This window comes from Ambystoma mexicanum, chromosome 6p (genome assembly GCF_040938575.1).
Source record: "Ambystoma mexicanum isolate Mex_15411 chromosome 6p, UKY_AmexF1_1, whole genome shotgun sequence".
NCBI lineage: Eukaryota > Metazoa > Chordata > Amphibia > Caudata > Ambystomatidae > Ambystoma > Ambystoma mexicanum.
In genome coordinates, this window is record NC_090935.1 from 500220750 (window position 1) to 500292838 (window position 72089).

The window sequence follows — 72089 nt, forward strand, 5'->3', positions numbered from 1 at the left end:
TTGGCAGTGTTCTTACATTGTCCAATTATTATCCTTATCATACAGAACCCAACTATTATTATCAGCAATATTGCTTCAAGAATCTTGAATAAGTTTGCCATTCAATAAGGAATCCACGAGAACAGGAATGCAAACCAACTGTCTTATTCAGTGGCTGATGTCTCGTCCACCATTTTTATGTGTAGATCTGTCAACATCGATATGGCCCTGTCAAGGTCCCATTCTCACCGTTATGAGAAGGCATGACTGTGCAACATGATGGCCCGCTCTTGGCGCAAACATCTCCTTCCATTGCTGTAATCATGTCGAGGACATACCTAATCTGGAGGGTCATCAGACTTATGGAACTCAGTTCTTCTTTTATGGCATTAAATCCTTTTACAGTGGCATTGATTGTTTGTAACAGCTCCCATCTGGTGATCTGTAGCCATCTGGCAGTCACTGCTGTTTTGATTCTAGGCATAAACGTAGAAGTGAACAACACTGCAGTTTTGATGCACAATTTGTGCTCGTCAGGAATGTCATTTTAAGCTGCTTTTGATTTTTCTGAGAAATAATTCGATCTCTTGTTCTGCTGGAGTTCTATTGACTTTCTTCTTGTCATGTGATCGTCCACCTCTGGTAATTCTTCAATCTTCAGGTCACTTTGTGGAATCACCAATGCTGGAACATGGATGTATACCAAAGAGCACACTCCACCCCAATTCCTGGTCAGTTTCATATATGCTCTAGATCCGCACACCCAATATCGATCCATTAGTACAGCTTTCCCTCTCCTCATTCCTGCAACGTCAATGGTGTTTTTGTACCCCTTGTTATGTCCAACATATTTTTTCCCTTTGCCTTGGAAGCATATTGTCGCATTGCTCAGTGGGACTACAGACACCGGGCCTGCATCACCTTCCAACCATATCAGCAGTTTGGAGTAATTAGCCAAAGATTTCAAACACTCCTCATTCACCTTCTGTACTCCTTCCACTACTTCCTTCCTCAGCAGATGAGCCGCATAGGTCATCATTCCATCTTCCCATCCTCTATTTGTATGCACTTGTCCATAGATCAGCATTTATGAACGCTCCCAGGACCCAGGCATTCCCGTGTTTTCTGATATGTCAGAACAGTTCATTCTTTTAATTTCTTCAACAATCACCTCCTCTTGTCTTACAGCAGGATACACAAGCTTGCTGTCTGTCTGTCCACCCAGGATATTTCTCTATTTGTGACATCTTGATGAAATCATCCTGGTATGGAAACATCTGTCTTGACCTCCATCGCAAGGTTGCCCAGTTCCCTTGAAACTGTCCTCTGCTAGTATATGCTGCTAGGTGACAGAGGCACTTCGCATCGTGCGCTGGCATCTCTTTTGAAATGAAGGTTTTTATTGTATTCATGGCATAAGGGATAAGACAGCAGACATAGCAATTCTCATCAGATGCTCTCTCCCCCACTTTATTTCATGTGCTGATACCTCATATTATACCCACATGTGAGATGCATTATCAAGATAGGTATTTATCCCCTGATTATCTTCTTATGCACCCCTCTAATGTCATCTGACATGCCCGTTAAGGTTAAATAAGTTATCAACATAGGTACTTATGCTTGGAAAAATCATAGGAGATGTTTTTCCAATTGGATCAGCAGGGTAATAGAGATTTCGAAATGTAAGATACAGAAAGATAAAAAATAATACACATGCATAGATATATCATGCACAGAATCCTGGAAAATCATTTGGTATGCCATCCCAACACTTGTTGAACTTGTGCTCTTTCTATTATCACATTATCCTCTTCTCAAATTATTTTTAATACAGGTATTCAATTTTGCATTTGTAGCTGCACAATCCGCTCAATTATCGCTGTTAAGAGTCTCCTTATTGTTTGGAAAGATTTCCATTTATGGGTAATTGTCCTTCCAGTTGTGTACCCCTCCATCTTTTTGCTGTTGTGTGACTACCCTAGCCTGACTTTTGTCAGTGGAGTCCACCCTTCTGCTGTACTCCGCTGGTCTTTTTCTCATTTTGTTATGGGGAAACTGACATGCCCTTAAAACAGTCAGTACTGGGAGATTTTGTTTCCTTAGTCTTTCATTTGTTGCTATTTTTTAGTAACAATTCATCAGTGCACAAAATACCTTACAGTACAGTGCGTTGGGGTCCCTTTTCATTTTTAAGGCCCTAGACACCCTCAATTGATTTTTGGTGAATGTACAGGCATGCCCTGGACACAGCTGGTGGCAGCTGTTACTTTTAACGTATTTTCAACTCTTTTCAATGGTCCATACCGCGGTTAATAGCGTATGGCCAAGAAGAGTGCCCAGTGCCTAAAATGGCCATGCCACAAGGTACTTTGTTCTGTCCTTTGGTCATCTTGTCCATTTGCCTTCCCCAGGTCGAACAGACCCGGGAAATTCCTTATTTGGCCATGCAAACCCCTGCGCAAACCGAAGCTTTCAAAGGCTTCTGCATGCCTTGTGTGTGTGCCTCCTGGATGTGGCTGGAGCTGTCTAGTTCCAAAGCACATTCTCAGTGCTAGGATGTCTGGTGCGCTGGGATGATTGGGACACTGTGGTCTGTGATTGGCCCACGTCTGTAATGGCTGTATGTGCATAGATTTCTCAGTGGTTTCTCTTCGTTTTGGCGCGAAGGAGATTTTGGATAAGAGAAGGCATCTTACACCCATTCCAGGTCCATCTTCTGAGTTCACACCAAACTTAGTAAAGGAGCCAAGTATCCTGAACCGAAGAAGCAGATCTATAGAACCGCTGGTGACCAGCTGGAAGGTTTGGCACCCTGAGCTCACTGTTTCTGAACCGAGAAGGCCTGAAAGGATGCTTAGACCCATTGGAATAGTGGGACCAACTATTCTCGCCACCGCCTGCTTAGCCTGAAAATGAGCCTGCTCGGAAGTGTTCCTTGACCACACAATGAACAGACCAGCTCGTACAGGATCTTTGCCCTGGAACTGCTACCGTCTCGAGTTTCAACTTGAGCTTTTCAGGACTGTATGGTCCTGGTATAAGGCACTCTCCCACTGAGTCTCGTACACCTAGCATTATTAGGTCTGAAATTAGGAGAACACATCTGGACCCAGGCATACGCGGTCACTTTATCACCCAGCTGTGGTGACAAACTTCGTGAGTGCCTTGCTGCTGTGCCCTCCTGTGCCCTCAGACTCAATGCAGTGAAAGTGGCCTGATCCTTTCACCAGGAGCAGAGAAATCGCCACTGTCTCACCACAGAATCATTCCCAGAACGCAGCCCCTGAAAGCCACAGAGCCGTGCAACTGCAGGATTTGAACCTGCAACCAAAGTGAACTCGACTGCCAAAGTTTTGTCCCGAGTGTGGCGAAGGTCGGTTAGTATCAGCAACTCCTACCGGTGGCCCCTGGCGCCATAGACCTTTACGCTCAATTGTCCACTGAGGACTACTCTCTTTTATCAAGGTAGCCTGTGCTACCAAGCTATTCCCAATTCTTGGAGCCTGTTCTGCTCTCTTGGGGAGACCATCCTCGAAAAGTGGGAACTTATTTGTCACTGCCTCACCCACCTTCCTGAGTCACTACAGCCCCTGAAGAGACCCAGTTTTTGAACTTAATGTACTTTTGAGCTCAAGGACCCACTCATCATAGGAACTGTACTGCCTCTTAGCTAGTGTTTGAATTGTGAACGACAGCCTAAACGATATTTGCACTGTATGATCCCTTTCTTTGCAGGTTGTGGTTCTATACTGTGTACTATTCCTTTAGGCCATTGGTGACTGTATATACGTTTCATGGTTAGTGTTGTGTTGGGTTCGTTAATACTGCTGAGATTTGCCTCTGAATGCCTTTAATAAATGTTTATGTATTTTTGATATATACACCTGACTGAGAGTAATTTGTGGTGGTGTTTACTGTGTGTGCTCATTGTGGGCTTTCGATCACGCTCACCCCTCCTAAGATGTAACCTTGACCACCGCCAATGCTACCTTGATTGGTCTGTCTTCTTCAGAAGGTTACCCTGTTCCAAGAAACTAGGGTGGCCTTCTGAACCTCTGCCCACCAGGTCAGAGATCAGAAATCCATTTTAACACTTATCACTGAACCATTGTTGGGATCATGGAGAAAGGTGTGAATATTAACATCTCTGCTAACAAGGGCAGGGTAGGACTGACATATAAACACAAAAATAGCAACTGCAAGCCAGGGGGGGTTTCATTGTCAGCGGGTATCCTGTGTTCATCATTGAAGTAGATGTTCTCCTAATAATGAAGTTGGGTATTGATCTCTCTTCCAATTTCTAATCAGGAATTGACATATTATCATAATACTGATGCAATTGTTACCTTTGTTAAGGTATTTCTAAAAAGTACTTTCTCAGCCTCTGCAAGTCTATGCACCTCTTGGTACAAGTTTAAGGAGTGTTGAATGAATTCCAGTCCAAAATAAATATGTGATAATCACACATTTCGTCCTTCTTCTTGGTCATTGATCAAGTCTGCACACGTGGAAATTCTTCTTCTTGTCTTGCTTCTTGGTCAATGGGCACTGGAGGGAGGTTCTCGCCTTTGTACATTTTCACATCTCCTAAATGCAGCCAAGCTCTTCTTCCTGATACCTTAACTGCAGAAGGGGAGAATTCCCCAACACAAAAGGGACCATTAAACCTAGGCCTGTGTCACTCGCAAGTAAAATTCTTGATAAGTATTTGGTCACCAACATATCATTTCAGCAGTGGCAATAGTTTGCTTGGATTGGTTACTGGACTGTCGTCTTCCATGTTCTTTGACCCCACCCTGATGCTTGACTTGATGATTTTCAATGAAAGAAACGCTGGTAGTCAGACATGTCAGATAATTGTGCATTTCATCACCTAAAGCTTTCGCTACACTCTGGGCATCACTCCTGACTCTAGATGGCGATGTAAGAGGCGTTCTCATATGACGCCTTTTCATAGGAATTAAGGTGGTTGTCAGAACCTGGCTGATTTCAAAGGGCATATAAGGCTAGGGGTAGGCAATATAGATATCCCTTCTTCAGAGTTAATTTGATCTTGGCTATCCTCACCTTGAGGAGACCATTGAGCCTCTCACATATCCCATTTGCTTGTGAATGATTAGCAGAATAAAACATGCTTTTTGCACAACAAAAGTCCTATTTGTTCAAATAGCTCATTAACAAAATGTGGTCCATTATCAGGTTTTAGCACTTTGCACACACCCCACTAAAATATTTGCTGCACAAGTGGCATCAGGGTGTTTACATTGACCAGTTTCGATCCACCTGGAGAATGGTCACACTACCACTAATAGATACCTGTATCCATTACATATATGCAGCATATCAACTTAATCGATATACAAATGTTGAAATGGACCATTTGGATGGCGTATTACTCCCCTGATTGTTCTTAGTGTATGCCCAGCAGTAAACATTTGACACACAATGCAATTCACCATGAACTGTGCAACGTGTTCTAGTAAATTGGGAAAAAAACAGTTTCTGCATTTGTGGCAGCAAGAGTTTCTCTGATTATATGCGCGGGGTAATGCAACTGTGGTAATGCAACTGCTCAAGTGCGACTTTCAACAGTGCCGCTGGCATCACTGGTTTTTCAGTGCTTTCCTGTCTCCATAATGCTTCCGTGGGGGAAAAAGTACACCCCCTATGTTTCCATAGCTCTTGCTCTTCTTGTGGGGCTCTACCCTGAATCTCTACTAGTTGGTAATTGAAGCATATTAAACTCCTCTCGTACTAGCATGCTTCTAGTCAAAACTTCTTTAGTATCTTCAGTATCAAAACTCAAAATGTCTTAAGAATATGGAACTCTTTTGTCTTCTATGTCTGCATCTTTGTTTCTGCGAGGGATAAAGTCTGCTTGCTTAGTATGTGCTGCACATTTTACGATTGATATGTCCACTGGGGTTGTAGTGCCTTAATAAGCCTGTCCAATAGAGACGCATATTGCACTGGAGTGCCATCTGCGTGGAGGTAGACCCTCCTTTTCCAGTGTTACAGTTCCGCATGCACGGTTGTTGTCACAAAGGCAGAGTCGCTGTACACAGTCACTTCCTGGCCTTCATGTTTTTCGAGTGCAACAATAAGCGCTACTAATTCTGCCACTTGTGCTGAAAAGTGAAAAAGTAGTCTTGCACTCGCCATTTCCTCAAATACACAATTTAATCTATGCGTTATAACTGCAGAGCCTGAATGTCTCTCCCCACTAGTTTGACCAATTTTCAAAGTACCATCAATAAAGAGAATTTCCCCTCCCGCTAAAACATTTTCTTTCACACAGGATATCTCATCATAGAATTCAACATAATTTGAAGAGTCATGCACATGATCACCTTCTTCTGCAGGTTCAGCTACGAACGTGGCACGGTTCACTATTTCACAACTCACTACCTTAATGGTTGGATTGGAAATCATTACCTCGCATGCTGAAGCTCTATGTGACGTTAAGTACCCTTGGGTTTCTCTAAAATGGCAAATAAGGCATGCTCCACCTAAAGCATTGTGGAACAGTTCATGGTAATACTTGTGGACTTCTCAATTGCAAATGTGGCAGCAGCCAAAGATAGTTTGCATGGTAAATGTCCCCTCATAACTGGATCTAAAATCCCACTGTTGAATGCCAGAGGTTTGTACCCTAAGGTTCTCCTTTTGTGATTACTGTTGTCATCACTGACCCCACAGTGTGTGAATCAAATGCAATTATTCGCTATAATTGGAGATGCCCAGAACTGGAGCTGTACAGATTGCTCTTTTTAATTGCTCAAATCCTTACTGACTTATGCATTCTTTAGTGCTTGCAAAAGTGGCTTAGTATACGTGATGTTGTTGAACACCCAGGCTCTGCAATAATTGCACACGCCAGAAACTGCTGCATTTGCCTCACTGTGTTTGGCTTTGGTGTTTTCATTATAGCCTAAACACTTTCAGGTGTCACTTTTCTTCCTTCATATGAAATTTACTGACCTATGTACAACACTTCTTCCTGCCTATACTGTAATTTCTCCTTTTCCATCTTGTATCCCTTGTTTGCCAATATAGGCATGAACTGAACTTGTCTGCATTCATCCTCTTTTTCACTGTAAATCAATATGTCATCTATGTACTTTATTACCGCACTCTTGAGTTCAATGTTACCTAAATCCATCTGTAGGACTGTGTTACCGATCGATGGGGACTCACAATACCCTTGGGGTGAACAAGTATGTTTCAGTCTCTTTTGCCTGAGCATAAAGGGAGTAAGGTCTTGCGAGTCTTTATGCAATGAGATCGAGAAAAACATATTTTTCAAATCAATCACTGTGAAATCACATAGCTCCAACTGGGATACTACACAATGTTGTTGCAGGATTAGAAAGTAATGGAAACTCAGCAGGTACAATCTGATTAAGAGGGTGCAAGTCCTGGATAAATATCCATGACCCTCCTTTAGATTTTTCAATCAGATAAACCATATTGAACGATGATTCCGATGGCGCTAGTATTCACTGATTCATTAGTGCTGAAAAGGTCTTAAATATGCCTTTATCAGCTTCTCAAGACATATGGTACTGTTTTGCTCATGGTAAAATCGACCCTGGCTTCAGTTTTATGTTAACCTCTCCTATTCCCTTCAATACGTCATAGGGGCCCGTAGTCAAAATGACACTTGGCACCTTTTCAAGATCTTCCTGGAATAATGCTGGTCATTGCCGCATTATCGCCATTCTCTGTGGGACTTCCCTTTTCTCAATATTTATCCAATATGTAATGCTTATAAAAAACATTACCTCATCATCTATACATTAATTTCTGAACATATCGTCATCTGTTATATCTGTCAATCTGTATCCCCCCCCAAGAGCTATCACTGTTCTCCATGATCTGCCTTTGTCATCTACTCATTCAAGCACTGCTATTTCTCCTCGCACTATAGCTGCTTCTACTCCGTAGGAATAGTCTGTCCTTCTTGCTCATCCATAGCTATTTGTGGTCTAAATAAAAACTCATCAGGTATCCTCACAATCTTCCCCACTAACCCAGGTAGCCATGTTAATAAAATGCTTACCACATAAATGAAAACCTCTGAATCTATCAGGAATCCTCACAGAGCTGCTTGTCCTGTAAATGTTAGTACAAACTCTCTTAAATTTAAATAGTGCATTCCTAAAGTGAAGCACACTATTCCCTGATCTGTGAATGAAATCATCATGTTAAGTTTTGTCCTCAAATCTCTTCCCAGGAGTTAACTGGCGTCTGTTGTGAATATAACAAGGGGACATCCATGTCACATTCCCCTATAGAAACAGGTAACTTATCAGTAAAATGAACTAAATTCGTAGCTCCAAAGAAACCTTTAAGCATTCATGGCAATGCCTGGCATTGGATATTTCTCCTATCTGATACAAGAGCGAGTCACCCATGTGTCTACAAGAAAAGAAAAAGATGTGTCTCCTATTGTCACGTTGACACCTTGGTTCCTCTTGGGAGTCTGGTGTTACAGATAGTACTAAACACATCAAGTCACCCTATGAGATGTCGTATTGAGGGTACACATTCATCCCTGTCCCCATAAAAGGGTTTCCTCCTACTACATTGACACCCCCTATCCTAGATGTCATTATTTGCCCTGTGTTTGCTTTTTGTTTGGTTTGCATAGGTGCTTGTTGTGACTGCCCTTGTGTTGGACGCATTTATACTGGCCCCTGCTGTTGAACCTGCTGTACTTGCGGTGCCTCTGCCTGATAGGATGTGTGATCCTGGGCAAAGCCCTCTCTTTTGTATGTGCTTTGTGGCTGTGGATAGGCTGTCTCCCCTCTTGAAAGCAGTCTGTTTTGTGGTGCATTTCGTCGGCTCCTACATACGCACGCAATATGCCCTGCCATCATGGGCGTAGGAAATGGGGGGGACAAATCCCCCCCACAATTTTAAGTGGGGGGGATGTAATGTCATTTATCCCCCCAGAATATGTGTTTGGTGTGTCGTGCAGGGATTTGTTTTTGAAGTGGGGGGAGGGGCTGCTTACTATGTAAGCTGCCCTCTCCCCCCTGGCACCCAAAGCATGGGGGCAATACCCTGGGGGCAGATGGGTGATCATCTGCCCCCAGGGAAGGGGGGCAAACAAAACAAAAATATTTTTTTAAACGTCATTTTAGGTGCGGGTGGGACCACTAGCCACCAGGGATTTTTGCAAGGGGGGTGGCACCTTATGTAGCCCCCCCTGGGGGCAGATTTCTGCCCCTAGGAAGGGGTACATGAGATGCCCTCCATCCATTTGGGGTGGGGGGGAGGCCACGGCAAATATTGGCAGAGCCACCCCTCCTAAGACTGGGGCAGTATGTTTTGACCCCCCCAGGGGCATATGGCCACACACATGTGCCCATCCGCCCCTAGGGAAGGGCAAAACAAAAATATATATATTAAAACTTGTTTTGGGTGGGAGCGGGGTGGGGCCCACTAGACCACCAAGAGTTTTTGTGTTTGAAAGGGGGGTGGCCCGCCCCCACACCCTAAGTGGATGGGGGCACCTTCTGTAGCCCTCCCTGGGGGCAGATTCCTACCGAGATCACCAAAAAAGGCCTTGGCACTTGGGGGAAATACCCATGGCAGTTAAGGGGTTAAGACATAAAGCCCCAGAGGAGATATCATTTGTAAGGTAGCTCAGTTAGTTAATGCTCCAAATGCAGATTGTGCACAGGAATATGTAACACCTGTGTTCAGGCACCTGGCTTAATCATCCGGTGGGATAATATGCAGAGTGAATGCATTCAGCTTCTGATGCAACTCAGCATTTTCCAGGTCAATTGGTTCAGAAATAGTGGTGGAAAACACTACGTGCATTTTCTGGGTGGAGTTCGGAAGCCGAGTGGACACACCAGGACTCCCTGTATTTCCCGCTCCACCAGACAAATGCGGCCTTACTGCCAGCATGGATTCTCATGCTTGAAATAAGGAAAGATACCTCTGGGATCTGCTTGAAAATATAACCTGTTAAAAGCGGGCAGAGTCCATAGGAAGCCATTGTCAATTCCACCAGCAATCGCTAATTGCATGAGGTATTTACACTCTTCCAAAGTGGAAAAGCAATGTGATTTCACCTGCCTTTTAAGCTAAAATCTTCCATTTTGTGACAGAAAAGTAAAAATGTGCGCCAATGGAAATGGTCCACTCCATGCAGTTTACTTTGCGCCTTGATGCTTGGGGGGTTTGCATGATGCTACACATGTAATAAATCAATAAATACATTTAACATGACCCCAGCATGGCATATTACTTATTCATGTGTGCGGAGGTCACAACGGCCAGAATCTCACTCAGAATGTCATTCGGTCTCCATTTTGATGTTCAGGGTGACTTCCACATTACAAGAGAACCTAAAATGGCGGCTAAATCCAAGATGGCGACTTACACAATTTTTCGTTAAGGTCAAGACCTTGCCGCGGAGTCTATTTACATGATATTTTAGACAACTTGGCGTAGGTCAATACACATTCAAATACTGCGATAGGAGGCATAATATCATTTCAATTCCAACAGACCCTCCTTTTGGCCTATGCCAAGTGCTAATATCATTTCTAATACTTTTGCAAATATCTCCATGTGTTGTCATCCATACATCCCGAATCATTGTCTGTAATATCTATAGCCATTAGGTCGTTCATCAGAACCTCTTGTAACGCAAACTCTTTGGATGCTATATCTGGGGCATATATTCTATGCCCTATTGTGCTCACTTCTTGCGCACAACATCCCCCTAACATTCCACATATAATCGGAAGACATTGAAAACAGCAACAAAGGAATAGCAGGATCCCCAAAATAACTAAAATGACAGAAAGCACCTTCCAAGCCCAAGATCGTAAAGAATCCCAGAACCAGGTGCTAAGATTCCAATCTCCTACAGGGATATGTTCTTAAGAACTAAGAGTATGCAAGTTCTGTATTGCTTTAAAAATTGTCGGCGAGGAATCTGGTACGAAAACACAGCAAGCAGACCCCACTAATTTGCATACTCCACCTCGTTCTGCCAGAATGACATCTAATGCCATCCGATTTTGGAGTGCTACCAATCTTATTGCTTTTTGTTCTAAGGTCATATTGTAGAGTATGTTCGTGGTCCGGTTGATCGTTCTCTCCAGTACCCTTGCTAATCCCCTAATGTTCTCAGAGTTTGTTATTTGTCCCCAAAAGGGCACAACTAATTTTGCTATATCTCCCAATACTTGCCCAGGGGTATCTCTGTTCTTGTCCCGCCGTGGGCGAGCCTTAGAAACCTCCAATGTACTAGCTATAAATACCCCGGGTAACAGTATTCCTAAATAACAGGTTCCCTGCCAATCCTTGGGCAACCAGGGAAATGCTAAACTACCACAAACAAAATAAACAGGCCCCCCTACATACAGAGGCCTGTTTTCTCCAGTCAAATTTACAATGTTCTTACAACCTTCAGAATCTCCCATTGGCCGAGTGCCATTTCTTTGTACACAAAAGGGGACTGAGTCAGGGCTATGATTTATAGAATAAGAAGGAGGTACGGCGTCCTTATTGCCTATCAGAGCCATTTTAAAGGAAATTAGAGTTTGAAAAGGAAGAGATAGTTTATCAGACGGCCTAATAGAAGCAAACTTGGGTTTACTTCTATTTGCGAAAAGCAAGCATCCCAGGGGAGTTAATTCACGTTTCTCAAAATCATTCAGATTAGTTCCATCAAAGTTCCCTGAAATGCTATCATTCCAGCGGCCAAAGAATAGTGCTCTAAGAGAGGCATAGCAAGCAGTCGTTAAAGGTAAAGGATGAATATACCATCCCAGTCCCTTGTTCCCATGTTGCGGTAAATGAGTACAAATCCAACAATTACTCTTATTAAAAATGACATGAGTTGCATTCATTACTATCATTAGAGTGTTATTATGATACTTTTGTCTATGTTGGGAGTCTCTAGGGGACAGAGTGTGAAGGTGTACAGAGGGAGTCAAAGCAGTTGGTACAATCTCGGTCGGTAGTAGAGGTTTTAGGGGATAGATTTCTTCAAAGTACCAAAGTCCTACAGCAGTAATCGCAAAAATAATAATTATCATTATCAAAACACAGCAGTACGTTTTCGGGGCCCAGGCACATTGTTCATTGTCCAAGTTGGTCACCCCCTTATTCACAAGTCCAGTGCGGGGAGCAGCAGTGGAGGTGGCAGGCATTGTAGTTCCTCAATCGACGACCCCAATGTTCGTTGCTGGCGACGCTACGGTCGCGCAATTTCTTAGTCCGTCCCAACCCTAGCCAGCAGAATCCCTTTTGTTCAACAGAACTTTCTTATACAAAAGAAAACTTCCAATCACTTCCCTTTTCCAGATGCACGAAAAACCCATGCCGTAGTTCTATTTTCTTCGTCGAAGGTTGTACCTGGTGGTACCCAAGATTGTTTGATCCGAAAATAAAGTGTTGTCACTTCCTGAGGGAAGCAACGTATCGGAGGCGACGGAAGTCGCAGAGCTTGAAACAGTGTTTTCCGGAAGTGATTCTTCAAAAGAGTGCGGAGACGAAATGGACTGTTCCCCAAGCTCCACGGGCTCAGAGAGATTCTCCAACGCACTAACAACGCTGTTTGCTACTCCAAGATCAGAGACTGTAGAATCAGCGAGGGGTTCAGCTTCTTCTGTAACGTGTGGCGTCGGGTGAGGAAGTTTCTTGACATGCGTCGCGTGGATCCAGTGCTTCTTTCCAGCCACCCGCACTGCTGTCCGGGTGACCAACAGCACCTGGTAGGGTCCCCGCCAGCGAGGCGCGAAACAGGAAGACCTTTCGTAGGCCTTCACTAGGACCCAACTTCCAGGCTGTATATCGTGTCCTGGGCCCGTGAACCGTACAGGTAAAACTGAGTGCACCTGGTGATAAATAAAATACAGATTTTTAGTTAACTGGTTACAGTAGTCTACAAGCAATACATTTTCCACCTCTCTCAGGGCTTTAGGTTTTGGGAGACCCCAAATGTTAGCAGGTCTCCCCATCACTACCTCGAATGGAGAAAGCCCAGTCTTAGTTTGAGGTGTAGTACGCATAGCCAATAATACAATAGGTAAGGCATCTGGCCACTTCAGTTTGGTATCGGCATATGTTTTCGCAAGCTTATTCTTTAAGATACCATTGTGTCTTTCCACCAACCCAGCACTTTGAGGATGTCTAGCTGAGTGAAATCGTTTCTCAATACGTAAGGCTGTGCATATCTGCAAAATTACTGCTGCAACAAAATGAGGACCATTATCCGACCAAATTACCCTCGGGAGCCCAAATCGAGGAAAGAATTCTTTTACCATAATCTTTGCAGTGGTCATGGCGGTAGCATCTTTAACGGGGAAAGCCTCGACCCATTTACTGAAGGCACAAATAATTACAAGAACATATTTCAAATTGTTACACCGTTCCATCTCAATAAAATCAAAGTGAATGACCTCGAAGGGAACAGAAGGGGGCCCAAAGCTTCCCCTTGGAGTTACTGTCCCCTTACCCACATTGTGCTGTAAGCAGATCATACAATTTCAGACATGATATCTGGCAGTCTCCGGAATCTTGTTATTCACCCAAACTTGTTGTAACATTTTTGTGATCTGCTGAGCACACACATGTGTAGGACCATGTGCCATTGTAACCATTGTCAGTACGTATGAATCAGGGAGCAGCTATTTCCCTTCAGATGTATCCACCCAACACCCATCATCATCTAGTTTCCCCATTCCTTCAGCCCACCTTTTAGATTCTTCTACTGTGGCATCAGTTTGAATATCTCGCACAGACCCAATACCTTCATCCATTATATAAGCATCTCTCATTTCCCTCAAAGCATACATGTCCATGCTAAGGTCTGTGGCCGTTTGTCTGGCTATCAGGTCCGCAAAAGCGTTCCCTTTCCCCACATCATCTATGACCTTACGATGTGCTGCACATTTCATGATCGCTAACTGTTCAGGGAGTGAGAGTGCCGAGAGTAATTGCACTATCAAGGGGCCATGCTGGATCTTGGTCCCATGTGAGGTCAGGAACCCTCTTTCCGACCAGAGCCTTCCAAAGTTGTGAGCCACCCCAAAGGCGTACTGGCTATCAGTATATATATTTACTATACGCCCTTGGGAGAGTTCACAACCTCGGGTCAATGCTATAATCTCTGCGGCCTGCGCGGAGTTATGCGAAATTCTCTTAGTTTCAACAACTTTACTCAATGTAGTAACTGCATAAGCAGCTGTAGATGTACCATCTGAAAGTTTGAAGCAGGAGCCATCACAAAACAGCTCCCCTTCTGCATTGTCCAAAGGAGTATCTATAAGATCTATCCTGCCCTTTGTTTCTTGTTCAGTGGTATACAGGCAGTCATGTAATTCTTCGTCACCACAAACAGTGTTTTGCGGGAAAGGTAAGAGTTCAGCCGGATTAAGAACACAACACCTCTTAATTTGAATGTGAGGGGCAAACAGAATTAATTCATACCTTGTTAACCGCGCAGAGGTGAGGTGTTGCGTTTGGGTTTTATTCAATAGGATATCTACAGAGTGAGGTACCATCAAAATCAAATCATGGCCTAGGACCATTCCCTCACTCTGTTTTACAGACGCGGCAGCAGCAGCGACAGCTCGCAAACATCTTGGCAAAGCGCATGCGACAGGATCAAGGACGGAGGAGTAGTAGCCGCACGGCCTATTCTTCCCTCCGTGTTCCTGTGTTAACACAGCCAAAGCACATCCATCACATTCATGCACAAACAACACAAAGGCCTTGTCATAATTTGGAGTATCCAGAACCCGTGCAGAGCATAACGCGGTTTTGAGAAGCTCAAATGATCGTTGATGGTCCGATTTCCTTGGCAGTGGCAGAGAAATGCCCTTCTTCGTCAAAGCCAACATCGGTTTTATCACTAGCGAAAAGTTCAGGATCCACAACCTACAGTAAGAAGCCATACCTATTAAGGCTCTGACTTCCTTCTGTGTATTTGGAACAGACATGCCATAAATGTGTTTTATTCTTTCAGGTGTCAATCTTCTCCCCTCCTTTGACAGGAGGTAGCCTAAATAGGTGACCTCCTGACAACAATATTGACATTTTTTGAGCGAAGCTTTATGACCATTTTTAGCTAAATGAACAAGCAACAGTACAGTGCCTTCTTTACAAGCACTCTCAGAGTCTGCAGCCAAAAGCAAATCATCAACATATTGAAGCAGCGTACAAGTAGGTGGCAATTCAAGGGTGTCGAGCTGCTCTTTCAAAGCTCTACTATAAATGCTTGGACTTTCAGTATACCCTTGAGGTGCCCTGGTAAATGTAAATGAGCGTCCCCCCAAGGTGAACGCAAACAAATATCTAGTTTCCTTATGTATATGAATACTAAAGAAAACGTTTTTTAAATCCACAACGCTGAAGTGCGTAGCCGTGGCAGGGATCATTGTCAATATCATCGTCACATCAGGCACAATTGGAAATTGTGGGGCGACAACTCTGTTAATAGCACGAAGATCAATTATGAACCGGTATGGAATTGCATTGTCGCCTTTCTTATATACAGGCAAGATCGGACTGTTACACAGACTACCCGTAATCTCCTCGATCACCCCACGATGCACAAAATCGGAGACAATGCATTTCAATGCACGCTCGCCCTCAACTGATATTTTATACTGCGGAATGCGTGGTAGTTTCACTCCATGTTTCAAAACTATTTTAACGGGCTCAATCTGTAATACCCCAACATCATTGTCGTCAACCGCCCATAAACATTCCGGGACAATGCTAAACTCAGGAGGTAAAGGTCGAATCAGGAACTGAGAATTAGGAAGTTGCTGTGATGAACCCGTCAGCCGTACTCCATCAGAAGAACAATGAATTACTGCGTTCAATTTCTTTAACAAATTCAACCCCAGCAAATTCTCTCCACAGTTCGAAGTGAGAAGAAAAGGGCAATGGTCCGTAAAGGGACCCAAAGAAACAGACACCGGTGAAGAAACCGGACAGACAATTGGTATACCAGAAAACCCTACGGAAACATTTGTTTGCCCTGACAGTGGAATGTTTGGAACCCTGGAATGATCAATGGAGCACTTCTGCGCTCCAGTGTCTATCAAAAACTGGTGTTTCCTATTCCCTACTAATAATTCAACGTAGAGGCCTTTCTGATTAACGGGAATAGGTGAAGGTTCCAAACCCTGCTTCGGGCAATGCTAATGAAATAGAGCCTCGTCAGAAGGAAGCTCTTCAGAAAGGTAGGCGGCAGAAGGGTGATCAAATATGTTCCTCGAGTCCACACTCGAGGTCTGATTTTCCCGTGAAAAAGGTTGCTGAGGATCTTGCAAAAACTGACCTCTATCAGGGCCCCCTGCTCCAGGGCGGCCCTTAGGTCGTCTATCCATACTCCCAAATGCACTGTTTGACCTTTTCCGAAGGACGGGGCACTGTGCTCGCCAATGACCTTCCTGGCGGCAATAAGCACATTGATTAATATTCACAGGACCCAAAGGAGCATTTCCTTTTGGGACATACTGACCTCTGGTCTGTGTCGTGCCTCCTCTGGGGTTTCTAACAATTTGTTGTAATAATACTTTGGTTTTCAAATCTCCTTTCCTCTTTTCAATTTTGTCCTTCTCATTATTAACACGGTTCTCATGATACTGAGCCATGTGCAAAACCTCAGATTGAGATTTTGCCTGCCAAGCGCTCTCAGAGGACATAATCTGTGACTGGATGTCAGGCAACAATCCACGTACAAATTTGTCCACAAACAACCTTTTCCCAGACTCTGTACCCAAATCCTGCCCACTGAAGTCAGAAAATACCTGCTCGAATCTGTTAAAGAATTCGGTGGCGCCTTCAGTTTTCCCTTGAACACAGGCCGTAAGCTTGTCCCAAATAATTCTTTTCTCTGGAATTATAGTTTTTAATTTTGCGACAATTCTATCAGGCAAAGTAAGTATTACCTGTGGTGGTTTCTCACCTGCTGGTCTTTCCCCATCAATCCTAATCATATTAGCCCACGTATCTCCCAACCCTGGCACATCGTCTATTGTCCGAACCTGTTTCCATACACCTACGGGTAGGACTACAGGAAATAGCAAGTCAATATCACTTAAGGTGAACACAGAGGACTGCAAAACGGACACAATTTCTTTGTAAAACCCCGTCGGGTTTTTCCTGATATCGGGGACTGTTTGTCTAATAGTGTTCACTTCCTGGCGTGAAAACGGGACGTGAACAAATTGTGATACGTAATGTGCAGGGATATCCACAGCGGGGGCACCAGTCCCAGCATTGGCGGGAATCTCAATTTTTGGGACAAAGGTCGGAGGAACCTCTCTCATAGGCAACTGAGATATAGGTACCTCCGGCCGCTTACTAAGCAACAGAGCCAGGTCGAGCGCTAAGGCAGCTGAAGAAGTGTCGGGCGAAAAAGCCCTTTTACAAATCCCCAATAATTCTATGGGGCAACTAAACTTCTTTCTTACAAATTCTTCTTTTAGGTACTGTACCATTACCTGAATTACCTTTCTTTGCATTTCTACTGTATACTGACTATACGTGTCATATACTTCATCTGGCAGAATCAATGAATCCGAGATCCATCGAATCGCATCTTTGGTACAAATTCGTATTTCCTCAGGTGCCGATCTACGACACGGAAGGAACCGTTTCTGTACATATATTCTATCGTCTTCGTCATCCTTACCTCGTGACTTTTCAAAGTCTTTCCTATACTCAAACAATTTTTCAACATGCCCATATACTTTCTGCTCTGTGTCCCTCAAAAGTGCCAAAGCATTCAGATCTCTCACTCCTTGTGGAAGATCCGAATTTTGTAATCTACCCCACATCACACATGAATGAGTCCCCAAACCTTCGATAAAAACATTTTTCTCGGGAAAACTATTCAAATTAGATAATGTGGAAAAAACATTAACTTGATCACCTTTCTCCATACAGTGCTTAGCCCATGAAAACATTTCCTGTTTCTTACCTGCAGAAACAGTATTATGAGTGACGATCTTTGATCCTGCACCTGGATCAACTGCAGTCAATACGGGACCACTCGGGAGCGGAGGTGCAGGTAAATTTAATAAAGGTGCAACTATCGGTGCAGAAGGAAGGGGCGGTCCGATAGGTGGAGGAACAACAACTAGAGGACTAGGAACAATAGGTTGTACAGGGGGAACAGGAATAACAGCAGGAACAACAGCTGGAATGGGCAGAGCGCCCAAAATAGGAACATACGGAGGTGGCGCAGAGGCAACAGGCCTGCGTTCGTTTAACAATTTCTCAATAAATTCTTCGGAAACATGGAAATCTTTAGAGGGGTAAATTTTCTGGATTCCAAGTGAAAAAGCCCTATCCATATTTTTAACTGATTCCGAATGTTTTTCTTTATCATATAACAACGCTTTTTCGGCGTTTGTTTTATGACGGCGTGCATGTTTGTCCCTACTCTTAAGCTGCTGTAACGCTTCTTTTTTCCAATTCTGTAAAACATCAAAGGCTGCAGGTCTAGACTTCTTTTTTAGCAAGACTGATTCTAGGTATTCAATGCGGGGGATCTCGAAACTGCCGTTGATTGGCCACTGAAATTCGGAGGCATGTCTGGTCTGTCTGTGCCAAATATCATTAAATACTATACTACCAATGCCATACTTACAGTACATAGTACATGCCGGCGACCCCTCCTGTCGTGCCGGGCGGCTAAATTCCAAAGATTGTCGATCGCTGCGGAACAGAGCCCTAAAGCAGCTAGACAATTTCCCAGTCATTTCACAAAAAATTGGTGTTACCTGGTCAATAATTGTGTCTGCAGATACAATACGCCAAATTCAAATTGTCAGGGTTAAATTAAGAGCCGGGTCACAACTGCACCTGACCAAACCTAAGGAGGACCGTACGGTTTATCAAAGAACTTACCTAACGAATTTTACCTTGTGTTTGGTGGTTTCGACAAATCTGCCCGCCTCAAAAATGGACCCTCGTCAAGATGCCGTGTCAGACCACACGACTATCGTCCAAGGATCAGATCGTGCAGCGCTGCCGAGGTATCGTGTCTCGTTCGGTTGGGCCCGCAGAATCACACCGTCCGATCCCGGTTCGATAGTCTGCGTCAACCTTCAATGATCCGGCATCAATATTGAGGGTCCCTATTTGGGAGCCAACTGTGAAAACATAAAAATTGATATGAGGCTGGGAAGCCCAAAGGAAACACACCAACACAGGTTACAAAGGACATACAAAGTGCTTTATTTAAAAGCTACAACAGTTACCAAAAAGTCAATTGACAAACGGATAGCTATTCGGCTCTCAGAGTAACGTAACGAACTTCAACAAAGGTTCGATGCATTAGTAGAGAGAGCGTACATTGGAATACTTGGGCTTTTATATTCTTTATCCAGCCCTGGCCAACCCCCGCGCGGGTTCACCATTCTTGGGACCAGGCCTAGTGTTCCTTGCCAGGTCAATCCCATAATGTATGCATTTTGATCAGTTCCGCTGATACAGTTGTTCATTTACACATAGGTCAGGGTTAGGACAAGGTCTCAGTTCGCGACCCTGACAAGTGGCCTGCAGGCATATTACTTATTCATGTGTGCGGAGGTCACAACGGCCAGAATCTCACTCAGAATGTCATTTGGCCTCCATTTTGATGTTCAGGGTGACTTCCACATTACAAGAGAACCTAAAATGGCGGCTAAATCCAAGATGGCGACTTACACAATTTTTCGTTAAGGTCAAGACCTTGCCGCGGAGTCTATTTACATGATATTCTAGACAACTTGGCGTAGGCCAATACACATTCAAATACTGCGATAGGAGGCATAATATCATTTCAATTCCAACAACAGGTATGTGTGATAAAGTTGTAAAGCAGAGCTGTTAGTGGGCTAAAGCAGGAGGCAACGTCTGCCCACCCTCAAAGGGTACGTACAACCAAAATTAATAGGCCCCTCCCCCCATCATGGCTGTAGGGGCCAGGCTCCAAACCGGGGCAAGAATGCCCTCCAATCATCCATGCCCATGAGTAGGGTACCCCTCATGCTCCAGGAACACTGTTGAGCAACCTGTGTGCTTTCCAGGTGATACTAACGATTTTTAAAGCCAGAAGTCTAAAAGGTAATCGCTTAATTGCAGCTGGACATTAGCTCCTGGCGTGATCAAAATGTCTTAACCAAGTGTGACATCATCCCCTTCATTTATAAGCAATATGTGTGTTCTCGCATTTCTTCATCCACTGAATTATTGTTAGAAACAAAGGCAAGAGTTGTGTCTCTTGTGTAGGCATTAGGAAGGCAGTTACCAGCCTCTGGAATAATATGCTGATGTTCTTCCAATATTGGCTACCTGTTGCCCTCTTGTGGCCAGGTAGAACCATCATGGCAGTGACTGGCAAATGCCTTTCCTCTGCAGACAGAAAAGCGAAAATAAGAGGCCAATTCAAGACACGGAACAAGTAGAAGTTAAGACAGACTGCAGCTGCCATTGCTGTGTTAGGGAGAAAATGTTGAGTGTTCAAGCAAGGAGGTATGTATTAAGCAAGCAAGCAGTGAGACAAGGGAGAGGCAAAGAAAGGCCAGGAGGGCTCTTTGAATAATGTAATAGGGCAGAGGACCCATGCTCTGCCGTCCTAGTAACATATGAGATAACCAAATAGATCAGGCTTTGCAGCAAATGTTAAACGAGAAAGGAACAGAGTCCAGCTCTGCATTCAGAATAACAAAGGCAAAGAAAGGCTAGGCTCTGAAGCCAGCATGAGATGGAATAAGAAGGACCAGATAGAAGAAGGCTGACCCTCTGGCCACCCCCCTGGGTCCACATACACCCCACCTACTAGGCATCCCCCGGGTCTGACACATTCGGCTGCAGACCTGGGGAGTGCTTATAAGGGGGTGGGCTTGCGATCGCTCATCCTCCTTGTTTGCTGTACCCTACAGAGGACAGTCAAAGCAGCAACATCACACACTTGGTCCCTCTACTCCCATAACAGGGCTTACTCACAGATGCAAACAATATTTCCTCTTTCTTTGAAGCCCCCATCCTTCCATTCCAAGAGACACACATGTCTCCTTGCCCCACACAAAAAAAGTAGCAACTTGCAGTTGGTAGAAAAGGCTGCAACTCCTTTATTTGGCAGGTGTCCACTTACAGGTGATCTGCCTCTTAACGAGCTGGCGTCCTAGCGGTGGCCCACTGGAAGTAATTGTTATTTCCTCTCTCTTACCATGAGCTCATAGTCAGAAGAAAAATCCAGAAATGCAACATACAAAGACATGTTCTTTGCTGCTGCATCCTTAACTGTTCTTCTGTTTTCTTTTCTTCTTTTCTCTTGTTTTATACAGTGATATTTGTAATTTAATGCGTACTGCTATTTTAATTCTAATTTTGTGAAAAGTCCAGTTCTTTGACTAAAACACAATAAATAAATAAAGCAAAGTCCCCAAGATGTCCCCTGTCCCCCCAGATTTTATGTGTCTCCTACGCCCCTGCCTGCCATCCCACAATTCCAACATATTGTACGTGTCCCTCTAGCAAATTCTCCTTGAGTATTTTGGCTTCCATTGTTAGAATTTTGAGATCCACTGTGGGCATTCGGAAATCCATCTTGGGCATTTTTAAATCCGCCTCCTCTTCCTCTGAACTCTATAACTCTACCTCGTGGCCAAAACCCATACCCATTTTGCTCCATGGGGCATGCTTATTCACCTGTGATGTGCCCATTATTTCTTGTGTTCCCCCTCCTTCTCCAATTGTCAATACTGCCCATAACTCGCTCATCTCCATATGCCATCAGCTCTCTCCCCAAGAATGGAGGCCAGTAGACTTTTTATGTCTCCCATGGCCAGTGTTTTTCCTCCTGTCATTTTCTCTAATTCATATATCCATTTCCCAGCTCCCGAAGTCAAACTAGAGAGCTTGCACTTAAAGTTATCCTTTTCCCTCTGAGGCCATGGAATATATTGCGGTCTTGCCCCCGTTCCCTAACAAGGGGAACAGTGAGAACCCAATCACATAGTCGGATCCCACTAGTCATCTATCTATGGCAGGTGTAATGGTCCCTATTTGTAGTCTTGCTGGTAACAACCTTAACCTACTCACATATGGCGGAGACTCTTCTTTCTCAATACATGATTGTCTTTGGGGAAGCTCAGGATATGATATGGGATCTGGTGTTCTTTCCTTAGGTGTTCCTGATATGACCATCTTACTTCTTTATCCATCTGTTGGCTTCACAGGGGAGTGTACGCGCCCGATCCCCCTGCCACACGACCTGACTATGTTTCCTCGTCTGTCATTGCTAAACCCAACTAGTGTGACTATCATCTCCTTTGTTTCTATCTAAATTTTATCTGCTCAAAGACAATGCTCAGTGTTCATCACTGAACATGTTTTCCTCCTCATTTCGTGATTGCCTACATCACCCTCGAGTCCCATACTCACTATCCTGTCTCAGTTGCTGATATATTTTATTGATCCTTTCTCTAATATTTTCTGAATCACATCTTTCCTCTTCTAGTGCCACTCTTGGTGTCTCTGGCACTACTTCCTTTGTTGTGAGAATATCTTCGGTTCTCTCCCATCGTATTTCCTAACTCGGCCTCATTTGTTTGTTAAGAATGAGACTGGCATCCAGACCTCACTGCCTTTTATTCTGTTTTATCTCTTGATCCACTTTCCTTCACTTTCTCGCATCCCTTCTTGCCTTTTCTTCCCTTGCCTTCGTTCTCCCTTCTCTCTTCCTGTCTACATTTTTCTTATTGTCTCCTTCTCTGTAACCTTCTGCCCTTCACTCTTTGTGCTTCTTCTTCCTCTCTCTCTTCTCTCTCCTATCTCTTTCTTCTATCTCTTTCTTCCTACTGTCATACTTCTTTTGTTCCTTTGCCCGCTTTTTGTCTTTCTCTTTTTCCTCAGTATGTATCTGTTTCCGTCAATCCCTGCTTGTTCTTCCTTGTTCATCCTCCCTCAATCTCTTTTCCCATTCCCTGTCCTTCTTTTCTTGCTCATCTTTGTCTTCTCTTTGGCTAACCTTCTCAATGCTTTTCCCATATAACTCAAGCAGTATCTGTCCTCCCATCCATTTGTTCTGTACGAGCGTTACCTCGTGAGCCCTATCCTTTTCATTGTTTAATTTTAATTTCTTGTTCTATGTCTGTTGATATATTCGATCTTTCTTCTCCTTCTTCCTTATCTTGTATGGAATTACAGGCATCTTCCTTCCTTTTGCTCTCTTCTGAACTATTGTCACTACTGTAAGTGGGGGTTTATATGTTGGGTTACTATACTCTGTTGCTGCTTTCAATTCCTTAAAGGGTAAACTCCTATCACTCCGTTATCTGTGCTCTTAATTTTGGGCATAGTAAGAGGAGCTGAGGGCTCAATGCCCTCCCCTGTATGCTAATTGTGCATCCACTCCTCTAATGGTGTATCCACTTTCTCTAATTTCTTTCCACTATACGCAGCGTGCACATATGAAGTCATGTGTTGCAATACAGCTTTTGACAATGATCCCACTTGTGGCCACGGCATGAACATTTTATAAGCAGTACCCTTTACCCATTCTGCACTGTACTGTAGAGGAGCAGCTGTGTGCATCTGCAGGAGATCCCACTCCCCTACCTCCCGTGTATTGGAAACATGAAATTGTGTCGTGCCTAACACCAGCCATAATACCAATACTACAGCGAGTGTTTGAAAGAAGATATCCGTTGAGACAACCCTACCGAATTTACCCGCAACGTGATGATAACCTGCAGGAGGAAAAACCTGAAGGAGTGTGAAAAGAAGCTAACCAATGAATTGATGATGTCATAAAGAAGTTTGCACAACGTCTTGAGATCAGTGGCGGCTGGTGAGTTTGAAAGCTGGTGGGGTGTACATTCCCCATGGTGAGTTTGGGAGCTCACGCATGCAGCGTGCAAGACAACACCAACCAAGGAGGGTGCAGGGGTGTTCTCCCCCCGCGAACATGTTTGAAAAATGGCCTCCAAAATGGTAAATTTACTGTCCAAACCCACTGAAATATGACATAAAAAGCATTTGTTTTTACCTACTAAGGCTGGTACATTATTCTTAAGTGGGTAAGTGTGATGGTGTATTTTACAGCAGCGTGTATTGGGAACAGCTGGTACTATGGTTTATGCATAAAGAAATTCATTATATAGACGGTCAGTAATGATGAAAGAATATCCTTTTGTCATGCTGTTACTGGCATTCATATGTGTTCATCCTCTTACTAAGGTGGGATTTTAGACATTTTCTGAAAGGGGAGACACTCAGCTAAAATATTATATTTTAACTGCTTAATTAATGCAAAATGTGTCCTACCTCTAATGGCTGTCTGCCTCGCTGAGTCGCCATTGCTTCAGTTGCTCAAAGTTGCAACATGTGGAATGCACAGGTCACAGAAATAGCACATTCATTTTGTATGGAGAAAATTCCAACAGAAATAGTTTACTAAGTTTATTATTTTCAGTGTTCTATTATCAAAACCAACAACCATAACATCATAATCTGACCAACTATTAAACAAACTTCACATATCTCACTGTTCTGTCAAATAGATGACTGCAACCTTATAAAAGATCCTAACAAGTAAGGACATTGAAACAATTAAATACTTAAGGTACAACCCACAAAATAACTGCAAATAGCTTGTAACAGAACAACATTCACCTGTCAATCATTTTGAAAGTTTGTACACAAATTGTGCATGTCTATTTTTTAGATTGGTAAACTTATCAATAGTCCGTGTATTGAAGTCAGGGATCTCTTCCATGGACAGCATGGCCAAAGCATTCAGAAGATCCTCAGTCATTCTGTTTCTCAAGAATGTTTTCAGGGTGGAGAAACAGCGCTCTCACTCAGCTATAGTCATGGATGTAGTAACCAGAATTTCTACTAACTGAAATTGTCTCACTAAATGCTTCTTCTTTCAATTGACAATTTTAATAAAGAAATTGCTCCACTTGCAATACAGAATTCCAGTCTCTCAGAAACAATTGAAAGCTCAATGCACAATCTTTCCTTATATGATATGATAGTTTGTTTACATAGCGCCTATGAACAAAGTGTTTCAAAGTGCTTCCTTGTTTAACATGGGGTAAATTTGGACAGTTGCAGTCAGTGCATCTTTGGGAAAAGACTGTCCTTGTGTTTGAAATAGATCACTCTGCAACAATTTGCCCCCTCAAAGTATTTAGTGTTCTTGGGCTTGTGTAACTATGATATAACATACCTCTTTTGCCAAACGATTTAAATTGACCAAATTTATATTGCGACTTGCAAAAGTTGCCTCTGGTGGAAGTTTAACTTGCAAATTGTCAGTGCTTTCACATACTCTGCCAATGTACTTGATAAAGGTTTCAGTAGCTTTTTGCATATAAACAGAATCAATATCTTGCTTCTGAAGCTGGTTATATAGAATGTCAACATGGGGAATTAAGTAATTGAACAAAAAAAGGAACAAAAGGAACTCCTTCTCTTTCAGAGTTCTAATGAATCCCTGGGCCTAATGGGCAGTAACTCCCTCAAAATCATCCAGTTTTTCAATGATCTGAAAGCATCTACGGAGTGCGTCCCTATGCTGATATATGGATTTTACAACCTGAATATGGTAGCTCTGGTGAGTGCCAGATGGTCTTGGAAGTCTTTTATCTGATACCTAGAACTATGGTTCTTTTTGGAGAACGAGAACAAAATGTACAGAAGCCAGAGATACCAGTAAAGTAAATTTGAGCTTCTGATATTTTGGAAACAGCTTGTTCCATGAGGTTAAGCTGGTGTGCATAGTAATGTGCATAATTGGCAGTTGGATACACTTCAGCCAATTTCTTTTGGACTCCACCAGACACACCCCTCATTACACTAGCACTATCATATGTTTGCGCGATGACTTTTATTTTGTGGTAATCTTCAGGGAATACTTTGTCCAATTTTTCCATTATGGAAGTAGCAATGGTCTGCGCACTCGAGTCTTTCAGATGAGTAAATCCATAAAACTTTTCAATAATTTTCCATCGTTCATCAATGTAGCGATAGACTAGCACAGACTGAGTCTTAGTGGAAACATTGGTTGCATCGCCTTTCTGAATAGCCACATAAGTTGTGAGTTTTAACTGCTCTACAATGATCTCTCTAGTGACCGTTATCATGCAGCCCAGCAACCCATTCTAAATTGTTTTTTGCACTGCTCTTAAATACTGTTGCATTCTGTAAATGCAATTCCATTGCACTGTCCATGCAGGATACAAAATCCACCAGGCCTCTAAATACACCCGGATTCAAAGAATCTTCGGTTTCATCATGGCCACGTAAATCCTATACGAATGCACTGCAAAAACGCACATTCAATTAACTTTGACAAGATAAATCAGTTTTTAACCACATCCTCATTATGCTTCACTACACTCCAGCGATAGGCATCATCCAACTGTGTTGCAATGTTTACATTTCCGAAAAGCGTAGTTGTAATATATTTGCGATATGAGATTTGCACGTTTCATGTCTCTTGTTTTTTTCTGACTAGTAATTTAAGTCAGTGACTCCTGTTTTCATCCAGGCCGTTTCACCTCCAAACAGCAGGCAAGGGAGGCAGAACAAAGACCGCTTAGCAGCGCTACCTGTGAGCCATGTCTTCTTTTCATACCAACACATGGAAATTGTGCGTGTGTAGGCCTTTCCCCTATCTTTTGCAGACTGTTCAATTTTTAAATCTGGCCGATCAGGCCCCAGTCGCTTCACCTCAAGCTTTTCACTGTGTGCGAGTCCGGAAAATGGGTTTGAGAGCAATTGATCAACTGAATTCGTTTTCAGCAAGAGTGACACCTGTTAATAAGCAAAATTATGATGCAAGTATGTATATGGGATCATGTAGTAATTGTTCCAATGTATGCTCTTTAATAACACAGAAGTATAATTTGTCTGTACTACGCACACATAACGTCTGCAATTATACCCAGCTCAGCTGTACTTGTCATAGACCAGTAAAGTTGAGTTGGGTATAATTGCTGATGTTATCTATGCATGAATTAACATACATGCCCATTAACAACTCTGACACCAGCCACACAGTACGTATTGCAGCTTGTTTGGCAAATGAGTGCTTATGAAAGAAATGAGGCAAGTTTGTTCTGTTAATACTGCTCTAAAAAACATTGTTTAAAATGGGGGGAGAAATGCACTTTGATTTTTGCGACTGCATCACGACCCCTACAGCTCCCAAGGACTGTGGGAGCAATGGTAAAGAAAGAAGGCATTCTGATGTTTCAAAGGTTGTGGGATTTTTCAGCTGTAAAACTGAAATCACTGTATACCATTCAACTGGAAGATACCAGGACAACATGAGGTAAGTGGGAACCGCCGCCCAATCCTATCCTTCAAAAAACAGTTTCCGAATGGATAAGTTTGCTTCCGTTGACCCATGAGTAAGCTTTTTAGCATTATGTTTTATTACTTTTCATTTTCACATGCTACCCTCTCAGCTAGCCATATATACCATTCTTTAGTCTGTACTGTTCATTTATTTTAATTTCCCCACCTCTTTGATACCCACACACATGGGCTTCTTTTCTCCAATTTTTAAGCAAGATAGCTGTGTGCCTTCTTGACTGAAGAACCCAAACATAGTTGAAATTTCCTGAGCACCCAACGCTACAAAAGGCTCATGCTAGCTCACCTGCCTTGTCATTCTGGAGAATAGTCACTGCAATTAACTCCTCCACTGGCTATGGTAAAACCCAATCCTGTAAGGTGCACTGTGGAGGTTGACGTCTGATGTGTTTAGTTTTACAATTACCCTGGACTGGTGGGATTTGTTCATGCAAGGTGTTTTAGATGGTCTGTAAAGAGAAAGCAAGAGGCTGATCTGAGAAAGGGCAATATAGGCTCAGAGCAGTATTAAAACTGTTTCAGACATGAAAGAGAGAGTTAACTGCTGTAACACTGAAGCTGCACCAAAATAGTCTCATTACAATGTGTAAAGAAGTTAGAAGCCCCCACACAAATGAGTTTGCCCTTTCCCCAAAGTCCCTGAAGTTACCCTCCCTACATTTGAAGGGTTAGCCCCTCCATCCCACCGAAATGTGTTCCCTTATTTATAAAAAAACAGAACAGAACAACTTAAATGTTATGGTTCTTTACCCACCCATTGACTGCCTAAGGCGAAGCTAATCCCCATGGTGATTCCCACCCACTTCCTACCCTTCCCCGTGCAAAACACATCCTCCTGGGATCTATTTGAGCTAGGTTTATCAAGCATAACCAACAATCTGTGTGCTCGGAAGGCCTGCCAGTGTTTTTTTTCAAAGCAGTCTTGTGAGAATGAATAACTCAATTGGAGCAAAGTGGTTCATTATTGCCCAGCCTGGGGCATCTACGGTGGGCGGACAGCATGCAATGCAAACAGTGAAGGAGAGGACGACGTAGACAGAATAGTGAGCTGTTATTTTATTTGAGCTCCCAGTAGTCAGATGCCCACTCTGCAAAAACCCTTGTTCACACTGAACACCCACTGAAACCCTGCCCTTGCGCTTCAGCAGTCAATGATGACCATCATAACTGCTACCCCCCCATGGGTTATAATAACATAATCAACAACATCAGAGGAGAATTGCCTAGCATTTTGGAGCTGGACTGCCCTTGTGGGTGGGACAAAGACTGATGTGCAAATGGTTATTCACCTCTGTTAAAGGTACAGTGAGCTACAACGTGGCTGTAGACCCTCCCGAGTGGGCACCTCCCCACAGAACATGTTATTTGGCCTTGCTGTGCTTATCTTTTGGTTAGCCTTCTGCCATTTTTGAAACCCAGATTTGCTGCATGTGCATCAGACACTTATTCTTTCCGATCACAGAATACTGAAACTGCTTTTCAGCTCTATTATTAATTTTGATCACACAACAATAACTTATCTGTTGAGAGATTGCACTGGACTAGCCTTCATCTCGTAAATGATGTCCATAGACCAGTTTCCTGTGTTAGGAAAATCCGCTGCAAAACCCTTTAAATGTCCATACAAAATGATAGTCTTCACATACATATCATGAGCCTCTGTTTCCCACAGAGACAAGTTAATACAGGATCACTCCCGGTTGCTCCTCTCTTTCTTGTCTTTTCACTGATATACAAAACATTTCTGTTTCCTAAATCGATTACGTTTGTGATTGGCTTGTGTGTGCATAAACTTTGCAAAGTTTGTGCATTAGTTATTGTACAGAATGCCGTATTCCCTCTGGATTAGTGTGTGCTTTGTTAATTGGAATGAATAAAATGAACAAAAAAATGATAAAACCGCCTCCGACTCTTGGTTTACTGGTTGGTCCCTCTAACATAAAGGATTGTGGTACTTTCACTTCAAGTTCTTGGGTTCACCTGGCAACTCCAGACAACTTGTATTTCGGTATAGTTAAATAACTTCCGCGTTTCCAAATGTAAACACCTGGTTGGGGAGCCTTTAAAAAAAATAACATAAATGCCTCTTAATGTAAAAACTTAGAGAAAGAAATTGAGAAATTGGGCAGAGAGCACAGAGGACATACAGTAATCAGTCACAGTTGTGCAAAGTGGGAAAGGAGTTCATTTTGATCAGAAAGCAGATTTGTGCTCTTTGTTTTTATTCTGGATTTTTTTTACAACTTGAGTGTAGGACCTGCTAATCTACTCTGCTGTATTTTATTATGTCTGGTTCATAAGTAAACTATAAAACAAAAGTAGGGCTGGTGGGGGCAGAGGGTGCTAAAATGTCATGGAGAGGAGAGAGGAGAAGCAGGAGCAGAAAAAAAGCCAAACATGGTTAAGGGACTGTTAAGTAAAAAGAGTGAAGCAGCCATGGGTGGGTGAGGAGAAAGCTATGAGACGGGGGAATAAGAATGGCTAAACAGTGAAAGTGAAGAGGCAACTAGATCAGGAACTACTGAGGGGAAAACTGCCGTAAAATAAAAATGGCGGGAACAGAGTAGATGCAATGATGAGAGACAGGGTAATACGGTGGGGTTGAATGGAGGGGGCATTGATGACCCATCTATCTCCTGGCACCGGATTAAAGATCTTTCTTTTACAGCAACATATTGAACCGGGCAACGGCTACTGGTCTGCTGTGCAACCATTGGTTCTCAGTGACCCAAAATATTCAATTGGCAGGTGGATGTTTTTGTAGGTGCACAGGAAAACACTTATTTTTTTTAATAAAATGGTTGCATCTGGCTTGGCCCCACTCACTGCTGTTGTGCTTCGTTGGATCCCACTTCATTGTCCTGCACGCCGTGGGTGTCACCAAAAGCACTGGAGTCACCTGACTGAGAAACAGACCCCCGCCCCGCATTGGCGTCTTGTGTCTGCCAGAAACAGCAGCCTTCCAGAGCCAGGGCATTAACGCTAGGGTGGGCTCTGCACTTCGGTGAGAGAGAGCCACAGTCGAGCGCTGATGCAGCAGGGCCTACCCCACCTGGCCTCAGCCTGTCCACGGGCCATGGCACGGTCCAGTTAGGCTCTGAATTCCCCAGGACAGTGCTAGGCCAGTCCTCCGACTTGGAGCACTGTCCTGTGGAATGATAAGGCCTGCCACTTCTGCAGTTCACGCGCCCTGTTGCTGAAATAGATGATTTTTATTCAGTTAAGTAACTTAATTTAAAGGCTGCCAATTAAGTTAACTTGCAGCCTTTACATTAAGTTACTTATCTGAATAAAACTCATCTATTTCAGCAAACTAAACGTCGCACTGCGGTCTGTGGTGGTCACTCACTGGCAGTGGGTGACAACCACCGACCGCAGCAATTCATTCTGGAGCACTGTGACCAGAGCCAGGCCATCAACTCTCAGCTGGGATCTCGTGCTAGGCTAGCACCTAGGTGAGACTGAGCCTCAGCCGTGCGCCGATGCACCAGGGCCTAGTACTCGCACGGTCCAGCTACGCCCTGCATTCCCCAGGGCAGTGCTAAGACAGTACTCCAACCTGGAACACTGTCCTGGGCAGGGCTTTAAGTGGGCCGGGGCCTGCCGGGGCTGGGCCCCGGCAGGCTCCGAAATTTCGTTTTGAGGCGGGGCCCTGCCGGGGCCCACTAATCTCCCCTGGCAGCCCCAGCCACTCCACGAAAAGGCATTTTTTTCTACAGCCTGAAGCTCTCGCTCTTGTGCGAGAGCTTCAGGCTTCAGAAAAAAATGCCTTTCAGCCATAATGGTGGCGCCTCACCTACGAAGCATCCCTTTAATCAAGTGATGCACGTGGGCCGGCGCCACCATTATGAAGAAAACGTGAGGCCGCTGGAAGCAGAGGCCTTGCTTTCTAAATGCTGAATGATGATTCGCGGGAGTTTCAGTCTTAAGGAACAGGGCCTCTGCTTCCAGTGGCCTCACCCTTTCAGCCTTAATGGTGACGCTGCCCCTCCCCAACTGGCGAGGAGCAGCACCACCATTAAGGCTGAATAGGGAGGCGCTGTCCCTTGCCAGGCAAGCCTATAGAATATAAATGCAGAGATTATCACCCTCTCCCCCATAGGGGAGAGGGTGCTAATCTCTACAACAGGCTGCCTGGCAGGGGTGCCAGTAGCCCATTGAGCCGGGGCTCGTCAAGGGGGCGTGGCCTAACGGGTCATCAACGCCCCTGCTTATAGGCCACGCCCCCTCGATGAGCCCCGGCTCGATTTGTAGTGCCACTCTGGTCCTGGGGAATGTTGAAGGCCAAGTTGCAGTGTTACTAACATAACAGTTTACTTACCAGCGGACAGACGGTTGCAAACTTCTTTGGCCTGCTGTGTTGTCTATTGGGCAGTGCACGAAAAGTCAGATTATCGAATCTTCAATGTGATGCTTGCGTACATATTAATACCGAAAGGGCCACTTCAAGCACCACGCCAGCCTCCTAGTTAAATGGGTTCACGTAAAGTGCATGGAGCTACGAGCTCCACACACTTTACAATAGGAAAAGCTGTGTAAAATGAGATGCACCCCACTGTGGCAGCCGGCTCTGATAAGACAGCCATGGCACTGGTATTTAATTTTATTTATTGTGTGGTTTTGTCACTCCCGCTCTGCACTGCTGGCAAATCCACACCAAGATTCAGAAGAACTTCTTCTGAATCTGTTACTTAACGTAGCAGAACTTTAATTACTTAAAGGAACACTTAGACCTCAGTGTGGGCCTGGGAGAGGAGCGGCGCCCCACCGCCCTATGAAAGCTGCTGCCACTGCTCGAGATACTGGCTAAAACTGATGTGTAGATCCTGAAGGAACTAATGAGAAGCGAGAGTTTCCCAATATAAAAGAGGAAGATTACATGGGCACGAAGTGCTGCAGAAAAACAACCGTTCAATAAATGTACAGCTAATGAAACGCAAGGTAGATTAAGTCATCATAGAAGCTGGCTATGAGTAGTGAATAGAATGCAGGTGAAGCCGCCATTGTATAGGAACTGGATATTTGGTATGATATATTTAGTAGGCCAGAGCCCATGAAGCTGGAATAGAAAACTGTGTCACCGCAAGTATAATAGGCTTTTGGAACTGCATGGCAAGGCTGCCTGGCCTGAAGTCAAGACTGAAACAACCGAGGTCAGCTATCTATTTTGAAGAAGAAGGAGTATGCAGAGGATGTACCTTGTCCCATTAAGGTGCAAGATAGAACACCAAGCATGCCAAACTTTAATTCATTTAGAGCATTTAAAGGCTGCAAAATGGAATAAATCGTAGTCTCCTGTCACGTTAGCCAAGGATGGAAATAAGAGTTTGAATTTGGAGTTCCAGACACGATAGTGAGTGCCCGCAGTCCCGTACATTCTCAAATACAAGGATGTTCTGCAAGAGCCAAGTACAAAGACAATAGCATGGCAGAAGGCATGGGCGATGAGAGATGCTGGTCTAATTGGGTAGTGAGGTAGCTTCATGACCCATCTCCTTACGTGCTGCTAAATGAACGGAATGTTCCAGATGTGGCACAAGCGTGCCAACCAATTATATCAGTCTATATAACAAGGACCTTATATTTTGAAGACCAATGAGAAACTGTGTATCTAATGTTTCTGAAATTACATGTTTTTAGAGGTAGGCATAATTAGTCCACCTGACAACGGACAGCCAATAACAATCCCAGCTCCTTTAGAAAAGCATACTTTTATGTCTCCCTTAACCAATCCCGACCCTTGATAGGTTTTTCATTATTGCCATGTATTATGATGTCACGCTGCTGTATTTTTCATATAAAAAACATATTTTGTATAGAGATCATTGAGAGACTGAGCGTACACCCATTGATGTTCATTGTGTCCACCCTATTTTAGATCATTGTTAATAAAACAGTACTTTGCCATTTTCCTGAGTTTGTTCCGTTATTTGGAATTACTCTGGTGTGAACCCATCCATTACATATGCACGTTCCTAAGGGGCCATAAGCTCACGTGGTAGCGGTGCAGATGGTTTAAAGATCTAAACTAGTTTTGCGCCAGTATTTCAGATGATCAGGCATCCTCCGCCATTAGCTGGAAGATCACAGAATTTCCTGTGGAGAGCGGCTGAAATAAACGTGCAAGAAAAAACAGTGGGCAGGTCCCTGATGAAATCCCTGCTCGGTTTCCATGGGCGCTCTGCGGACAGAAGGCGAAGTGGTCGATGGAACGAGGAGTCGATACCGAAGTCCTCGAGTAAATTAACGAATGTAAGTTGACTAAGGGAAATGGCAATATAAAGGGGGCAGGATTGTGATATTATGGCGCCAATCAAAAGATAGATAGGTTAGTGACACAAAAGAGGGTTCAGCAGCGATTGATGGTGCATGCTCATATTTGTTGTTTTAAAACACTAAAGGTGGTGATTTGATTTGAAATTAAGGGTTTATTGAAGGATCTGTCAATTGAGACTTGTAATTATGGAGGACACTCCTCTAATGTATATTTGTAAGAAACTGCCAAAACATGTGCCCAAGCTCAAACAGTACAGTGCAGAATGGGTAAAGTGAACAGCAGATAACATTTTCATGCCATGGCCGCAAGGGGGAGCATTGTCAAAAGCGGTATTGCAACATATGACCACATACATACACACTGCGTACACGGGAAAGTAATTAGAGAGAAGACTGGCAATTTTAGAAATTTGGAAGATGTTCCAATAGGAAAAAGAGGAACCTCCAATAGAGGAGTGGATGCTTAATCAGCATAAGGGAGAGGGTGTTAAGCCCTCAGCTCCTCTTACCTTGTCTGAAAGTAAAGAAATAGGAGATTACCCTTTAAAGGAGTTGAAGCCAGTGGCTGGGTATAGGGTGTGATACACTCCGCTTTTTGTATATGAGTATAGTAACCCGACATATGAAACCCCCATTTACATTAGTGACGACAGTCCAGAAGAGAGTAAAATAAAGGAAGACACTTGTAAGTTTATACGACAAAAGGAAGAAAGAGGTGACAGGTCAAATCTATCGACAGACATAGATTGAGAAAATAAGCGATGGAATGGAGAAAAGGACAGGGCTGATGAGGTAATGCTCATACAGAACGAGTGGATGGGAGGGCAGATATTACTCAAGTTAGATGGGAAAAGCATTGAGGAAGTTAGGCAAAGAGAAGATAAGGACGCGCTCGAAAGGAAGGATAGGGAACGAGAGAAGAGATTGAGGGAGGATGAACAAGGAAGGAAGAGCAGGGAGCGACGGGAACAGATATATAGGGAGGAACAAGAGAAAGTTGAAAAACGGGTGGAGGAACAGAGGAAGTATGATAACACACTAAGGGTGATAGAAGAAAGGGTCAGGAAGGAAACAAAGATAGAGGAGGAAGAAACATTAAGATTAAAGGAGAAAAAGTTACAGAGAAGAAGAGGAACAAAGAGAAAGACTAAGGAGGGAAGAACGAAGGCAGGAGGAGGAAAAAGCTAGAAGGGATGTGAGAAGGCGAAAGGAAGTAGACCAAGAAATAGAACAGAATAGGAGGCAGCGAGGCCTGGATGCCAGTCTCATCCTCAAGGAACAAATAAGGCAGAGCGCAGAAATACAGTGGGATAGAGTAAAAGAGATCCCCTGGCATAAAAGGTAACGCTAGAAGAATAAATGTATGATGCAGAAGCTATCGGAGAAAGGATTGATAAGGTCTATCAGCAATTAAGATGAGATAGTGATTATAGAACCCCGGTACCTCAACTACGAATTGAAGAGGAAAACATGTTTACTGATGAACATCGAGCACTGTCTTTGAGCAGATTAAATCTAGATAGAAGCGAGGGGGATGATAGTCACACTAGTTGGAGTCTGGAAATGTCAGATGAGGAAAGAGAGTCAGGTTGTGAGGCAGATGGAGAGGGTGCATACACCCCCCTGTAAGGCCTACAGATGGATAAGGAAGTAAGATGATCAGATCTGGAACATCCTAAAGAAAGAACGCCAGATCCCATAGCATATCCTGAGCCCCCTCAAAGGCGATCATATAGTGAGACAGGAGATTCTCCACCATATGTAAGCGGGTAAGGCCGCTATCAGCAAGAAGGCAGATAGGGACGATTACCCCTGCACAAATAGACTAAGCACTGGGAAATGGATTTATGAGTTAGAGAAAGTCACAAGAGGAAATACGTTGGCCATAGGAGACACGAAAGGTCTCCTGGCAGCCATTCTTGGGGAGAGGGCTGATGACATATGGAGAAGAGCAATGTATTCAAGTGTGACTGCACAAAATACAGTGCATGATGAAGCACCATTTAATAATTGTAGGGCAGATGTTTGGAGGGCTCTCAGGGTACAGTATCCTGACACATCAGATATGGGTGAGAAATTAAGGAAGATGAAGACTGTATTACTTATATTCAGGATATTCAGGAGAAATGGCAGCTTAGAACTTGCGAGCCGTGGGAAAAGACATTGGCACTATTTTATCATATTTTATGTCAGAGGTTACCAGAACCAGTCCAAAGACATGTGAAAAAACTAGTGGGGGGACGAAGCAAAGCCATGGACTGAGATACAGTTCACTATAGCACATCATTGTCGGTTATTACAAGAGAAGAACAAAAAGAAGGATGAAAATAGAAAAATCAAGGAAGCCTAATTAGTTCAGAAGAAACTGTCAAAATGTGCCATAGAAGAGGCAGTATTGACAAGCAGAGAGGGACTGGGAATATAGGAAGCAAAAGGTACATTGCAGGTAAATAATTCGCACCCAATGGATCAAGGTGGGTATGGGACCGCGCCGTGAGTCAGAGGTATGGGTTTTAGGAGAAGAAGAGGCGGATTTCAGTACAACCAAGGTGGATTGCAAAATATGCAGAGTGAGAGCCAGGGTTCGTAGGGAAGATACAATCAAGGAGAGGGCCACCCTCTGTGTGTTGGAATCGTGGAATGACAGGACACATTGTGCCAGTATGCAGGAGCTGGTGGAGTGTACAAAACGGGCAGTTTTAAGAGGGGGGACAGCTTATCCACCAGTTTACAGCACACAAACAAGAGAGGGCTTTGTCCAGGATCACACATCCTATCAGGCACAGGCGCCGCAAATACAGCAAGTGCAACAGCAGGGACAAATACAAATGCACCCATCACAAGGGAAATCACAACAAGCAACAATGCAGACACAACAATATTCAAACATAGGGCAATTACAGACACCCAGAATAGGAGGCATCACCGTGGCAGGAGGAGATCCTTTCATGAGGACGGGGATGAGCTTGTACCCACAATAGGACAGCTCACAGAATGACTTGATTTGTTCAGTACTATCTGTGACACCAGACCCCCAAGAGGAACGAAGGGTTGATATGACAATAGCAGGCAAATCCTTTTCCTTTCTTCTAGACACATGGGCAACTTGTTTGTATATATATCAGGGGAAATACCTGATGTCAGGTATTGCCATGAATGCTCAAGGGTTCTCTGGAGCTACGAATGTAGTTCCTTTTACTGATAAATTACCAGTCTACATAGGGGAATGTGACATGTCAGTTCCTTTGTTATATTCACGACATACAGCAGTTAACATTCTGGTAAGAGATTTAATGACAAAACTTAACATGACAATTTAATTTACTGATCAAGAAATAATGTGCTCCACTCCAGGAATACACTATTTAAATGTAGGCGAGTTCATAGTAGCGTTCCCAGGGCAAGTGGCACTGTGAGGCATCCCAGTAGAACTGGAAGTCTTTTTATATGGAGTAATCATTTTGCTGACATGGCTACCTGGTGTGGTAGGGAAAATTGAGAGGCTACCTGATGAATTTTTATTTAGACCACAAATACCTATGGATGAGGAAGATGGTCAGACTATCCCTATAGAGTTGGAAGCAGCTATCACTCGAGGTGAGATAGCAATGCTTGAAGGGGTAGATGACGAAGGAAGATCATGGAGAACAGTGATAGGTCTTGAAGAGGGGGATGGATTGACTGACATAACAGATGAAGATATATTCAGAGATGAAAGTGTCAATGATGGCGTGGTGTTTTTTTTAGCATTACATACTGGATAAGGATTGAAAAAAGAAATATCCTGCAGTGAATGGCGATAATACGACAATGACCAGAACTTTTTCAGGAGGTTCTTGAAAAGGTGCCGAGTGTCCTATGGACCACGGGCTCCTATGACATAGGTCTATTGAAGGGAATAGGGGAAGTTAAAATAAAACTTAAACCAGGAGCATTTTTACCCTGAGTGAAACAGTACCCCATGTCCAGAGAAGCTTGTGTAGGTATATTTCAAACTATTTCAGCACTGATGAATCAGGGGACTCTAGTGCCATCAGAGTCATTGTGCAATACCGCAATGCATCCTATTAAAAAATCTAAAGGTGGGTCCTGGAGATTTATTTATGATTTGTGACCTGTTAACCAGATTGTAGAGGTAGAGTTTCCTTGAGTTCCTAATCCTGCGACAATATTGTGCAGCATCCCAGTTGAGGCTCAATATTTCACAGAGATTGATTTGAAAAATGTGTTTTTCTCAATCCGATTGCATAAGGACTCACATGACCTGACTTCCTTTATGTTTAAACAAAATAGTCTAAAACATACTAGACATCCTAAAGGGTACTGTGAGTCCTCATCAATCTTTAACAAGGACCTACAGATGGATATAGGCAATATCGATCTCAAGAGCGCAGTGATACAGTACATAGTGATACAGTACCTAGATGACATATTGATTTGTAGTGCAACAGAGGATAACTGTAGACAAGACTGTCCAACTAATGACTATTTTAGCAGGCAAAGGATATAAGGTTGACAAGGAGAAATTACAATATTGGCAGGAAGAGCTGTTGTACATAGGTCAACTGATTTTACATGAAGGGAAGAAAGTGACACCCGGAAGGGCTGGGGCCATTATGAAAACACCGAAACCAAACATAGTAAGAAAGTTGCAACAGTTTCTGGGTTTATGCAATTACTGCTGATCCTGGGTGTTTGATTACAACGCATATACTAAGCCACTTTTGCAAGCATTAAAGAAGGCAGAAGATGGATTGAAGAAATGGAGGAGGGATTTGAGGAGTTGAAAAGAGCAATCTGTACAGCTCCAGTTTTAGGGATTCACAGCTCTGGTGAGGAATTGTATGTATTCTCACACACAAATGGGGCAGGCATGACATCAGTACACAAAGGACAACATTGGGGTACAACCTTTGGCATATTACAGTGGGATTTTAAACCCAGTTATGAAAGGACATTTCCTTTGCTAACAATCTTTGGTGACTGTCACATTTGTAATTGAGTAGTCTACAAGTATTTTTATCAACTGTTCTAAGACTGTTTACGTGGAACATGCCTTATTTGCCATTTTAGAGAAACCCAAGTGTGCGTTAACATCCCAAATACCTTGCGCTTATGAAGTCATGATTTCAATCCAGCTATTAAGATTGTAATATGTAAAATAGTGAATCCAGTCACGTTTGTAGGCGAACGTGTAGAAGAAGGTGATCATGTGCATGACTGTGCAAATTATGTTGAATTCTATGATGACTTGCCCCTTGTGAAGGAAAATGCGTTGGCGGGGGGGGGATTATTTTATTGATAGTTCTTCAAAAATGTATCAATCTTGTGGGGAGAGGCATTCAGGCTCTGCAGTAGTAAGACACAGATTAAGTGGAGAATTTGAGGTAATGGCGGGTGCAAGACTATGGGCCTCATTACACGGATTGCGCTAAGGGATTACCGGCACCGGTAAGAAATGCCATACTACGAGGTCCCTCAGTGGGTCCCGTCCTTAACGTGTAGCCAGACCACATGTTAAGGAAGGGACCGCTGAGGGACTTCAGGGCAAATAACGGTACCGCTAATGCCGGTACCGTTATTTGCTCCTTCCCCCTTCCCATTGAGCCCTATGGGGGATCAAATGGGAATGGGGAAGGGCCTTGGTGAATGGGGAATTACCGCCCCGCCAACCTTGGAATGGGGTGGCGATTCCCCCATTCACCAAGGCGGAATCGGTAAAATACCAGCAGCAACCATGGCGCTAATAGCGCCATGGTTACCGCCGTCCGTGTAATGAGGCCCCATGTCTCACTTTTCAGCTCAAGCAGCAGAATTAGTAGCGCTTATTGTTGTGCTTGAGAAACATGAAGGACAGGAAAAGGAGGGGCTATCTCTGTGCAGACTGCTCTCCAGTACAGCATGCGTCCTTATTGGACAGGGTCATCAAGGCACTACAACTACCAGTAGCCATAGCGGTCGTAAAATGCACAGCCCATACTAAATGAACTGACTTTATCTCTAGCAGAAACAAAGCCGCAGATGTAGAAGCCAAAAGAGTTGCATATTCCCAAGATATTTCAAGCTTCAACACTGAATAAGTTAAAGAAAATTTTACTAGAACCATGTTAGTATGAAAAGGGTTTAATATGCTGTCAATAACCCAATAAATAGAGATTCAGGGAAGGAAACCACAGCAAGAGCAAGAGTTTGCAAGAAATGTAGGGGGTGTTCTTTATCCCCCAAGGAAGCTTTATTGTGACAGGAAAACACTGGAAAGCCAGTAATGCCAACAGTATTATTGAAAGTCACTCTTGAACAACTGCATTACCCCGAGCACATAACCAGAGAAGGTCTTGCTGCCAAAGTTGCCACAGTTGCCATAGTTACAGAAGACTGGTTTGTTCGTAATTTACTGGAACACGTTACACAGTTCATGGTAAACTTCATTGTGTGTCAAACATTTGCTGCTGGGCATACAGTAAGAACAATCAAGGGAGTAATTTCTCGACTGAATAGGCCATTTCAGCATTTACATATCAACTATGTTGATATACTGCAGACATTTAATGGATACAGTTATCTATTAGTGGTGGTGTGCCCCTTCTCTAGGTGGATCGAAGCCGGTCCATGAGCACACCCTGATGCCACTTTCAGCGCAGCAATGTTTTTAGTGCGCAAAGTTTTCCCAGGGTGGGGTGTGTGCGAAGTACTAAGATTTTTGTCAATTAACTATTCAAACAGATAGGGCTTCTATTGAGTATAAAGCACAAGTACTCTTCTGCTTATTACTTGCAAGCAAACGGGATATGTGAGAGACTCAATGGCCTCCTCAAGCAAGGATTGCCAAGATTAAATTGACTTTAAAAAAGGATGGCTATATTGCTTGCACCTAGAGTTACATACCCTTCGGAATCAGCCTGGTTCTGACCACAATCTCACCCTGCACAAATTAATGACAGGGTGTCCATGAGAACGCCTCTAACACCTCCATCTAGGGTTAAGAGTGATGCCCAGAGTGTACCGAAGAATCTAGGGGATGAGATTCATGATTACTTGATATGTATGACTACCAGTATTTCTTTCATTTCAGATCAAGTCAAGCATCGGGGGGAGCGGTCTAAGAACATGGAAGAGGATGAGCCAGTGACCAATCCAAGTGAACTATTGCCATCACCAAAGTTATATGTTGGGGACCTAATTTTAATAAAGAACTTTACTCGACGGTGTCATGAACCTAGGATCAATGGCCCCTTTATCATTGTGGAAGTCTCCCCTTCTGTAGTTAAGGTATCGGAAAGACAAGCTTGGCAGCATCACTGTGACGTGAAGGCTTATAAAGGCGAGACCCACCCTCCAACAGTTGCTGAACCAGAAGCAGGACAAGAAGAAAAATTTCTGCATGTGCAGACTCGATCAATAACCAAGAAGACGGACAATAAATCGGCAAGTGATTAGCACATATTTCATTAGGACTGTAATTCACTGGACACTCCTTATATGTTTTAGCAGAAATTACAAAAAAGACTTGCAGAGGAATTCTAGAGGTTGAACTGAATTTCAGTTCTTGATTAGAAATTGGAAAAGGAATCAATATCCATATTCATTTCATGGAGCATATTTTTCCAATACTGATAAAATACATGATACCTGTCAACAGTGACACACATCGGCTTGCGGTTGCTATTTTTGTGTTTATACTTCAGTCTTACCCTGTTCCTGTCAGAAGGGACGTTAATATTCATACATTTTACAGGATCCTAAGAACGGTCCAGTGATAAGAAGACTCTGGGCCTCATTCCGAGATTGGAGGTAGTCATGACACTATTAGCGCCATAACTGCCTCCAATAACGGTACTGAGTCCGCCCTGGTTCAATGGGGACTTACCGGTCTATTCCGACTTTTGCTGGACTGGTAAATCCCCATTGAAAATGGTAATCCCCATTCCCATTTGAGCCCCTGTAGGGCTCAATGGGAATGGGGAGGGCGCAAATAACGGTCCGGCGCATGCCAAGGCCGTTATTTGTGCACTGGTCCCCCAACGGGAACTGTAAGGTACGTTTGGTCTGACCAAACGTACCTTACGGGGACCAAACGTACCTTACGGGTCCCATTGGGGGACCTCGGAATAGGTCGCAAAGGGATTACCAGCACCGGTGTCTTTACCGGTGCCCAGTATCCCTTTGCGGCCAGGTCGGAATGAGGCCCTCTGTCTCACCATAATTGAACAGATTGTGCAGTTACAAATGTAAAAGAATGAACTATTTGTATTAAAAATTATTTGTGAGAAGGAAAATGTGGTTATCGAGAGAGCACTAGCTTAATAAGCGTTAGGATGGCACAACAAATGGTTCTCCAGACTTTTATGCATAACATACATATGCATGTGTATTCTTTTTATCTTTCTGTATCACACATTTCTGAAAATGAATTTTCCTGCTGATAAAATTGAAAAAAAGATTGTCTATGATTCTTCCTGGTGCAGGTACAAATGATGATAATTTTGTTAATCTCTATGAGCATGTTAAATGACATAAGAGAGATGCAGAAGAAGACCATCAGGGGATAAATACTTACCTTGATAATAATATGTGGTATCAGCACATGAAAAAAGGTGGGGGAATTCTGATGAGAATTGCTATGTCTGCTCTCTCATCCCCTATGCCATGACTACTGTCAAAATGTTCATTTCAAAAGACATGCTGGTGCAGGATGCTTTGTGTCTTAGTCATCTAGAAGCATGCACTACCAGAGGACAGTTCCAAGGGAGCTGGGTGACATTACAATGGAGATCAAGACAATTGTTTCCATACAGGGATGATTATATCAAAACAACACAAATGGAGAAGGAACCTGGATGGACAAACAGAATGTTTGTGTGCCCTGCTGCAGGTCAGGACGAGGTGATCATTGAAGAAATTAAGAGAATGAACTGTTCTGACATGACAGAGAAGACCTGGATGCCTGGATGCTGGGAACAGTCACAGCTGTTGATCCATGGTCGAGTACACACCAGTAATGGATGGGAAGATGGAAGGATGTCCTGTGCAGCTCATCGTCTAAGAAAAGAAGAAGTGCAAGGAGTGCAGAAGGTGAACGATGAGTGTTTGAAGTCAGGTCTAAATACTCTAAGCTGCTGACATGGATGGAGGCCGAAGCTGGGCCAGTATCCATAGTCTGATTAATAAATTCGACTATCTGCTTTCAAAGCATGAGAAAGAATTATGTCGGACATAATAAGGGGTGTAAAAACACCATGGAAGTTCCAGGAATGAGGGGAGGGATGGCTGTCCTAATGGATCGGTATTGGGTCTGCAGATCTAGAGCATATGTGAAATTACCCAGGATTAAGGGATGGGTGTGCTCTTGTTTACATACATTTCCAGTGTTGGTGAGTCCCTAAAGTGACCTGAAGATTGAAGAGTTCCCAAAGGTAGATGATAACCTGAGAAGAAAAATTTCAATAGAACTCCGCCGAAGAAGATCAAATTACTTCTCAGCAAAATCAAAACAAGCTTTTGACGATATTCACAAAGTGTTCAGTAAAACTGCAGTGCTATTTACATCCATGTTCATGCCTGAGCTTTGGACTGCTGTAAACCCCAGATGGTTACAAATCACCTGATGGGAGCTGCTCCAAACAATCAATGCCACCATAAAGGGATTTAACACGATAAATGAAGAATTGAGGACCATAAGCGAGATGACCCTTCAGAAGATGTATGTCCTCAACATGATCGCAGCTATGGAAGGAGGTGTTTGTGCCAAAATCGGGCAATCATGTTGGACATTCATACCATCTCATGACAGAGAGAACGGGACATTGACAGAGGCCATATCGATGCAGACAGATTTGCACATAAAAATTATGTGCGAGACATCAGCCATTGAAGATGAAAGTTGGTTCGCCTTCCTGTTCTCGTGGATTCCTTATTGGATGGCAAACCTTTTCAAGTTCCTTGGAGCAATATTGGTGATAATCATATTTGTATTCTGTTTGATAAGGATAATAATTGCACAATGTAAGAAAACTGCCAAGAAAGCAGTAGGAGTGAAGTTCATGATTAATAGCATGGATTAATCAGAAGTAAAGGAGCTGACTGATGACGCCATCCGGGATTACATAGAGGCCAGCATTGTAGCACCATAAGGAACAAAGTTTTGGTATCCAAAGTAACATAAGAAATACCAAGGGTGATGGGACTACTGTAGCCAAAATGGACAATGTAACTACATAGCCTGGAGTGTGGATGAACACATCAAAACAATGGGCATCCTGAGGGGGGTCACGACTATATGGACACTGAAGAGACATTTCTTCCAGAGGAAAGAAAAGGACACTTTGAGAATTGGGGAGGTGGTCAGGACTCGACTAGTGGAGGAATGTAGATGAGAAGATGTGTGCATCTGCAGGAGATCCCGCTCCCCTACCTCCCGTGTATTGAAGACATGAACCTGTGCTGTGCTTAACACCATCCATAATACCAATGCCGCAGTGAGTGTTTGAAAGAAGATACCCATTGAGATAACCCTACCGAATGTACCCTCAATGTGATGATTACCTGCAGGAGGAAAAATCTGAAGGAATGTGAAGAGAAGCTAAACAATGAATTGATGATGTCATAAAGAAGTTTGCATGACGTTGTGATATACTAGCTAAAAATGATGTATAGATCCTGAAGGAACTAATGATGGAGTAAAGAATCGAGTGAGTTTCTCAATGTAAAAGGGGAAGATTACACATGCACAAAGTGCTGCAGGAAAACAACAGTTCAATAAATGTAGAGCTGCTGAAACGCAAGGTAGATTAAGTCATCATAGAAGCTGACTATAAACAGTAATAGAATACAGGCGAAGCCGCCATTGTATAGAAACCTGACATTGGTATTATGAATTTAGTAGGCCAGAATCCATAAAGCTGCACTAGAAAACTGTGTCACAGCAAGAATAGTAGGCTTGTGGTGCTGCATGGCGAGGTTGTCTGGCCTGAAGTCAAGACTGAAACAACCAAGGTCAGCTATCTATCCTGAAGAGAGCGAGTATGCAGAGGATGAACTTTCTCACATTAAGGTGCAAGATAGAACACAAAGGATGCCAAACTTGAATTAATTTAGATCATTTAAAGGCTGCAAAATGGACCGAATCATGGTCTCCAGTCACGTGAGCCAAGGATGGAAAAAGAGTTTGAATTTGGAGTTCCAGACATGATAGCGAATGCCCGCACTCCCGTACATTCTCAAAGACAAAGTTGTTCTGCAAGGCCAAGTACAAAGACAATTTCATGGCAGAAGGCATGGGGGATAAATGATGCTGGGCTAAGCTTCATGACCTATCTCCCTGCTCCCAGGCTTACGTACTGCTAACTGACCCAAATATTCCAGATGTGGCACAAGTGTGCCAACCAATTATATGAGTCCATATAATGAAGGACCTTAAAGTTTGAAGACCAATGATAAAGCGTGTATCTAATGTTTCGGAAATGTCATGATTTTAGAGGTAGGCATAAGTTGTCCACCTGATAACAGACAGCCAATAACAATCCTAGCTCCTTTAGTAAAGTATATTTCGATCTCTCCCTTAGCCAATCCTGACCCTTGATAGGTTTTTTTCATCATTGCCACGTAGTATGATGTCAATCTGACGTACTTTTCATTTAAAAAACATATTTTGTGTAGAGATAATTGAGAGACTAAGCGTACGTCTGTTGATGTTTATTGTAACATCCCTGTTTTAGATTATTGTTAATAAAACAGTACTTTGCCATCTTCCTGAGTTGGTTCCATTATTTGGTCTCAGAATTACTCCCATCCATTACATATGCCTGTTCCTAAAGGGCCATAAGCTTGAAGAGGGAAAATCGAGATCCAACTCCTGCCCCCTCACCCCAGCCATATCAACAGACAGAACAGCAGGAACAATAAGGAGCACACTCATCATTGCACCAGGATCCAGTACACCCAGGGGTGACAAATATGCTGAAAGACGCCCACTTCACCAACATTGCAACCTTCATGCTACATTAGACTCAATGCAGCAATACCAGAATCTGGAAAACACAAGAATTTCTGTTTAAAGGCTTGCAGATGCTAATATGAATTAACCCAATCTAATGTCACAGTGTAAAGCCATGTTTTAGGAAAATTATAGCCAAGTACATTTGTCTCACTGAACACCAGCCACAGTGGGGATTTGTGCTGACTTCAGCAATGTGCCTCGCAAACCAAGCAGCAGCCCAAGGTCTTACAGTAAGATAAGATTCCTTTCCTTGAACGACAGTGAACTCTGGCAGACAAGCATTTTTAATTCTTCACAAATACGATTAAGTCAGAGCAGAACATCCAGGGCCCATTGTTTTTTCTCTGGGAACGAAAGACATTTTCGCAAAGACCCACACTTCATTTGAAACATAATTTTAACAAGAATGGCCCAGCTCTGGCCAATGGACGCTGAGGGCCCAGGGGCGAAAAGCCTGTTCAAGCTAAAACTATTGGGAACAAATTCACAATGCAACAATTTTAGAATTAGGTAATGGGGGAGGTGCAATTAAACCAGCCCACTGACTCCAAAGTCCAGAGGTCCAATGACCAGGCATCCTATAAGGGCACTATAGGCTACCTATCATCTTAGCAGCCAATCTCAGGATGAGATAGGTTTCTGGGAGGTGGTCCAATTCTGTGATGTCATCCTGCAGTGTGTTACAAAGCTGGCTTGCAAGCCAACCCCGGGGGAGACGCTGCCTGGATTTTTGCTGTGCATGAAGCCCTCTGTGTGTTTTTTTGCTTCCCAGAAATAAACACAGTTTGGAACATGTTGCTGCTTGCTTGGTACTCTGCTGCATTTCTTTGGGCAAAATGGGAGGTGTTGGGGCCTCCCATAGCTGGGACCCCCAGAAGCCCTGGTGGGGGTCCAACTTCTCCCCAACAAGTTGTTGCCCTCTCTGAGGCTCATTGCTCATTGTAAGGCCCTTGCACAAGACCTGCATTGAACTGCCCGCCCCCCTGCCGCTGACCCAAAGAAGCTGTGGGACCCTCACCTGCACCTGAAGACCACCGGAAGACGCATTCACCGGGTAAAGGCCTCGGGGGCCACTTGGAAATACCTTGCTTAAGGGCAGGTAAGAGCCCTGCAGAAGAAGGGGTCCGGTGAAGCGCCTTGATGGGGAGTACAGTAGCAGAGCAAGTGTCAGTGCAATATAGGAAATGTAAGTACAAGTCCAAGCAACCAACAACATGGGCTTTGAGGGGAGGGTGTGATTATGTGGGGTAACAATGGGCAAATGATTTAAGTATTAGGCAGTATTGTTGAACAGTATGTTGTAGAAATGTTAAATTGTATTGTCTGGATAGGGACTGGAGCTTTTGTGTGTAGGGAGTGGAGTGTTAGGTATTCGAGGTAAAAGGTTCTAGTGAATAACCAGGACTATAGACTTGACAGGCTTGGACTGCAGAAGTATGTAAATAGAGGCATACCTGTGAGTCGGGCGTTGTAGTCTGGATCAGGGATGATGTATTCCCGTAGTGATTGGTTAGCTGGAGCTATGCTAGATTGCGGAAGGTGTTTGACTGGTTAAGTCTCCTGGAGAGAGGCGTATCATTCGTGAGGCAATGCCACGGGTGCAGTTTAAAACAAACACAAGTTAAGACAGCTGTGGGGGGAGGTATTGTAAATAGGGTGGTGGGTGATTGTACATTGTCGCAAAATTCGGCATATCGGTGGTGATCGGCACGTGAATTGTAGTTGGGACTGGAGCGGTGGTAGTGGTCCCTTCTTGTGTTTATGAGGCTATTGGGTGGGGTAGTGACTCCCCACGTATCGGACGGAGTGCCGCGCTTGTTGGTCTGGATGGGGATTACATGTACGGGGGTGTGGCTTTCATACGAATTGACGTTGTAGATCAGTGAGTAGATGAGGATCCCTACTGGTTGAGTGTTTTAGCTCGATGGGTGGATGACCTCTACATTAGATATCTATGCTACGTCCTAGATCATGCCGATGTATTCTTTACCAACTATGCGGACGATACACAGCTGGTATTGGAACTTAGCGGAGACCACAAAACTGACAACGACAACCTCCTCAGAATATATAACATCATAGAACAATGGATGGATTCCAACTGGATGCGCCTGAACGGCAGTAAAACCGAGCTGATGGTCTTTGGATCCACCAAAGCCAGAAACTCACTATCACACGACTACGCAAACTTTAAGATCGAAGACACAAACATCAAAGTACTTGAGAAAGTGAAAACCTTGGGAATGATGATGGAAGCATTCCTAGGAGCAGAAGCTTAGGCTCGGTAGATAAAAAAGACATGCAATTACTATCTGAGACTCCTCAGAGCCATTAGACCCTACCTATCAGAGAATAACTGCGCCACAGTGGCCAGAGCAACTATCCTATCCCGACTAGACTATGGGAAAGCACTAATGGTAGGAGCCAACAAAAAAAGCCTACAGGTATACCAGATTATCCAAAACAACGCGGTTAGGATAATCAAACGTAAATCTAAATCCGATCACATCAGTAACTCTAGGAAGGAATTACATTGGCTCAAAGTGGAGAGTAGAACCCACTTCAAGTCTCTCACAATAGCCCACAGATGCATCCATGGGAAGGCACCAGGCTACCTAAAAACCAAAATACGACCTTATGTTCCAAGCCGCGCATTAAGATCCATGGATCAAAACAGGATAGCAGTAATGCCACACAAACGCATGTTCCCAGGCTACCTAAAAACCAAAATACGACCTTATGTTCCAAGCCGCGCATTAAGATCCATGGATCAAAACAGGATAGCAGTAATGCCACACAAACGCATGTCCGGACTGGGAAAATCCTTTCCAGTCATCACAGCAGGTATCTGGAACAGCCTGCCTGTCCACATAAGGAAATAATCTAACTACTTACACTTTTGTAAACTAGTGAAAACACACCTCTTCAGCTGAGATCTCCACCCCTGACCCACTGATATTGAGATTCTATTTGGAACTGTCCTGTCACATTTATGTTTTGTCCTTGTGTCCATGTCTCTGTGCCCCGAAACTTGCGAGTTACCGGCGCATTACAAATAAATAAATAAATAAAATAAAATAAGAAAATTATGTTTTCCCGCAGGAGGTAGGTAGATTGTTCCCGAGTGCAGAAGATAATTGGCTGGTTAAGCTCCCCTGGAGAGAGGGCTTATCATACGCGAGGCGACGCAGCATGCACAGTCCGGTTATAATAAGTAATATATTGTTGATTACTCCACTCCAGACGAAGTGGGAAGACAGCTGTGGGGATTGTGGGGTTTTATTTTGGGATCTTTGTGGGGTTTTGTGTGGGGTTGGAAGCAATGGGTTGTTGTTATGTGTATGCACATTTGTCTGTTAATTTGTACTGTGTTTTTAGTTTGGTGACGTCACCTTTAGATTGATGCATAGGATAGAGAGTTTTGATGGTGAGGAGCTAGTGGTGTGGATTTGGAGAGGAAGAAGAGGTGAGCAAGAAATGGTGTGCGCAAGGCACATACGCAAGATTGAGGGAGTGTGCCGGAGAAGGCAATGGTTTGGTGAAGATGGACTGTACATGGAGTACACTGGCTAAGGTGCAGAGCCAAAAAGGCTCATAGAAAATTTTAAAATGTTAAATTATCTTCTAAGTTTTTCTCCCTGAACAGCGGACTATCGAAATTCTCAACATGAGGTGAGGTAAAAGGTATCACATAATAGAGAAATGACTCCCCTTCAACTGTTATGTAGGACACAGCCCCCATGCCAAGATAAATTAGTAAAACATAGTGTACAATGGTTCAAAAGTACTGAAGACAAATACAAAAGACCATAGCCGCCCACAGGCAGCTTCTCCAGAAGCGTGCAGCAATTGCTAATGACACAGATACATAGCACTTACACAGGCAAGAAGCTGAAAAAGCACCTGGCTACAGTTGAACTGTGGCGCATGATGGAAAGGAAAATGGTACGGCGTCAACGGATGCTGAACCAGCACGAGTAGAGCGAAGAGGGGTCTCACCCTTCTGCACATCAGGGAGTGTAATATTTGATGACACAGATGGTAAGCAAGGAATGCATTCCATGAAAGAACTGAAAGCAGCAGCAAGGACAGATACAGGGATCATTTCAGCAGACACCACAAGCACCAACACAGGCACTGTCACCACTACAGGTACAGACACAGACACAACAAATGACAGCACCACTACCCCAGGACTTACAAGCATCACAACCCAGGGACACTGCACAGCAGTCAGCACCCATACCGAACACTGACACAATAGCTCAGTACCCGTTACATGACAGGGAGGGGTCATCTTGGTGGAAAACAACCCTTTCAAAGGAAATGGATTTACATTATACGCTTAATAGGACAGCCCCAGACAAACTTGATTTGTCTCAGTCTGCCACATGCAGAGGACTGAACCATGCAGAGGACAATTGCATAGGGGTGGTGATAGGTAACAAAACATTTATCTTTCTGTGTGACAGTGGGGCGACTAGCCATCCATTAGGGAAGGGACATTTGTGACATCATGAGCAGACTGGATATGACCATTTTATTCACAGACAAAGCCATAACTTGTTCAACACCAGGCATACACATGATGAAAGCAAGGAAGATTGTTTAGGCATAGTGGGGGTGCACGGTACAAAGGTGGGTGCGTAAAGATAGTGCATTGAAAGAGAGTAAATTCAGCTACATTCTGAGCGCACATATTTCAGCAAGGAGACTGGGCTCATGCATACACAAATAACACAGAGCAATTCAATGAGACACACAAGGAGGAGAAAGGTGCACTTGACGGGGGAGGCATGCATTTCATTGACGGTTCACTAACTATCGATAAGACTGATGGGGTCAAGAGTTTAGGAAATGCTGTATTGAGACTGAGGGAAGGCAGGACAAGTGAGAAGGTTAGAGGCGCACGATTGCCAACTAATTATTAACCACACACAGCAAAATGAGTTGCTCTCACACTGGCACTAGAACACAGTTCAGAAAACTGAAGGAGAGACAAATTGCCCTGAGAGGAGTGAGGAACATGGTGATGTGAGTGGGGTACAACAATACACAAGAGAAACACATCATGGAATTGCGGGGAGCTGCACCCAGGGAGGAGAGAACTCTGGGTAAGGGGTGGATGATCCATGATCCCAACAGACACCCTATGGCGACAAAATAACACAGTGTAAGTAGTAATGCCACTAGCACTTTTAAACACAGCACTGGCACAAATGCATTAGCAAACACACATAGGGAAAGAGGTCATTGCTGCACGAATTGGAGACTAATGTTGGTATTAAAATGTGGGAGTAGATCATGGGGAGAGAAATATATTGTTTAACTGCAACAGTAATGAAAGTAGTGGAGTGATACAATACTAGACTTAAATGAGCAATTAATCTGCTTCCCAGAAATAAACGCAGTTTGGAACATGTTGCTGCTTGCTTGGTACTCTGCTGCATTTCTTTGGGCAAAATGGGAGGTGTTGGGGCCTCCCATAGCTGGGACCCCCAGAAGCCCTGGTGGGGGTCCAACTTCTCCCCAACAAGTTGGTGCCCTCTCTGAGGCTCATTGCTCATTGTAAGGCCCTTGCACAAGACCTGCATTGAACTGCCCGCCCCCCTGCCGCTGACCCAAAGAAGCTGTGGGACCCTCACCTGCACCTGAAGACCACCGGAAGACGCATTCACCGGGTAAAGGCCTCGGGGGCCACTTGGAAATACCTTGCTTAAGGGCAGGTAAGAGCCCTGCAGAAGAAGGGGTCCGGTGAAGCGCCTTGATGGGGAGTACAGTAGCAGAGCAAGTGTCAGAGCAATATAGGAAATGTAAGTACAAGTCCAAGCAACCAACAACATGGGCTTTGAGGGGAGGGTGTGATTATGTGGGGTAACAATGGGCAAATGATTTAAGTATTAGGCAGTATTGTTGAACAGTATGTTGTAGAAATGTTAAATTGTATTGTCTGGATAGGGACTGGAGCTTTTGTGTGTAGGGAGTGGAGTGTTAGGTATTCGAGGTAAAAGGTTCTAGTGAATAACCAGGACTATAGACTTGACAGGCTTGGACTGCAGAAGTATGCAAATAGAGGTATACCTGTGAGTCGGGCGTTGTAGTCTGGATCAGGGATGATGTATTCCCGTAGTGATTGGTTAGCTGGAGCTATGCTAGATTGCGGAAGGTGTATGACTGGTTAAGTCTCCTGGAGAGAGGCGTATCATTCATGAGGCAATGCCACGGGTGCAGTTTAAAACAAACACAAGTTAAGACAGCTGTGGGGGGAGGTATTGTAAATAGGGTGGTGGGTGATTGTACATTGTCGCAAAATTCGGCATATCGGTGGTGATCGGCACGTGAATTGTAGTTGGGACTGGAGCGGTGGTAGTGGTCCCTTCTTGTGTTTATGAGGCTATTGGGTGGGGTAGTGACTCCCCACGTATCGGACGGAGTGCCGCGCTTGTTGGTCTGGATGGGGATTACATGTACGGGGGTGTGGCTTTCATACAAATTGACGCTGTAGATCAGTGAGTAGATGAGGATCCCTACTGGTTGAGTGTTTTAGCTCGATGGGTGGATGGCCTCTACATTAGATATCTATGCTACGTCCTAGATCATGCAGATGTATTCTTTACCAACTATGCGGACGATACACAGCTGGTATTGGAACTTAGCGGAGACCACAAAACTGACAACGACAACCTCCTCAGAATATATAACATCATAGAACAATGGATGGATTCCAACTGGATGCGCCTGAACGGCAGTAAAACCGAGCTGATGGTCTTTGGATCCACCAAAGCCAGAAACTCACTATCACACGACTACGCAAACTTTAAGATCGAAGACACAAACATCAAAGTACTTGAGAAAGTGAAAACCTTGGGAATGATGATGGAAGCATTCCTAGGAGCAGAAGCTTAGGCTCGGTACATAAAAAAGACATGCAATTACTATCTGAGACTCCTCAGAGCCATTAGACCCTACCTATCAGAGAATAACTGCGCCACAGTGGCCAGAGCAACTATCCTATCCCGACTAGAGTATGGGAAAGCACTAATGGTAGGAGCCAACAAAAAAAGCCTACAGGCATACCAGATTATCCAAAACAACGCGGTTAGGATAATCAAACGTAAATCTAAATCCGATCACATCAGTAACTCTAGGAAGGAATTACATTGGCTCAAAGTGGAGAGTAGAACCCACTTCAAGTCTCTCACAATAGCCCACAGATGCATCCATGGGAAGGCACCAGGCTACCTAAAAACCAAAATACGACCTTATGTTCCAAGCCGCGCATTAAGATCCATGGATCAAAACAGGATAGCAGTAATGCCACACAAACGCATGTTCCCAGGCTACCTAAAAACCAAAATACGACCTTATGTTCCAAGCCGCGCATTAAGATCCATGGATCAAAACAGGATAGCAGTAATGCCACACAAACGCATGTCCGGACTGGGAAAATCCTTTCCAGTCATCACAGCAGGTATCTGGAACAGCCTGCCTGTCCACATAAGGAAATAATCTAACTACTTACACTTTTGTAAACTAGTGAAAACACACCTCTTCAGCTGAGATCTCCACCCCTGACCCACTGATATTGAGATTCTATTTGGAACTGTCCTGTCACATTTATGTTTTGTCCTTGTGTCCATGTCTCTGCGCCCCGAAACTTGCGAGTTACCGGCGCATTACAAATAAATAAATAAATAAAATAAAACAAGAAAATTATGTTTTCCCGCAGGAGGTAGGTAGATTGTTCCCGAGTGCAGAAGATAATTGGCTGGTTAAGCTCCCCTGGAGAGAGGGCTTATCATACGCGAGGCGACGCAGCATGCACAGTCCGGTTATAATAAGTAATATATTGTTGATTACTCCACTCCAGACGAAGTGGGAAGACAGCTGTGGGGATTGTGGGGTTTTATTTTGGGATCTTTGTGGGGTTTTGTGTGGGGTTGGAAGCAATGGGTTGTTGTTATGTGTATGCACATTTGTCTGTTAATTTGTACTGTGTTTTTAGTTTGGTGACGTCACCTTTAGATTGATGCATAGGATAGAGAATTTTGATGGTGAGGAGCTAGTGGTGTGGATTTGGAGAGGAAGAAGAGGTGAGCAAGAAATGGTGTGCGCAAGGCACATACGCAAGATTGAGGGAGTGTGCCGGAGAAGGCAATGGTTTGGCGAAGATGGACTGTACATGGAGTACACTGGCTAAGGTGCAGAGCCAAGAAGGCTCATAGAAAATTTTAAAATGTTAAATTATCTTCTAAGTTTTTCTCCCTGAACAGCGGACTATCGAAATTCTCAACATGAGGTGAGGTAAAAGGTATCATATAATAGAGAAATGACTCCCCTTCAACTGTTATGTAGGACACAGCCCCCATGCCAAGATAAATTAGTAAAACATAGTGTACAATGGTTCAAAAGTACTGAAGACAAATACAAAAGACCATAGCCGCCCACAGGCAGCTTCTCCAGAAGCGTGCAGCAATTGCTAATGACACAGATACATAGCACTTACACAGGAAAGAAGCTGAAAAAGCACCTGGCTACAGTTGAACTGTGGCGCATGATGGAAAGGAAAATGGTACGGCGTCAACGGATGCTGAACCAGCACGAGTAGAGCGAAGAGGGGTCTCACCCTTCTGCACATCAGGGAGTGTAATATTTGATGACACAGATGGTAAGCAAGGAATGCATTCCATGAAAGAACTGAAAGCAGCAGCAAGGACAGATACAGGGATCATTTCAGCAGACACCACAAGCACCAACACAGGCACTGTCACCACTACAGGTACAGACACAGACACAACAAATGACAGCACCACTACCCCAGGACTTACAAGCATCACAACCCAGGGACACTGCACAGCAGTCAGCACCCATACAGAACACTGACACAATAGCTCAGTACCCGTTACATGACAGGGAGGGGTCATCTTGGTGGAAAACAACCCTTTCAAAGGAAATGGATTTACATTATACGCTTAATAGGACAGCCCCAGACAAACTTGATTTGTCTCAGTCTGCCACATGCAGAGGACTGAACCATGCAGAGGACAATTGCATAGGGGTGGTGATAGGTAACAAAACATTTATCTTTCTGTGTGACAGTGGGGCGACTAGCCATCCATTAGGGAAGGGACATTTGTGACATCATGAGCAGACTGGATATGACCATTTTATTCACAGACAAAGCCATAACTTGTTCAACACCAGGCATACACATGATGAAAGCAAGGAATATTGTTTAGACATAGTGGGGGTGCACGGTACAAAGGTGGGTGCGTAAAGATAGTGCATTGAAAGAGAGTAAATTCAGCTACATTCTGAGCGCACATATTTCAGCAAGGAGACTGGGCTCATGCATACACAAATAACACAGAGCAATTCAATGAGACACACAAGGAGGAGAAAGGTGCACTTGACGGGGGAGGCATGCATTTCATTGACGGTTCACTAACTATCGATAAGACTGATGGGGTCAAGAGTATAGGAAATGCTGTATTGAGACTGAGGGAAGGCAGGACAAGTGAGAAGGTTAGAGGCGCACGATTGCCAACTAATTATTAACCACACACAGCAAAATGAGTTGCTCTCACACTGGCACTAGAACACAGTTCAGAAAACTGAAGGAGAGACAAATTTCCCTGAGAGGAGTGAGGAACATGGTGATGTGAGTGGGGTACAACAATACACAAGAGAAACACATCATGGAATTGCGGGGAGCTGCACCCAGGGAGGAGAGAACTCTGGGTAAGGGGTGGATGATCCATGATCCCAACAGACACCCTATGGCGACAAAATAACACAGTGTAAGTAGTAATGCCACTAGCACTTTTAAACACAGCACTGGCACAAATGCATTAGCAAACACACATAGGGAAAGAGGTCATTGCTGCACGAATTGGAGACTAATGTTGGTATTAAAATGTGGGAGTAGATCATGGGGAGAGAAATATATTGTTTAACTGCAACAGTAATGAAAGTAGTGGAGTGATACAACACTAGACTTAAATGAGCAATTAACGGAGTAGGTAGGGTTTAACAAGTGGACATGGGGTGGGATACAGAGTATGGGAGTAAACTGTGATGGTTAGGATTGATAGAGAACAAAAACAAAAAGAAAAAAGAGATAAAAGGGGGGGGGAGGTAGCGAATACTTGGTAGCAAATTTCATTAGTAGCAGCTTAAAGTGCCTGCAGTTCACTGCGGGGCATGCCCTGAGAAGTTGTTAGAGGAGCCATAGAAGAAAGATTTTAAAACCCTGCGATTCTCTTAACTAAGGAACATGATCCTCTTAATTTAGACACACAGCCACCCTATATGACAGATTTACCGCCCTGATACTTCCCTGTTTAGCTTGTCAGCGCCTAATGCCCCCGGGACAAAGGCACGCACTATAAATAGCTTAAAGTAAAGTACAGTAAATACAAAGACTCAAAGGCCCATTTATACACCACCACCTAAATTACATATATATGATCCAAGTGTGTCATGAGTATCTTCACCTAAATTAAGTGCAGATGATCCAGATGTGTTAAGGATACAGCTACAAGACAGTGGTTGTCTACCCATTTTCCAGGTGCATTTCGAATTGTGTAACAATTTACGGTCAGACCGCCATTGAACACCCACCAGGTGGTGACAGGATGGTGCATAAATGTACCATTGGCTCCTCCCACTAGGACACTGAATAGTGTGAGAGTAGTGTAGAGAGGTTAGGTCAAGAAACTGAAGAATATGTCAATTCTCAGGTCTCAAGCGCTTCTTTTTCATTTCTCACCAGATACAAAGGACCCAGGGCAGGCCTGAAGACAACGAACAACTAAATTCCAATGGCTAGGGACTAGAGTGGGACATTTTGCCCTCCTGACAGACTTTTTTTAGATGTGTACGGCGTCAAGCACTACAAAGCGGTGGCCACCCTGGCAACGATGGAGCAACGATCAACAGGGCCAATGCAACAGATTTTCATGAACTGCAAGACAGCACGAACACTCTCGAGTTAGGGAAACATGGCCATCCTATGGTCCAACGCACACAAGCAGCTAGAATAGGGACCAACACCCCAGTGTGCATAGAATGCTGAAATAGGCTTCAAATGATATTCTGTGAAGCCGACAGCTGTAACACTGTTTTGTTCTTTCTCTTTTCTTCGCACATGCAGGTTGTTGCATATGTATGCCGTTAGAATTGTGTAGGTAATTTCCTTGATGTTACCTCCCATTAATCACCCTGAGGCCTACTCATTCAACCATTCTGAAGCCTTTCCCACTCAATTTGCCCACTCTGTCAGAAAAATAAGACCCGTTAGAGCACGTTTCTCTGAAATATATTTCCTTGCTTCCTTTGAATACAAAGCTCAAACATTTCCCCCAACTTGAATACAGTGCATATACTGTCCGAACCACATTGAGAAACCCTCAACAAGAAATGTCCGGGGGGAAGTTTCATTTTTGCCCTTCGCGATTGTTTAGTTTGCGGAGCTTGAGGTTATTAACAAGTACTAACATATTAACGCCTTTCTTGTGATTTTCAGGCGGGCAACTTTATCATCTCAGCTGCAAGGACCCAGCAGCGTAAGTGGTTATGGGCAAGCCAATAAGGACTCTTATCCTCATGATGGGACAATTAATGATGAACAGAATAATGGGGGGTGGTCATTTAAAAATAATATGTAATAGTGAGCATTACCGCTGTACCCCCTACTAACATTCCCTAACCCAAGCAGGAAGACTTACGGTGTCAGAGGGTGAGGAAAAGACTGCTGCCAAAGTAAGGAGAGGTAAGCGCAGTGTAATTGCAGACACAAAGGGAGTAAAACATACACATCACTCACATAGCAGAAGTAACCAACAACATGCACACATGTAAAAAATTGGTTGGGACACCACTGGGGAGAGCTGTCCTGACTGCCCTTTAATCACCTATGCCTTAAGTGCCTTGAGAGAATTGATTGCAACAGAAATACCTACAGCAAAGCATGATGCCCACGTATCTCAAAGTGTTCCAAACTATAGAAGATTGCAAGGAAAGGCAGCAACATTGAGATTGATGTAAAAAGAGGCAATCCCCTATGAAAGAAGATTACATTAAGACACTACCCATGATGAAAAACTACTGGCAGCTCATTGAAGAACAACTGTATGTAGCAAAGGGGCTAGAGAGAGAGATAAGAAACAACTAGCAAATGCACCAATGAGCAAGCTGCAAGAGAAAAGAAAAAAAATGAAAATAAAAATAAAATGACAACTGCCTAACTGAGTGGGACAAGAGTGCGAAGATGGTGACTTGGAGGAGAATGAAGAAGGACCTATACTCTGAAGGCACCAGCCTTATGTTACAAGCACAACAGTGAAAAGAAGTGGACAAACATGCTGGATGCAAGAAGGTTGAGACAAGTCGGGAGATGAGAGCAGGCACATCAGTGCTTATGGACTACTATTGAGCATATCCATCTAAAGCTCAAGAGAAACTACCACCAAATTGGGGAGGCAACTGTTCATTGGTGCACATCAGCATGCCCTTGTTGGTGATGCCAAGGGAAGATGTCAGGCCTGACAACTTCCCCAAGATGGAAAACAACCAAAGGAAGAAGAGATGACTGAACAAAGCACCAAAAGCCCAAACAACGGAAGAAGAGAAACAGACATAGGAGTGAAAAGAGGGGAGAACTACTTCTCGAGCGAGACAGAAGCAACATTGGATGAAGTACCAGCACACAAAAGACTGTTCAGCAGAAAACACATGTGAACAGAGAAAGACAAGAACTGGCTAGCTTTTCCATGGTCATGGATGCCATCATGACTGGCTCGTCGATTGAAGGTGATAACTGATGCACAAGTACCGAGCGCAGCATCATTGTGCAAGTTATAGATCCATTGCAAGATGCGAGAGAACAGCAGAAGAAGAGATTGGAATGTAAATAAAAGACATGGTGAAAGGAAGAGTTGGACTAAGGGAGAAGATAGCGGTGTGCAACATGGTTCCAGCAGTAATAAAGGTGGACACTCCCTGTGATTCGAGGAAGTACGAAGGGAAGTGAGTGTGGTGGAATGCAGAAGGAGAACACTCCTACATGTACTGTTCATCGACAATCATGTGAACAATTATAGACACTTCAGAGAATTGACAAAGATATGACGACAGGAAGAAGGTGAATGTTGCTTGGTGGTGTGGTCAACAAGTCGACCAGAGGGGGGACTGAAGAGGGAAAATCAAGATCAAACTCTTGCCCCCTCACCCCAGGCACATCAACAGACAGAACAGCAGGAAGAATAAGGAGCACACTCATCATTGCACCAGGATCCAGTACACCCATGGGTGACAAATATGCTGAAAGACACCCACTTCACCAACATTGCAACCTACCTGCTACATTAGCCTCAATGCAGCAATACCAGAATCTACAAAACACAAGAATTCCTGTTTAAATGCTTGCAGATGCTTATATGAATTAACCTAATCTAATGACACAGTGTAAAGCCATGTTTTAGGAAAATTACAGCCAAGTACATTTGTCACACCAGCCGCAGTGGGGATTTGTGCTGACTTCAGCAATGCACCTCGAAAACCCAGCAGCAGCCCAAGGTCTTACAGTAATATAAGATTCCTTTCCTTGAACGACAGTGAACTCTGGCAGACAAGCATTTTTAATTCTTCACAAATACGATTAAGTCAGAGCAGAACATCCAGGGCCCAGTGTTTTTCTCTGGGAATGAAAGACATTTTCGCAAAGACCCACACATTATTTGAAACATAATTGTAACAAGTATGGCTCAGCTCTGGCCAATAAACGCTGATGGCCCAGGGGCGAAAAGCCTGTTCAAGCTAAAACTAATGGGAACAAATTCACAATGCAACAATTTTAGAATTAGGTAATGGGGGAGGCGCAGTTAAACCAGCCCACTGACACCAAAGTCCAGAGGTCCAATGACCAGGCATCCAATAAGGGCACTATAGGCTACCTATCAGCTTAGCAGCCAATCTCAGGTTGAGATAGGTTTCTGGGAAGTGGTCCAATTCTGTGATGTCAGCCTGCAGTGTGTTACAAAGCTGGCTTGCAAGCCAGCTCCCGGGGAGACGGTTCCTGGATTTTCACTGTGCACAAAGCCCTCTGTTTGTTTTTTTGCTGCTCAGAAATAAACGCAGTTTGGAACATGTTGCTGCTTGCTTGGTAATCTGCTGTATTTCTTTGAGCAAAATGAGAGGTGTTGGGGCCTCCCATAGCTGGGACCCCAAGAAGCCCTCGTGGGGGTTCAACTTCTCCCCAACAAGCTCGGTACTGTTTGAACTTGAGGGCATGCCTTAGCAGTATTTTATAAAGGTGCATCAGAGGAGTATCCTCCATAATGACAAGTCTCAATTGACTGTCGATACTTATCAGATCTTTAATAAACCGTCTATTTAAATCAAATCACCCATTTTAGTAAAAAAACAACCAATATGAGCATGCACCACCAAACGTAGCTCAATCCTCTTTAAAAAAAAAGAATCAACGACCTATCCGTCTCCTGATTGGCACCAATCGTTTACTACACCTGAACTGCAAACAACATTACCTCCAACCTTCACAGCTTTATAACTTCTCAATACTTCACACAACAAATAATTCTCAAATAATAACACACTACACATTAATAACCCCTGTTATCACCTCCCTTCATTTATAATAAGGCGTATACTTCCTGATGCCTCTATTTATATTACCCTGTATATTGTTTAAGACATCACCTTTCACAGTCCTGACTGTGCGTATCCTCTCTCTTAACATTCCAATTGTGATTTGAGACATCGGGCCTCATTCCGAGGCTGGAGCTATCCATGGAGTAAAGAGCACCATGGTAAGCAACCATGGACCTCTTTACTCCATGGAAATCCGGCATGGTGAATGGAGTAATTACCGGTCCATTCCAAGGTTGGAGGGACCGGTAAGTCCCCATTCACCATACCGGTTCCCCATCCCCATTCCTGCCCCCATAGGGCTCAATGGGAATGGGGAAGGAGTAAATTACGGCACCGTAAATTACGGTGCCGTAATTTACTCCAAGGTCCCTTTGCGGGTTGGATTTTTAACGCCTGCTAAAAGCAGGCGTTAAATGCCAACCCGCAAAAGGGAACTCGGAATATGGTGGTAAGTGTTAACGGTCACCGTTGCCATTAACGGTGACCGTTAACCCTTACCTCCAGCCTCGGAATGAGGCCCATCTTCTTTTATGTCCCTTGAAATAGGATTACTTAGGTGTTCCTTTATCTACCCAAAACTTCCCGTTACTCAAAATGATCAAAATGCCATCCCTTTATATTGCGATTTCCTTCAGTCTACTTACATTCATTAATCAACTTGAGGCCTTCAATCCGGCCACTATTCCTTCTGTCCGCAGAGCCCCAGTGGAAACCGAGCAGGGATTTCTTCAAAGGGTGACCAGCCCACAGTCTTGATTCTTCTTGCAAATTTATTTCTATTGGCCGCTCTCCACAGGAATCTCTGCGATCTTCCAGCTAACAACGAAGGATGCCTGATCGTCCGAAACTCTGGAGACAAACTAGTTTGGATCTGAAACCATCAAAACTGCTACCACCTGAGTTTATGGCCCTTAGGAACGTGCATCTGGAATGGATGGATTTACATCAAAATAATTCTGAGTCCAAATAACCAAACCAACTCAGGAAGATGGCAAAGTACTGTTTTATTAACAATTATCTAAAACAGGGAGGTTACAACGAACTTCAACGAATTTCAACAAAAGTACACTCTGTCTCTCACTTCCTGCACTGTCTGGGAGCGACATGTGGTGCAGGAATGATCCTTGAAAGAAAAGTATCTCTCTTGATGCACTGCCTAGACTATGGAGGGCAGACAGAGAATATATTATACTTAGCCTGACCTTAAGGATGAAGAAACTATAGGAGATGAATTTAATTAATTGGAATATACATAAAAAAATGTGACAAGCCCTTAAATGAAAAGACCATCATTATCTTAGAGAAGTACTGCCTCATCACGAGTTTTGCGGTAACCCTTAAATGCAGCGGTATCGCCATTAGCGGCGCATTTAAGGGTCTGAGCTGGGGGTAAATCTGCCACAATTTTGCCGATTTCCGGCACTATTACCGCACACTAGTACCCCTGATGGTAGTAGTGCCAAAAATTCCCCATAGGGCCCAATGGGAAATGGGGAATTCCTGATAGGGTCCAATGGGGAATGGGGAATTACCATTCCGCCAAACCCGTGATCCGGCGCTAATAGCGCTGGGGGTTTGGCAGTAACACTAATAGCCCCGGAGGTATCCTGGCGGTATTACCTGGCGGTATTACCAGTATCCTGGCAGTATTACTGCCAGGATACTGGCCAAATCGTGATGAGACCTGTACAATTTTGCTGTGAGGGAACAAGACACTGGCAAAATGGTCACAAACATCACAGATTTAAGGCAACTTGCTGGAACGTGAAATTGTGGGGGTACGTTTTGCAGAACATATCAGAGATCAATTCATGGTCAGATGTGAAAATGACCAAATAAGGGAAGAACAGTTGATAAAAGATGATCCCAGTTTAGATGAAGCTTATTAATATTGGGTTGATCATTTGATGCATGCTTAACATGGTCCACAAACGGAAAGGCAAAAGACAAGGGCCCTCATTACGACCCTGGCGGAGAACCATGGTGCAATTTGCACCATGGTCCATGGCGCTAAGCTGCCAACTCCGCCATGGTGGTTGGCGGATTTACCGCCCCATTCCGACCTTGGCGGGGCGGTAAGTCCCCAATCCCCATTTACCCTTCCCCATTCCCATTTTTGCCCCATAGGGTATAATGGGAGTGGGGAAGGCGTTAATTACGCCACCGTAAATTACGGTGGCGTAATTAACAACGAGTCCCGTAGCGCCATGGATATTTCCGCCTGCAAAAAGCAGGCGTAAAAATCACCATGGCGCTACGGGAACTCGTAGTCAGGCGGAAAGGTACGCCATGCTTTACGCCGGCGTAAACCCCTTTCCGCCAGGGTCGTAATGAGGGCCAAGGAACTGATGAAAGAAGTTTTGAAAGTAGAGTCTGGGCCCAGAGTCAAGCAAAGGGATGAGTGGAAAAAGGACAAATGAGTGCAAAAAATTTAATATGTGGGGACATTTGTGATTTTTTGCAAGAATTTTAATGGGGTACGGAAACGTGTGGGTGTGGTGTGTGTGAATGCGTTCAGAGATGTTAATTCAGATGATAGTGAAGAGGTAGTAGGAGCTGAGGTCTTGCCCATAAATGTGGTGGGGAAAGAAGAAAACAATGATGTCCAACAGTGGAAGTGTCTATACATGGAAAACCACTTCATATGATTAGTATTATTATGCTGGGCAGGTGGGGTTAGCGAGAGTGGGTGTGGGTTTGGGTAGAGAGAGTCGGGGTAGAGTGGGTGGGGGTAGAGACAGTGGGGTTGGGTGTGTAGTGAGGGCTAGAGATAGTGGGGGTTGGGGTAGACAGATTAAGTATGCAGTGGGGGTAGAGATGTAAAACTGTAATGCAATCGTATAGCCCGAATGGTATGAATAGTATGTTGGCCAGAAGCAAATCGCATCATGTGACAAACATAGCAAACCATGAAACCTGAATGTGACCATTGGGAGTCCATTTTGTAATTGCCTGCCATTTTCTTTTCTAAACGCTTTTGCAAATATATTCTGTGCTTCAGATCTACACACTGTGTGAGTCCACAGCTTGAACTTTGAATGCTAACGTAGGCAGGAATGTTAAACCCTGCAGAAATACATAGTTTTTCTTATTCTGTGAAGCCTTGAAGCTGTACATAAGCATCTACTAATCAGCAACCCAGGTGCCAGCCTGTCTTGCAAACGCTGTTGTAGAAGGCAGTTAAATAAGAATTATATGCGACTAATGGTGCTCGTCCACGAAAGATGGTATTTTCTCTGCTTCATAACTGTCTGACCCTTAGCCCATGAGCGCAGCGAATAGATAACATTAGTTGGAATGTCTCCCTGCTAGATTTGATATCCTTCCCCGTGCCAGTGCCTCGTGTTGCTTAAAACAGTAAGCTGTCTCTGCAGCCTAAGCTAGAAATACCAAATGTTTAGACTGAATGAAGTTGCGTATGTAACTGTCAATTACTGAACCCTAGCTTGTATGTCATGTACATGGGCGGTCCAAATAGTGCTGTACAATGATGATGTTTTATGTATATATATTACTGCTTTACTGATGCTCTCTCTCCTCTCATGGTGTCTGTGAACACACGTCGTGAGGTGTTGAGACCCGGTCGGCTGACTGAGATACTCTGATAATAAACCAGACTTGTTTGGGAAACAAACCTCACGACTGGCGTGTCATTAGTATATGGTCATTGAGCCTTTATTCCATATATGGTCTTACAAAATGGCACCCGAATAGAGACCCCCTGTGTGATGCTCCATCACGTACGTTGAAGGCTAGGACGAGTCGAGGACGAAGCTTTCAGACCGGGATCAGAAGGTGTTCGGGGCACCCCTGCAGAAGTGATTAGAGACTTCTTCACAGATCTGTGCACAGCTGATCCCTGATCGACGAGCAGCGCCCAAAGAGCATCAAAGCGAGGATTCTGGAAGCGAGGCAAATTATGCAGACACGTTGGTCGTGACGATTCTTGGTTGTGCCTGTATACGGGCGAATTGCATCCTGAGTGACGAATTGATTGATTAGGTGAGTCATGCCCCGATTCTTAAACGCCCTGATATTGGTTGAGTGTTGCACTTGCAAGTACAAACGCCCAGGTGAAAGAGGTAAGAGTTAACCATGCCTGGGAAATTGTCTTCCTGCCCAGTGAGATTTTTTCACTGCGGTAGACAGTCTTTGAAAACTGGCCAGGCCGGGCCACCCGAGGGGTCGCCGGCGTATGAAATGTACATTAAGTATGGTATTGGGGCAATTATGTTTAATGCGATTTGGCATAGGCAGACCAGACGTGTAACAGACCTTCAGTGGCCGAATAATGGGAGCTTTGAGCTAGCTCGCATAAAACATTTCAAATCAGTACTGCTACGGAAAAAGGCCAGGCCTGCAGCGTTCGACGCTGTTAGGGACTGGAGGAAGGAAGCAAATCAACGCTTGAAAAGTAGAGAGAAACACACGTAGACACATGTCAAATTCAGAGAAAGCGTTAGTGCATGATCAACAGAAGCAGACAGAAGCCATTAGGAACATGGATAGGGCCTTCCAATTAGACATACAGAAAATATATCCTTCACAAGATTTGCATACATCAGACGAATTGATAAATAAGATACTGAATGAGTGAAGAAATGATCATCCAAGCACTGACCCAGTTGCACCGCCTCCCTATGTATCTCCGACCGCTGCTATTCCCACGCTTGCATCTGCACCTGCAGTAACTGTCCCATTTGTGCCAATGGGCCTCATTCCGAGGCTGGAGCTATCCATGGAGTAAAGAGCACCATGGTAAGCAACCATGGAGCTATTTACTCCATGGAAATCCGGCATGGTGAATGGAGTAATTACCGGTCCATTCCAAGGTTGGAGGGACCGGTAAGTCCCCATTCACCATACCGGTTCCCCATCCCCATTCCTGCCCCCATAGGGCTCAATGGGAATGGGGAAGGAGTAAATTACGGCACCGTAAATTACGGTTCCGTAATTTACTCCAAGGTCCCTTTGCGGGTTGGATTTTTAACGCCTGCTAAAAGCAGGCGTTAAATGCCAACCCGCAAAAGGGAACTCGGAATATGGTGGTAAGTGTTAACGGTCACCGTTGCCATTAACGGTGACCGTTAACCCTTACCTCCAGCCTCGGAATGAGGCCCAATGACATTTCCTATACCTCCTACAGAGCATGAGTTATACGCTTTAGCTGGCAGTTCTGCATCAGTGGGGCCTGAAAGAGGAAGTATTAGACAGACTCATAGTACGATTAGTAAGGAACAGAAAGACGAACTGAAATGGTGTTGATGTACATATATTGATGATGGCGATGAAGTGGCTGTGCAAAGTTCAATATCTGATCATAGAGGCTTTGGTGAACAGCAGGTATTGTTAGAATACATGGGAGATTATCTTGTTAATGTATGGAGTGACTGATACAGTGATATCGCAAGAGTTGTGCGTTTTGATTGTCCTTTCCTACTCACGAGAGTGCAGCAAAAATACGAGAACATGCAGGATGAACATTTGTGTTTAAGCGAGAACTTGATCGATTGCATAAAGATATAATGAGTAAGCGTGAACTGCATATGTCATCCAGAAACTATTTCTTCCGCCATTGAAATCTGTTAGTGAAGAGATGCAAATTTGCACGGGAGATGCGCTTAGATGTGATGTTGCCATTTCCTTGATTGAAGTGCATGATACGTTTAGTCAATATACACCGGAAATGCAGAGAAAGGTGTTACAGGTTATGGTGGAATATTTATAGGATGAATGCATGAAGAAGAAGGTTTGTTGTCCTGCTGATTTGATGACGATTTATAAAAGAGCATTTTTGTCTGACACCAGAATTGCTGCTTTTTCCCTTGATTTGACTTTGTTGCTTAATAAACGCTCAGATCCAGAACGCCCTACTTTGCAATTACCCATGAGGGAGGTTCCTCCCACATTTGTCCCGAAAGTAGAAATTCCTGCCGTAGGACAAACTCCAGCGCGTACGATAGAAGCCCATTATATCGCACAGTTTGTACATCTCCCCTTTTCTAGGCAAGAAGTGAACAATATAAAACAGTTGGTCCCTAATATTAGGAAAAATTCTGCCGGTTTTTATAAGGAAATTGAACCCGTTATGAATTCATCTGTTTTTACACTGAGTGATATTGATTTATTGTTCCCTGTGATTCTTCCTGCTGACATATGGAAACAAATTAGAAGTACAAATGATGCGCCAATGCTGGGTGATACATGGGGAACTTTGATTAGAGTCGATAGGGAGAGATAGGTTGGAGAGAAACCTCTGCAAGTAATTTTAACTTTGCCCTCACAGTTAGTATTGAAATTGAAAACTTTAGTGCCTGAGAAGAGAATAGTTTGGGATAAATTGACTGCTTGTTTACAAGGTAAATCGGAAAGAGCGATGTAATTTTTTAACCGATTTGAAGAAGTATTTCCAGATTTTAGTGGTCAAGATCTAAGTACAAAACCTGTAAAGAGATTATTTGTTAACAAATTTGTGCGAGGATTGTTACTGGAAATTCAGACATTGATAATGACATCTGAAAGTGCATGGCAAGCGAAATCACAAAGTGAAGCATTACCCATGGCCCAATATTACGAAAACCGAGTAAATTCTGAAAAGGATAAGGTAGAAAGGAACAAAGGAGATTTGAAAACAAGAGTGTTACTACAACAGGTAGCCAAAGGTAATAGAGGAGGTGGCGGAAAAACACCAAATAGAGTCCAATTTGCATTATCGTCCAACATACATGGGGGTCCGATAGGTATAAATCAGTGTGCCTACTGCAGACAGGAAGGCCATTGGCGAACACAGTGCCCGCAATTACAGAGGTTAAATGGGACTATTTCGTTTAGAGGTCGTCCAGGAATAGGGGCCAGAACAGAAGTCAGTTTCAGTCAGTTTCAGTCACAATTTCAGGATAATCAAGTTAATTAGAATCAGCAACAGAACACCATGAATGGTGCAAATGGTTTTGATAATCCCTCCAATGTATATTACTCCAGAGACTTCACTTCTGATGATGTACTGTTCCCCTAGGACAGCCCAAAGCAGGGTTTGTAACTAGTGCCTATTCCCGTTACTCAGAAAGGGCCCTACATAGAAATGAAGGTTGGGAATAGGGAGCATATTATTCTAGTGGACACAGGTGCACAGAAATGTTCGATCGACCATCATCGGGTTCCAAATATACCACTGTCTGGGCATAGCAATGTTTCAGTAGGGTTCTCAGGTACACCAGTAATTAGTCCAGTTTCACAGCCAGTGCCAATCACATTAGGTCCATTCATTGAATCTTGTCCATTTCTTTTGACGACAAATTGTTGGGAGAATTTGTTGGGGTTGAACCTGTTGAAGAAATTGAATGCAGTAATTTATTGCTCTTCTGATGGAGTGCACTTGATTATTTCACTATAACAAACTCCTGTATCGCAATTCATGTCTTTACCATTACCGACTGAATTCAGTAAAGTACCGACTAGTATATGGGCAGTAAAAGATAACGATGTAGGAATTTTAAAAGTGGAACCAGTAAAAATTGTTTTGAAATTAGGAATTACACTACCGGTGCAGTCTGCAATACAACATTTCAACTGAAGGTGAGCAAGCACTGAAATGCATTGTATCCGATTTAATATCCAGAAATGTAATTGAAGAAATTTCTGGAAGTATATGTAATAGTCTGATTCTTTCAGCTTACAAGAAAGGAGATAATGAAATCCCTTACCATTTTAAAATTGACTTACGCGCAGTGAACAAAATTGTTGCTCTGGAATTCCTGATAGTCCCCGATCTCACCACAATTTTGACTATCAGCCTCTACATCACATTTTAGCGTAATTGACTTGAAAAATGCATTTTTTTAGTATTCATGTTCCTTCAGACAGTAGATATCTGTTTGCGTTTACAATAGGAGGATGCTCGTTCACATTCACACGTATTCGCCAAGGTTACACTGAAAGTCCAAGTATTTACAGTAGGGCATTGAAGGAACATCTAGATATGCTTGAGTTACCAGCATGCTGTATATTATTGTATTACAATGATGATCTGCTTATAGCAGCGGATTCAGAGGATATTTGCAAAGAAGGTACTGTCTTATTATTGGCACATTTAGCAGCACACGGACACAAGGCTTCATTGAAGAAATTCCAGTATTGTCGAGAGGAGGTGGCCTACTTGGGCTACCTCCTATCGAAGGAGAGAAGGAGATTGACACCAGAATGCATAAAAAGCATCTCTGATATCCCTATTCCAAATACGCAAAAGGAAGCCAGGGCTATAATTGGCATGGCCTCATATTGTAGGCAGTGGATTCTGAACTGTTCTATGATTGTAAAACCCATAGTGGCACTGACAAGGAAGGATGTTACCTTACCTTTGCCATGGAACATGGAGTGTCAACATGCTTTTGACCTGCTCAGAGCTGTGTTATGTCCAGCTCTGGTTTTGGGCATGCCAAATTATGAGAAGTGTTTTATGTTGTTTGTGCATGAGAGCGATGGATGTGCTTTGGCTGTTTTGTCTAAGGAACATGGGGGCAAAAATAGACCATGTGGTTATTTTTGCTTCCATGTTGGATCCTGTTGCATGTACTTTACCACATTGCTTGCGAGCTGTTGCTGCTGCTGCCGCGTCAGTGAAACAAACCGAGGGGATGGTTTTAGGTCACTCTTTAACCGTGATGGTAGCCCATTCAGTAGACATTCTTTTAAATAGAACACAGATGCAACATTTCACATCCACCCAACTAACAAGGCATGAACTGATCCTATTTGCACCGCATATCCAAATTAAGAGATGTTGCTCTTTGAATCTGGCCAAGTTGTTGCCTCCTGCAAAGTAAAGGAGAGAGTTAGGAGAAAGTATCACATGATTGCTTAATTATAACTGAGCAAGAGACGACAGGACGAATTGATTTAACCGATATACCCCTGAAAGGGCCAGATGGAGAACTGTTTTGTGATGGCTCTTGTTTTAAATTACCGACTGCTGCTTATGCCATTACCACACTGAAAACTATTGTAGAGAGCAAACAAATCCCATATAACTCAGCACAAGCTGCAGACATAATAGCTTTAACTAGAGCATGTGAAATTTCTGAAAACCTTAGTGTGAACATATCCACTGACAGTCAATACACCTTCAGGGTGGTGTACAACTTTGGCCGATTATGGGATGATAGGGGTTTTCTGACGTCACATGGAACCAAGATTCAACATGGCACTTTAATAGTGAAACTGTTGTCAGCTCTTGTGCTTCCTAAGCGATCAGCAATAATGAAATGTAATGCCCATAAAAAGGTAACGTGTAACGTAGGAAAAGGAAACGCATTTGCAGACAGAATCGCGAAACAAACTGCCACTGATTCGCACACCAAAATGTATGTCGAAAAAACAGAGAGGGTGTCCTGCATGATAGAGGATGGAATTGGGAATGTAAAAGAAATACAAGCAGAGGCTACTCCTGAGGAAATAAAACAATGGTCCGAGGGTCCAGCAGAATTAGATCCCGAGGGTTGTTGGGTAGACAAAGATAACCGTAGATGGATGTTGCCGAATGCATATGTTATGGCGATGGTTACTATGGCCCATGGTCCAAGACATATTTGTGCAAAAAAGATTTGTCAGCACCTTGATTCTGTATGGAACAATGATAATATTACAAAAACTGCCGAGAGGTTGGTTTAAAATTGCATGACTTATTTACAACACAATATTGGAAAGGGAACAGTGACACCAGTAGGAGGTTTTGGTCCTCCCTCAATGCCCTTTGAAGTAATCCATTTCAACTTTATAGAAATGGAGAGATGCCACAACAGGATCAAGTATGTCCTTGTAAGTGGTCTGTGCATTTAGCAAATGGGTAGAGGCCTATTCCCTGAAAGATTGTTCAGCCATGTCAACAGCTAAATCCATGTTAAAGGAATACTTTCCAAGGTTTGGGCTACCACGTGTCATATGGTCAGGTAAAGGGCCGCATTTTATAGCTGCCGTGATACTACAGATCTGTGCAGGCCTCCAAATTGATAAACGATTCTATTCAGCCAGACATCCGATGAGTGCCGGTCTTGTGGAATGGCAAACAGTATTTTGAAAAATAAACTGGCGAAAATACGCACCTAAAGAAATTTGAAATTTCCTGATGCTTTACCGCTAGCCTTGTTATCTATGCGTATGTCTGTGCAATCAAAGACTGGTCTCTCCCCCTATGAGATTATAATGGGGAGACCAGCCAATGTATGGAATGTGCCACATCTGAGAAGGTTAAAGGATATAGAGTATCCATTACTTACTGAATACTGTAAACAGTCGACTCAAAACTTGCGTTTGATTCATCAGCAGGTGCAGGAGGCTCTTCCTGTCAGATACACGGGCCCAGGCCATCGTCTGCAAACAGGGGACTGGGTCCTGATTAAGAATTTTGAGAGAAAGTCTTTGCTTGCACCGCGGTGGAAGAGACCATACCAGGTGTTCCTGGCCACGCAGACTGCGGTTCAAGTAAGCAGTCGGAAGCATTGGATACATTCAATGCACACGAAAAGAATCCCGTTTCCTTTGCCACATGAGGAAGAGACTGATGATTCTGATTTCCAGAGTGAATCAGCTTTAATTGATCACAAGGACATCGCCGAAATTCAGCCGAAACCACTTCCCGAGCACAAGACGGGGCCTGGGGAGAATGCAACAAAATCTGAAACATCAGTGTTACCTCAACCTTGTTTGCCTGCTGCCTCATCATCACCAATTAAATCACCCATTGGCACTGTTTCTGCATCTGCCGCAAACAACAATAGTGATTTGTTCATCGACCACACCATACCTGGAGCTTTAAAGTACAATCTGCGTCCACAAATTCAGAAGTAATAGCAACAGCCTTTGTTCCTGGCCCACGGAAGGACTGGAAATGGAGGCCTAGGGAAAGGGAGCGTATGAGGCATATTGGATGGAAGCTCTGACACACGATTTCCCGGTGCTATTTTTGAAAGGGAAGGGCTTTGCAACCTAACGCCGACAAGCGGCGGCAAAGGTACTGATGTTGATACTTGCTTCTATATTTTGGAGCCTCTGAGGTAAACACCAGCTTTCTGCCATCTTAAGCAGACCGAATTGAAGTTGCTTACATTCTACTGACTAAACGTGTGTTGCTGTGTGAGACTTCTCTTGACGGACCCTGAGAAACTGATGAAATAATCCTTTATAGATCATGCCTATATTCGCTCCTGCTGCCTCTTGCGCTGATGAAGACATTAATAGAACTATAGACATTAACATTCGATCTGCTCTGAGAAAGACTTCTATTTAGACTAAACTGCTCCTGGCCATCATACTTATCTGCATTATCTTTACACTAATTCCAATGTCCTTGTATTTAGAAGATACACATTGAATGAATACCCTATTGGCCAGTGTCAATGCTCCCACAATGACACCGGCTCATGTGCTTTCTTACACTCTTCCTCCACAAGATGTTAAACACAGAAAAGGTTACAATAACAATACTCTGTTATTAATTATGAAGATGACACATGCAATCTTGAACCGATCCAATTGCTGGGTGTGCTTGCATTTACCCCAACATGGGGGAAGAGGAATGGGTTGGTATATAGATCCTCTACCCCTGAGTACTGCCTGTTATGCATCACTAAGAGTTCTGTTTTTTGGGAGATGGAATGATAGTGTCACTGGAAATTTTGATGGAACTAACATAAATGAATTTGAGAGATTGGTATTGATACCCTTGGGATGTTCCGTGTTTACAAATAGAAGCAAAATGAACACTGCATCGACCAGCCCAATCGATAGACTCTGT